Genomic DNA, 72,089 nt, shown 5'->3' with positions numbered 1-72,089 from the left:
GCATGCATGATTCCATGACCCTTCTCACCTGCTATCTCTACTGTATCTGATGTATGCATGCATGACTCCATGACCCATCTTACCTGCTATCTCTACTGTATCTGATGTATGCATGCATGATTCCATGACCCTTCTCACCTGATATCTCTACTGTATCTGATGTATGCATGCATGTTTCCATGACCCTTCTTACCTGCTATCTCTACTGTATCTGATGTATGCATGTATGATTCCATGATCCTTCTCACCTGCTTTCTGTACTGTATCTGATGTATGCATGCATGATTCCATGGCCCTTCTCACCTGCTATCTCCACTGTATCTGATGTATGCATGCATGATTCCGCAACGCTTCTCACCTGCTATCTGTACTGTATCAGATGTTTATATGCATGATTCCATGACCCTTCTCACCTGCTTTCTGTACTGTATCTGATGTATGCATGCATGATTCCATGACCCTTCTCACCTGCTATCTCCACTGTATGTGATGTATGCATGCATGATTCCAAAACCCTTCTCACCTGCTATCTGTACTGTATCTGATGAATGTATGCATGATTCCATGACCCTTCTTACCTGCTATCTCTACTGTATATGAAGTATGCATGCATGATTCCATGACCCTTCTCACCTGCTATCTACTGTATCTGATGTATGCATGCATGATTCCATGACCCTTGTCACCTGCTATCTACTGTATCTGATGTATGCATGCATGATTTCATGACCTTTCTCACCTGCTATCTACTGTATCTGATGTATGCATGCATGATTCCCTGACCCTTCTCACCTGCTATCTCTACTGCATCTGATGTATGCATGCATGATTCCATGACCCCTCTCATCTGCTATCTGTACTATATCTGATGTATGCATGCATGATTCCACGACCCTTCTAACCTGCTATCTCTACTGTATCTGATGTATGCATGCATGATTCCATGACCCTTCTCACCTGCTGTCTCTACCTTATCTGTTGTATGCAGGCATGATTCCATGACCCCTCTCACCTGCTATCTCTACTGTATCTGATGTATGCATGTATGATTCCATGATCCTTCTCACCTGCTATCTCTACTGTATCTGATGTATGCATGCATAATTTCATGACCCTTCTACCCTTCTACTGTATCTGATGTATGCATACATCATTCCATGACCCTTCTTACCTGGTGTCTCTACTGTATCTGATGTATGCGTGCATGATTCCATGACCCTTCTCACCTGCTATCTACTGTATCTGATGTATTCATGCATGATTCCATGACCCTTCTCACCTGCTATCTCTACTGTATCTGATGTATGCATGCATGCTTCTATGACCCTTCTCACCTGCTATCTACTGTATCTGATTTATGCATAAATGATTCCATGACCCTTCTTACCTGCTTTCTCTACTGTATTTGATGTATGCATGCATGATTATATGACCCTTCTCACCTGCTATCTACTGTATCTGATGTATGCATGTTTGATTCCATGCCCTTCTCACCTGCTATCTACTGTATCTGATGTATGCATGCATGATTCCATGACCCTTCTCAACTGCTATCTACTGCATCTGATGTATGCATGCATGATTCCGAGACTACTCTCATCTGCTATCTGTATTGTATCTGATGTATGCATGCATGATTCCACGACCCTTCTCACCTGCTATCTCTAATGTATCTGATGTATGCATGCATGATTCCATGACCCTTCTCACATGCTATCTCTACTGTATCTGATGTATGCATGCATGATTCCACGACCCTTCTAGCCTGCTATCTCTACTGTATCTGATGTATGTATGCATAATTCCATGACCCTTCTTACCTGCTATCTCTACTGTATCTGATGTATGCATGCATGATTCCATGACCCTTCTCACCTGCTATCTACTGTATCTGATGTATGCATGCATGATTCCATGGCCCTTCTTATCTGCTATCTCTACTGTATCTGATGTATGCATGCATGATTCCATGATCCTTCTCACCTGCTATCTACTGTATCTGATGTGTGCATGCATGATTCCATGACCCTTCTCACCTGCTATCTACTCTATCTGATGTATGCATGCATGATTCCATGACCCTTCTCACCTGCTATCTACTGTATCTGATGTATGCATGCATGATTCCACGACCCTTCTCCTCTGCTATCTCTACTGCATCTGATGTATGCATGCATGATTCAATGACCCCTCTCATCTGCTATCTGTACTGTATCTGATGCATGCATGCATGATTCCATGACCCTTCTCACCTGCTATCTGAACTGTATCTGATGTATGCATGCATGATTCCACGACCCTTCTAACCTGCTATCTCTACTGCATCTGGTGTATGCATGCATGATTCCATGACCCCTCTCATCTGCTATCTGTACTGTATCTGATGTATGCATGCATGATTCCATGACCCTTCTCACCTGCTGTCTCTACCTTATCTGATGTATGCATGCATGATTCCATGACCCCTCTCACCTGCTATCTCTACTGTATCTGATGTATGCATGTATGATTCCATGATCCTTCTCACCTGCTATCTCTACTGTATCTGATGTATGCATGCATAATTTCATGACCCTTCTACCCTTCTACTGTATCTGATGTATGCATACATCATTCCATGACCCTTCTTACCTAGTGTCTCTACTGTATCTGATGTATGCGTGCATGATTCCATGACCCTTCTCACCTGCTATCTACTGTATCTGATGTATTCATGCATGATTCCATGACCCTTCTCACTTGCTATCTCTACTGTATCTGATGTATGCATGCATGCTTCTATGACCCTTCTCACCTGCTATCTACTGTATCTGATTTATGCATAAATGATTCCATGACCCTTCTTACCTGCTTTCTCTACTGTATTTGATGTATGCATGCATGATTATATGACCCTTCTCACCTGCTATCTACTGTATCTGATGCATGCATGTTTGATTCCATGACCCTTCTCACCTGCTATCTACTGTATCTGATGTATGCATGCATGATTCCATGACCCTTCTCAACTGCTATCTACTGTATCTGATGTATGCATGCATGATTCCGAGACTACTCTCATCTGCTATCTGTATTGTATCTGATGTATGCATGCATGATTCCACGACTCTTCTCACCTGCTATCTCTACTGTATCTGATGTATGCATGCATGATTCCATGACCCTTCTCACCTGCTATCTCTACTGTATCTGATGTATGCATGCATGATTCCACGACCCTTCTAACCTGCTATCTCTACTGTATCTGATGTATGTATGCATAATTCCATGACCCTTCTTACCTGCTATCTCTACTGTATCTGATGTATGCATGCATGATTCCATGACCCTTCTCACCTGCTATCTACTGTATCTGATGTATGCATGCATGATTCCATGGCCCTTCTTATCTGCTATCTCTACTGTATCTGATGTATGCATGCATGATTCCATGATCCTTCTCACCTGCTATCTACTGTATCTGATGTGTGCATGCATGATTCCATGACCCTTCTCACCTGCTATCTACTCTATCTGATGTATGCATGCATGATTCCATGACCCTTCTCACCTGCTATCTACTGTATCTGATGTATGCATGCATGATTCCACGACCCTTCTCCTCTGCTATCTCTACTGCATCTGATGTATGCATGCATGATTCAATGACCCCTCTCATCTGCTATCTGTACTGTATCTGATGCATGCATGCATGATTCCATGACCCTTCTCACCTGCTATCTGAACTGTATCTGATGTATGCATGCATGATTCCACGACCCTTCTAACCTGCTATCTCTACTGTATCTGATGTATGCATGCATGATTCCATGACCCTTCTCACCTGCTATCTCTGCTGTATCTGATGTATGCATGCATGATTCCATGACCCTTCTCACCTGCTATCTCTACTGTATCTGATGTATGCATGCATGATTCCTGGACCTTTCTAACCTGCTATCTCTACTGTATCTGATGTATGCATGCATGATTCCATGACCCTTATCACCTGCTATCTCTACTGTATCTGATGTATGCATGCATGATTCCACGACCCTTCTAACCTGCTATCTCTACTCTATCTGATGTATGCATGCATGATTCCATGACCCTTCTAACCTGCTATCTACTGTATCTGATGTATGCATGCATGATTCCATGACCCTTCTCACCTGCTATCTCTACTGTATGTGATGTATGCATGCATGATTCCGAGACTACTCTCGTCTGCTATGTGTATTGTATCTGATGTATGCATGCATGATTCCACGACCCTTCTCACCTGCTATCTCTACTGTATCTGATGTATGCATGCATGATTCCATGACCCTTCTCACCTGCTATCTCCACTGTATGTGATGTATGCATGCATGATTCCAAAACCCTTCTCACCTGCTACCTGTACTGTATCTGATGAATGTATGCATGATTCCATGACCCTTCTTACCTGCTATCTCTACTGTATATGATGTATGCATGCATGATTCCATGACCCTTCTCACCTGCTATCTCTACTGTATGTGATGTATGCATGCATGATTCCGAGACTACTCTCGTCTGCTATGTGTATTGTATCTGATGTATGCATGCATGATTCCACGACCCTTCTCACCTGCTATCTCTACTGTATCTGATGTATGCATGCATGATTCCATGACCCTTCTCACCTGCTATCTCCACTGTATGTGATGTATGCATGCATGATTCCAAAACCCTTCTCACCTGCTACCTGTACTGTATCTGATGAATGTATGCATGATTACATGACCCTTCTTACCTGCTATCTCTACTGTATATGATGTATGCATGCATGATTCCATGACCCTTCTCACCTGCTATCTACTGTATCTGATGTATGCATGCATGATTCCATGACCCTTGTCACCTGCTATCTACTGTATCTGATGTATGCATGCATGATTTCATGACCTTTCTCACCTGCTATCTACTGTATCTGATGTATGCATGCATGATTCCCTGACCCTTCTCACCTGCTATCTCTACTGCATCTGGTGTATGCATGCATGATTCAATGACCCCTCTCATCTGCTATCTGTACTGTATCTGATGCATGCATGCATGATTCCATGACCCTTCTCACCTGCTATCTGAACTGTATCTGATGTATGCATGCATGATTCCACGACCCTTCTAACCTGCTATCTCTACTGTATCTGATGTATGCATGCATGATTCCATGACCCTTCTCACCTGCTATCTCTGCTGTATCTGATGTATGCATGCATGATTCCATGACCCTTCTCACCTGCTATCTCTACTGTATCTGATGTATGCATGCATGATTCCTGGACCTTTCTAACCTGCTATCTCTACTGTATCTGATGTATGCATGCATGATTCCATGACCCTTATCACCTGCTATCTCTACTGTATCTGATGTATGCATGCATGATTCCACGACCCTTCTAACCTGCTATCTCTACTCTATCTGATGTATGCATGCATGATTCCATGACCCTTCTAACCTGCTATCTACTGTATCTGATGTATGCATGCATGATTCCATGACCCTTCTCACCTGCTATCTCTACTGTATGTGATGTATGCATGCATGATTCCGAGACTACTCTCGTCTGCTATGTGTATTGTATCTGATGTATGCATGCATGATTCCACGACCCTTCTCACCTGCTATCTCTACTGCATCTGATGTATGCATGCATGATTCCGAGACTACTCTCATCTGCTATCTGTATTGTATCTGATGTATGCATGCATGATTCCACGACCCTTCTCACCTGCTATCTCTAATGTATCTGATGTATGCATGCATGATTCCATGACCCTTCTCACATGCTATCTCTACTGTATCTGATGTATGCATGCATGATTCCACGACCCTTCTAGCCTGCTATCTCTACTGTATCTGATGTATGTATGCATAATTCCATGACCCTTCTTACCTGCTATCTCTACTGTATCTGATGTATGCATGCATGATTCCATGACCCTTCTCACCTGCTATCTACTGTATCTGATGTATGCATGCATGATTCCATGGCCCTTCTTATCTGCTATCTCTACTGTATCTGATGTATGCATGCATGATTCCATGATCCTTCTCACCTGCTATCTACTGTATCTGATGTGTGCATGCATGATTCCATGACCCTTCTCACCTGCTATCTACTCTATCTGATGTATGCATGCATGATTCCATGACCCTTCTCACCTGCTATCTACTGTATCTGATGTATGCATGCATGATTCCACGACCCTTCTCCTCTGCTATCTCTACTGCATCTGATGTATGCATGCATGATTCAATGACCCCTCTCATCTGCTATCTGTACTGTATCTGATGCATGCATGCATGATTCCATGACCCTTCTCACCTGCTATCTGAACTGTATCTGATGTATGCATGCATGATTCCACGACCCTTCTAACCTGCTATCTCTACTGCATCTGGTGTATGCATGCATGATTCCATGACCCCTCTCATCTGCTATCTGTACTGTATCTGATGTATGCATGCATGATTCCATGACCCTTCTCACCTGCTGTCTCTACCTTATCTGATGTATGCATGCATGATTCCATGACCCCTCTCACCTGCTATCTCTACTGTATCTGATGTATGCATGTATGATTCCATGATCCTTCTCACCTGCTATCTCTACTGTATCTGATGTATGCATGCATAATTTCATGACCCTTCTACCCTTCTACTGTATCTGATGTATGCATACATCATTCCATGACCCTTCTTACCTGGTGTCTCTACTGTATCTGATGTATGCGTGCATGATTCCATGACCCTTCTCACCTGCTATCTACTGTATCTGATGTATTCATGCATGATTCCATGACCCTTCTCACCTGCTATCTCTACTGTATCTGATGTATGCATGCATGCTTCTATGACCCTTCTCACCTGCTATCTACTGTATCTGATTTATGCATAAATGATTCCATGACCCTTCTTACCTGCTTTCTCTACTGTATTTGATGTATGCATGCATGATTATATGACCCTTCTCACCTGCTATCTACTGTATCTGATGTATGCATGTTTGATTCCATGCCCTTCTCACCTGCTATCTACTGTATCTGATGTATGCATGCATGATTCCATGACCCTTCTCACCTGCTATCTCTACTGTATCTGATGTATGCATGCATGATTCCTGGACCTTTCTAACCTGCTATCTCTACTGTATCTGATGTATGCATGCATGATTCCATGACCCTTATCACCTGCTATCTCTACTGTATCTGATGTATGCATGCATGATTCCACGACCCTTCTAACCTGCTATCTCTACTCTATCTGATGTATGCATGCATGATTCCATGACCCTTCTAACCTGCTATCTACTGTATCTGATGTATGCATGCATGATTCCATGACCCTTCTCACCTGCTATCTCTACTGTATGTGATGTATGCATGCATGATTCCGAGACTACTCTCGTCTGCTATGTGTATTGTATCTGATGTATGCATGCATGATTCCACGACCCTTCTCACCTGCTATCTCTACTGTATCTGATGTATGCATGCATGATTCCATGACCCTTCTCACCTGCTATCTCCACTGTATGTGATGTATGCATGCATGATTCCAAAACCCTTCTCACCTGCTACCTGTACTGTATCTGATGAATGTATGCATGATTCCATGACCCTTCTTACCTGCTATCTCTACTGTATATGATGTATGCATGCATGATTCCATGACCCTTCTCACCTGCTATCTCTACTGTATGTGATGTATGCATGCATGATTCCGAGACTACTCTCGTCTGCTATGTGTATTGTATCTGATGTATGCATGCATGATTCCACGACCCTTCTCACCTGCTATCTCTACTGTATCTGATGTATGCATGCATGATTCCATGACCCTTCTCACCTGCTATCTCCACTGTATGTGATGTATGCATGCATGATTCCAAAACCCTTCTCACCTGCTACCTGTACTGTATCTGATGAATGTATGCATGATTACATGACCCTTCTTACCTGCTATCTCTACTGTATATGATGTATGCATGCATGATTCCATGACCCTTCTCACCTGCTATCTACTGTATCTGATGTATGCATGCATGATTCCATGACCCTTGTCACCTGCTATCTACTGTATCTGATGTATGCATGCATGATTTCATGACCTTTCTCACCTGCTATCTACTGTATCTGATGTATGCATGCATGATTCCCTGACCCTTCTCACCTGCTATCTCTACTGCATCTGGTGTATGCATGCATGATTCAATGACCCCTCTCATCTGCTATCTGTACTGTATCTGATGCATGCATGCATGATTCCATGACCCTTCTCACCTGCTATCTGAACTGTATCTGATGTATGCATGCATGATTCCACGACCCTTCTAACCTGCTATCTCTACTGTATCTGATGTATGCATGCATGATTCCATGACCCTTCTCACCTGCTATCTCTGCTGTATCTGATGTATGCATGCATGATTCCATGACCCTTCTCACCTGCTATCTCTACTGTATCTGATGTATGCATGCATGATTCCTGGACCTTTCTAACCTGCTATCTCTACTGTATCTGATGTATGCATGCATGATTCCATGACCCTTATCACCTGCTATCTCTACTGTATCTGATGTATGCATGCATGATTCCACGACCCTTCTAACCTGCTATCTCTACTCTATCTGATGTATGCATGCATGATTCCATGACCCTTCTAACCTGCTATCTACTGTATCTGATGTATGCATGCATGATTCCATGACCCTTCTCACCTGCTATCTCTACTGTATGTGATGTATGCATGCATGATTCCGAGACTACTCTCGTCTGCTATGTGTATTGTATCTGATGTATGCATGCATGATTCCACGACCCTTCTCACCTGCTATCTCTACTGCATCTGATGTATGCATGCATGATTCCGAGACTACTCTCATCTGCTATCTGTATTGTATCTGATGTATGCATGCATGATTCCACGACCCTTCTCACCTGCTATCTCTAATGTATCTGATGTATGCATGCATGATTCCATGACCCTTCTCACATGCTATCTCTACTGTATCTGATGTATGCATGCATGATTCCACGACCCTTCTAGCCTGCTATCTCTACTGTATCTGATGTATGTATGCATAATTCCATGACCCTTCTTACCTGCTATCTCTACTGTATCTGATGTATGCATGCATGATTCCATGACCCTTCTCACCTGCTATCTACTGTATCTGATGTATGCATGCATGATTCCATGGCCCTTCTTATCTGCTATCTCTACTGTATCTGATGTATGCATGCATGATTCCATGATCCTTCTCACCTGCTATCTACTGTATCTGATGTGTGCATGCATGATTCCATGACCCTTCTCACCTGCTATCTACTCTATCTGATGTATGCATGCATGATTCCATGACCCTTCTCACCTGCTATCTACTGTATCTGATGTATGCATGCATGATTCCACGACCCTTCTCCTCTGCTATCTCTACTGCATCTGATGTATGCATGCATGATTCAATGACCCCTCTCATCTGCTATCTGTACTGTATCTGATGCATGCATGCATGATTCCATGACCCTTCTCACCTGCTATCTGAACTGTATCTGATGTATGCATGCATGATTCCACGACCCTTCTAACCTGCTATCTCTACTGCATCTGGTGTATGCATGCATGATTCCATGACCCCTCTCATCTGCTATCTGTACTGTATCTGATGTATGCATGCATGATTCCATGACCCTTCTCACCTGCTGTCTCTACCTTATCTGATGTATGCATGCATGATTCCATGACCCCTCTCACCTGCTATCTCTACTGTATCTGATGTATGCATGTATGATTCCATGATCCTTCTCACCTGCTATCTCTACTGTATCTGATGTATGCATGCATAATTTCATGACCCTTCTACCCTTCTACTGTATCTGATGTATGCATACATCATTCCATGACCCTTCTTACCTAGTGTCTCTACTGTATCTGATGTATGCGTGCATGATTCCATGACCCTTCTCACCTGCTATCTACTGTATCTGATGTATTCATGCATGATTCCATGACCCTTCTCACCTGCTATCTCTACTGTATCTGATGTATGCATGCATGCTTCTATGACCCTTCTCACCTGCTATCTACTGTATCTGATTTATGCATAAATGATTCCATGACCCTTCTTACCTGCTTTCTCTACTGTATTTGATGTATGCATGCATGATTATATGACCCTTCTCACCTGCTATCTACTGTATCTGATGCATGCATGTTTGATTCCATGACCCTTCTCACCTGCTATCTACTGTATCTGATGTATGCATGCATGATTCCATGACCCTTCTCAACTGCTATCTACTGTATCTGATGTATGCATGCATGATTCCGAGACTACTCTCATCTGCTATCTGTATTGTATCTGATGTATGCATGCATGATTCCACGACTCTTCTCACCTGCTATCTCTACTGTATCTGATGTATGCATGCATGATTCCATGACCCTTCTCACCTGCTATCTCTACTGTATCTGATGTATGCATGCATGATTCCACGACCCTTCTAACCTGCTATCTCTACTGTATCTGATGTATGTATGCATAATTCCATGACCCTTCTTACCTGCTATCTCTACTGTATCTGATGTATGCATGCATGATTCCATGACCCTTCTCACCTGCTATCTACTGTATCTGATGTATGCATGCATGATTCCATGGCCCTTCTTATCTGCTATCTCTACTGTATCTGATGTATGCATGCATGATTCCATGATCCTTCTCACCTGCTATCTACTGTATCTGATGTGTGCATGCATGATTCCATGACCCTTCTCACCTGCTATCTACTCTATCTGATGTATGCATGCATGATTCCATGACCCTTCTCACCTGCTATCTACTGTATCTGATGTATGCATGCATGATTCCACGACCCTTCTCCTCTGCTATCTCTACTGCATCTGATGTATGCATGCATGATTCAATGACCCCTCTCATCTGCTATCTGTACTGTATCTGATGCATGCATGCATGATTCCATGACCCTTCTCACCTGCTATCTGAACTGTATCTGATGTATGCATGCATGATTCCACGACCCTTCTAACCTGCTATCTCTACTGTATCTGATGTATGCATGCATGATTCCATGACCCTTCTCACCTGCTATCTCTGCTGTATCTGATGTATGCATGCATGATTCCATGACCCTTCTCACCTGCTATCTCTACTGTATCTGATGTATGCATGCATGATTCCTGGACCTTTCTAACCTGCTATCTCTACTGTATCTGATGTATGCATGCATGATTCCATGACCCTTATCACCTGCTATCTCTACTGTATCTGATGTATGCATGCATGATTCCACGACCCTTCTAACCTGCTATCTCTACTCTATCTGATGTATGCATGCATGATTCCATGACCCTTCTAACCTGCTATCTACTGTATCTGATGTATGCATGCATGATTCCATGACCCTTCTCACCTGCTATCTCTACTGTATGTGATGTATGCATGCATGATTCCGAGACTACTCTCGTCTGCTATGTGTATTGTATCTGATGTATGCATGCATGATTCCACGACCCTTCTCACCTGCTATCTCTACTGTATCTGATGTATGCATGCATGATTCCATGACCCTTCTCACCTGCTATCTCCACTGTATGTGATGTATGCATGCATGATTCCAAAACCCTTCTCACCTGCTACCTGTACTGTATCTGATGAATGTATGCATGATTCCATGACCCTTCTTACCTGCTATCTCTACTGTATATGATGTATGCATGCATGATTCCATGACCCTTCTCACCTGCTATCTCTACTGTATGTGATGTATGCATGCATGATTCCGAGACTACTCTCGTCTGCTATGTGTATTGTATCTGATGTATGCATGCATGATTCCACGACCCTTCTCACCTGCTATCTCTACTGTATCTGATGTATGCATGCATGATTCCATGACCCTTCTCACCTGCTATCTCCACTGTATGTGATGTATGCATGCATGATTCCAAAACCCTTCTCACCTGCTACCTGTACTGTATCTGATGAATGTATGCATGATTACATGACCCTTCTTACCTGCTATCTCTACTGTATATGATGTATGCATGCATGATTCCATGACCCTTCTCACCTGCTATCTACTGTATCTGATGTATGCATGCATGATTCCATGACCCTTGTCACCTGCTATCTACTGTATCTGATGTATGCATGCATGATTTCATGACCTTTCTCACCTGCTATCTACTGTATCTGATGTATGCATGCATGATTCCCTGACCCTTCTCACCTGCTATCTCTACTGCATCTGGTGTATGCATGCATGATTCAATGACCCCTCTCATCTGCTATCTGTACTGTATCTGATGCATGCATGCATGATTCCATGACCCTTCTCACCTGCTATCTGAACTGTATCTGATGTATGCATGCATGATTCCACGACCCTTCTAACCTGCTATCTCTACTGTATCTGATGTATGCATGCATGATTCCATGACCCTTCTCACCTGCTATCTCTGCTGTATCTGATGTATGCATGCATGATTCCATGACCCTTCTCACCTGCTATCTCTACTGTATCTGATGTATGCATGCATGATTCCTGGACCTTTCTAACCTGCTATCTCTACTGTATCTGATGTATGCATGCATGATTCCATGACCCTTATCACCTGCTATCTCTACTGTATCTGATGTATGCATGCATGATTCCACGACCCTTCTAACCTGCTATCTCTACTCTATCTGATGTATGCATGCATGATTCCATGACCCTTCTAACCTGCTATCTACTGTATCTGATGTATGCATGCATGATTCCATGACCCTTCTCACCTGCTATCTCTACTGTATGTGATGTATGCATGCATGATTCCGAGACTACTCTCGTCTGCTATGTGTATTGTATCTGATGTATGCATGCATGATTCCACGACCCTTCTCACCTGCTATCTCTACTGTATCTGATGTATGCATGCATGATTCCATGACCCTTCTCACCTGCTATCTCCACTGTATGTGATGTATGCATGCATGATTCCAAAACCCTTCTCACCTGCTACCTGTACTGTATCTGATGAATGTATGCATGATTCCATGACCCTTCTTACCTGCTATCTCTACTGTATATGATGTATGCATGCATGATTCCATGACCCTTCTCACCTGCTATCTCTACTGTATGTGATGTATGCATGCATGATTCCGAGACTACTCTCGTCTGCTATGTGTATTGTATCTGATGTATGCATGCATGATTCCACGACCCTTCTCACCTGCTATCTCTACTGTATCTGATGTATGCATGCATGATTCCATGACCCTTCTCACCTGCTATCTCCACTGTATGTGATGTATGCATGCATGATTCCAAAACCCTTCTCACCTGCTACCTGTACTGTATCTGATGAATGTATGCATGATTCCATGACCCTTCTTACCTGCTATCTCTACTGTATATGATGTATGCATGCATGATTCCATGACCCTTCTCACCTGCTATCTACTGTATCTGATGTATGCATGCATGATTCCATGACCCTTGTCACCTGCTATCTACTGTATCTGATGTATGCATGCATGATTTCATGACCTTTCTCACCTGCTATCTACTGTATCTGATGTATGCATGCATGATTCCCTGACCCTTCTCACCTGCTATCTCTACTGCATCTGGTGTATGCATGCATGATTCAATGACCCCTCTCATCTGCTATCTGTACTGTATCTGATGCATGCATGCATGATTCCATGACCCTTCTCACCTGCTATCTGAACTGTATCTGATGTATGCATGCATGATTCCACGACCCTTCTAACCTGCTATCTCTACTGTATCTGATGTATGCATGCATGATTCCATGACCCTTCTCACCTGCTATCTCTGCTGTATCTGATGTATGCATGCATGATTCCATGACCCTTCTCACCTGCTATCTCTACTGTATCTGATGTATGCATGCATGATTCCTGGACCTTTCTAACCTGCTATCTCTACTGTATCTGATGTATGCATGCATGATTCCATGACCCTTATCACCTGCTATCTCTACTGTATCTGATGTATGCATGCATGATTCCACGACCCTTCTAACCTGCTATCTCTACTCTATCTGATGTATGCATGCATGATTCCATGACCCTTCTAACCTGCTATCTACTGTATCTGATGTATGCATGCATGATTCCATGACCCTTCTCACCTGCTATCTCTACTGTATGTGATGTATGCATGCATGATTCCGAGACTACTCTCGTCTGCTATGTGTATTGTATCTGATGTATGCATGCATGATTCCACGACCCTTCTCACCTGCTATCTCTACTGTATCTGATGTATGCATGCATGATTCCATGACCCTTCTCACCTGCTATCTCCACTGTATGTGATGTATGCATGCATGATTCCAAAACCCTTCTCACCTGCTACCTGTACTGTATCTGATGAATGTATGCATGATTCCATGACCCTTCTTACCTGCTATCTCTACTGTATATGATGTATGCATGCATGATTCCATGACCCTTCTCACCTGCTATCTCTACTGTATGTGATGTATGCATGCATGATTCCGAGACTACTCTCGTCTGCTATGTGTATTGTATCTGATGTATGCATGCATGATTCCACGACCCTTCTCACCTGCTATCTCTACTGTATCTGATGTATGCATGCATGATTCCATGACCCTTCTCACCTGCTATCTCCACTGTATGTGATGTATGCATGCATGATTCCAAAACCCTTCTCACCTGCTACCTGTACTGTATCTGATGAATGTATGCATGATTCCATGACCCTTCTTACCTGCTATCTCTACTGTATATGATGTATGCATGCATGATTCCATGACCCTTCTCACCTGCTATCTACTGTATCTGATGTATGCATGCATGATTCCATGACCCTTGTCACCTGCTATCTACTGTATCTGATGTATGCATGCATGATTTCATGACCTTTCTCACCTGCTATCTACTGTATCTGATGTATGCATGCATGATTCCCTGACCCTTCTCACCTGCTATCTCTACTGCATCTGGTGTATGCATGCATGATTCCATGACCCCTCTCATCTGCTATCTGTACTGTATCTGATGTATGCATGCATGATTCCACGACCCTTCTAACCTGCTATCTCTACTGTATCTAGGCTCTCTCTGGACTTTGCTAGGTAATAGTAAATTTACTAATCAAGAAAAAAAAGTATTAGTAAACTTTGTCTGGAAACTGTGGAGCATTTTCCCGCAACCGAGCACAACGGGGAAGAGAGAAGGAGAGGAAGGTGTCCCCTCTGTCGTCCGCCGAAAACAAGAACAGCATGCTGAAAATGGTGCTTGCTGGTGCAACCTGAGCTCTAATTTTGTGTGTAATTTTATAACATCAACTTAGGCAGTCTGCTCCACAAAATGTACCAATTATGATGGTACAACAAAATATGCAATGTAGACACCAAAACCTTTATTTGAATAACTCAGTATTAATTAAACATATTCATGATAAGCTCACATTGTTAACAGTGGGGAAAATAGTCATCATTCAAAAGTTCACTTTTTAAGTTCACTGCCTAGAACACAAGTCATCCTGTGAATAAATTTTCACGGGAAATTTCTCAGAAAAAACTCTATGCAATCAATATTATTATGAAGTAATCTCCCGTGCTCGCTCATCATGCAAACCCGCATGTTGACGTTTATGACGACACAAAATGACTATTTATTTTCATCGAAATTTCTGAATTAAAGTGAAAACGTAACTAAAGTAACTTTCGGTCTTGTAACTCGATCTCAATGCTAAGAATGCCCGGTAAGAATGTTACACAAATTATAGTATTTTTCGATCGATTCGCATTGTCTCATCTTCCATTAGCTGTGGAATCATAGCCCTATGTTGCCGACCGCATTATTTACGTGACAGACACTGGCCGGCCCATGTTCGACATACAACAACAAAAATAAAAACAAGACGTTCTAATGAAATTGGTAGGGCAAAATTAGATTGTATGTCGCACCAAAGAGCTACGGAACCGCAGCTAACCTTCCATTATTTCTGAAATCGTGCTGTAGTACGATCAACTTTCTGTTTCTTGGTGCTGTCAGGGTTAGGACACCCACGGGTTTCTGGTTCTGAACACGATTTAGCGGTTTCTCCATCTCGTCGTGAAAAATACTCGTTGAGCAGTTGTCTGCTCCGTTTTGACGTAGCCTCCATTTTCAATAAATAAACAAATCACGTGTTTTGATAAGGGCGACATGAAACCGTCCCATACTGAGAGTAAAGTCGCGGGGTATCTTGAAACACATGTCGACTAAACTACGCATGTGCGATGACACCAAAATAACTTTAGAGTGGAAAAATACAGTTCCGTGTTGATCGCGATCACCTTGTAGCAATTGTTGCAATCTTAGAAGTAACAGGACATTGTTTAACTTTAAAATGGCAATCACTCAAACCGTAACACGCGTGATGATCACAGTCAGGCAGTCGAGTCTTGAAAATTAAATGAGGGCGATTTGCGAGGGTATTTTATACAAAATGTGTTCGTAAATCCTACTAATAGATATTTATTTTGTTCGTAAATCTTGTCCAAATTTCGTAATTTACGACATTTGCGAGCGACAGCGAGAGCACAGTGTATCTGATGTATGCATGCATGATTCCATGACCCTTCTCACCTGCTGTCTCTACCTTATCTGATGTATGCATGCATGATTCCATGACCCCTCTCACCTGCTATCTCTACTGTATCTGATGTATGCATGTATGATTCCATGATTCTTCTCACCTGCTATCTCTACTGCATCTGGTGTATGCATGCATGATTCCATGACCCCTCTCATCTGCTATCTGTACTGTATCTGATGTATGCATACATCATTCCATGACCCTTCTTACCTGGTGTCTCTACTGTATCTGATGTATGCGTGCATGATTCCATGACCCTTCTCACCTGCTATCTACTGTATCTGATGTATTCATGCATGATTCCATGACCCTTCTCACCTGCTATCTCTACTGTATCTGATTTATGCATAAATGATTCCATGACCCTTCTTACCTGCTATCTCTACTGTATCTGATGTATGCATGCATGATTCCATGACCCTTCTCACCTGCTATCTACTGTATCTGATGTATGCATGTTTGATTCCATGACCCTTCTCACCTGCTATCTACTGTATCTGATGTATGCATGTATGATTCCATGACCCTTCTCACCTGCTATCTACTGTATCTGATGTACGCATGCATGATTCCCCAACCATTCTCACCTGCTATCTCTACTGCATCTGATGTATGCATGCATGATTCCGAGACTACTCTCATCTGCTATCTGTATTGTATCTGATGTATGCATGCATGATTCCACGACCCTTCTCACCTGCTATCTCTACTGTATCTGATGTATGCATGCATGATTCCATGACCCTTCTCACCTGCTATCTCTACTGTATCTGATGTATGCATGCATGATTCCACGACCCTTCTAACCTGCTATCTCTACTGTATCTGATGTATGCATGCATGATTCCTGGACCCTTCTAACCTGCTATCTCTACTGTATCTGATGTATGCATGCATGATTCCATGACCCTTATCACCTGCTATCTCTACTGTATCTGATGTATGCATGCATGATTCCACGACCCTTCTAACCTGCTATCTCTACTCTATCTGATGTATGCATGCATGATTCCATGACCCTTCTAACCTGCTATCTACTGTATCTGATGTATGCATGCATGATTCCATGACCCTTCTCACCTGCTATCTCTACTGTATGTGATGTATGCATGCATGATTCCGAGACTACTCTCATCTGCTATCTGTATTGTATCTGATGTATACATGCATGATTCCACGACCCTTCTCACCTGCTATCTCTACTGTATCTGATGTATGCATGCATGATTCCATGACCCTTCTCACCTGCTATCTCTACTGTATCTGATGTATGCATGCATGATTCCACGACCCTTCTAACCTGCTATCTCTACTGTATCTGATGTATGTATGCATAATTCCATGACCCTTCTTACCTGCTATCTCTTCTGTATCTGATGTATGCATGCATGATTCCATGACCCTTCTCACCTGCTATCTACTGTATCTGATGTATGCATGTATGATTCCATGGCCCTTCTTATCTGCTATCTCTACTGTATCTGATGTATGCATGCATGATTCCACGACCCTTCTCACCTGCTATCTACTGTATCTGATGTATGCATGCATGATTTCATGACCCTTCTCAACTGCTATCTACTGTATCTGATGTACGCATGCATGATTCCCCAACCATTCTCACCTGCTATCTCTACTGCATCTGATGTATGCATGCATGATTCCGAGACTACTCTCATCTGCTATCTGTATTGTATCTGATGTATGCATGCATGATTCCACGACCCTTCTCACCTGCTATCTCTACTGTATCTGATGTATGCATGCATGATTCCATGACCCTTCTCACCTGCTATCTCTACTGTATCTGATGTATGCATGCATGATTCCACGACCCTTCTAACCTGCTATCTCTACTGTATCTGATGTATGTATGCATAATTCCATGACCCTTCTTACCTGCTATCTCTACTGTATCTGATGTATGCATGCATGATTCCATGACCCTTCTCACCTGATATCTACTGTATCTGATGTATGCATGCATGATTCCATGGCCCTTCTTATCTGCTATCTCTACTGTATCTGATGTATGCATGCATGATTCCATGATCCTTCTCACCTGCTATCTACTGTATCTGATGTATGCATGCATGATTCCATGACCCTTCTCACCTGCTATCTACTCTATCCGATGTATGCATGCATGATTCCATGACCCTTCTCACCTGCTATCTACTGTATCTGATGTATGCATGCATGATTCCACGACCCTTCTCCTCTGCTATCTCTACTGCATCTGATGTATGCATGCATGATTCCATGACCCCTCTCATCTGCTATCTGTACTGTATCTGATGTATGCATGCATGATTCCATGACCCTTCTCACCTGCTATCTGAACTGTATCTGATGTATGCATGCATGATTCCACGACCCTTCTAACCTGCTATCTCTACTGTATCTGATGTATGCATGCATGATTCCATGACCCTTCTCACCTGCTATCTCTACTGTATCTGATGTATGCATGCATGATTCCATGACCCTTCTCACCTGCTATCTCTACTGTATCTGATGTATGCATGCATGATTCCTGGACCCTTCTAACCTGCTATCTCTACTGTATCTGATGTATGCATGCATGATTCCATGACCCTTATCACCTGCTATCTCTACTGTATCTGATGTATGCATGCATGATTCCACGACCCTTCTAACCTGCTATCTCTACTCTATCTGATGTATGCATGCATGATTCCATGACCCTTCTAACCTGCTATCTACTGTATCTGATGTATGCATGCATGATTCCATGACCCTTCTCACCTGCTATCTCTACTGTATGTGATGTATGCATGCATGATTCCGAGACTACTCTCATCTGCTATCTGTATTGTATCTGATGTATGCATGCATGATTCCACGACCCTTCTCACCTGCTATCTCTACTGTATCTGATGTATGCATGCATGATTCCATGACCCTTCTCACCTGCTATCTCTACTGTATCTGATGTATGCATGCATGATTCCACGACCCTTCTAACCTGCTATCTCTACTGTATCTGATGTATGTATGCATAATTCCATGACCCTTCTTACCTGCTATCTCTTCTGTATCTGATGTATGCATGCATGATTCCATGACCCTTCTCACCTGCTATCTACTGTATCTGATGTATGCATGTATGATTCCATGGCCCTTTTTATCTGCTATCTCTACTGTATCTGATGTATGCATGCATGATTCCATGATCCTTCTCACCTGCTATCTACTGTATCTGATGTATGCATGCATGATTCCATGACCCTTCTCACCTGCTATCTACTCTATCTGATGTATGCATGCATGATTCCATGACCCTTCTCACCTGCTATCTACTGTATCTGATGTATGCATGCATGATTCCACGACCCTTCTCCTCTGCTATCTCTACTGCATCTGATGTATGCATGCATGATTCCATGACCCCTCTCATCTGCTATCTGTACTGTATCTGATGTATGCATGCATGATTCCATGACCCTTCTCACCTGCTATCTGAACTGTATCTGATGTATGCATGCATGATTCCACGACCCTTCTAACCTGCTATCTCTACTGTATCTGATGTATGCATGCATGATTCCATGACCCTTCTCACCTGCTATCTCTACTGTATCTGATGTATGCATGCATGATTCCATGACCCTTCTCACCTGCTATCTCTACTGTATCTGATGTATGCATGCATGATTCCTGGACCCTTCTAACCTGCTATCTCTACTGTATCTGATGTATGCATGCATGATTCCATGACCCTTATCACCTGCTATCTCTACTGTATCTGATGTATGCATGCATGATTCCACGACCCTTCTAACCTGCTATCTCTACTCTATCTGATGTATGCATGCATGATTCCATGACCCTTCTAACCTGCTATCTACTGTATCTGATGTATGCATGCGTGATTCCATGACCCGTCTCACCTGCTATCTCTACTGTATGTGATGTATGCATGAATGATTCCATGACCCTTCTCACCTGCTATCTCTACTGTATCTGATGTATGCATGCCTGATTCCATGACCCTTCTCACCTGCAGTCTCTACTGTATCTGATGTGTGCATGCATGATTCCATGACCCTTCTCACCTGCTGTCTCTACTGTATCTGATGTATGCATACATGATTCCATGACCCTTTTTACCTGCTGTCTCTACTGTATCTGATGTATGCATGCATGATTCCATGACCCTTCTCACCTGCTATCTCTACTGTATCTGATGTATGCATGCATGATTCCATGACCCTTCTTACCTGCTATCTCTACTGTATCTGATGTATGCATGCATGATTCCATGACCCTTCTTACCTGCTCTCTCTACTGTCTGTGATGTATGCAAGCATGATTCCATGACCCTTCTCACCTGCTATCTCTACTGTATCTGATGTAAGTGTGTCGAATTTGTGTCCCTGACAAAAAGTAAATTGAAGTTGTCCTGTGTGTCTTTGTGTTTACTCCAACACATTTCAATGCTTGAGATCAATCATGGTTTAAAATTAGTTAAGGTGGCTATAACTTAAATCTGACGATGTGTGGTCGTGTTGTGAATGTCTTTTCAGAAATCTTCGATTCAAATACATGCATCTGATCTTCATAGATAATTGATATCCTGTATACATGCATTGTATATATCCCATTGAACATTGAACACAACATCACGTGACGACTGTATCACTTAAATACATCAGTCAGTCTTCGTTATGTATGATGCCTTCATCGAATGAAAAAAATAAACGTTTAAAAATTGTTTATAATCTAATTATATTACGTCATTTGAATCGCGTTATTCGATGTGAAAAAAATCATCTATATAAACGTATTTAAAACATATTTGAGAAAATTCAATTGTCTATAAAAGTAAAACTATTGTTTAAGGTTATTTGTGAAATCAAAGGACATATAGAATTCGAAAAGTGACCTCTGAGGTCGCCGTTAGTAGACACAAACCAACACCAGGGTGACACCATGCACTATTAGTAACAGTGACGGGAGTGTCTGTGATTGACTTAATGTTAACTTAAGTGTCTGTGATTGACTTAATGTTAACTGAAGTGTCTGTGATTGACTTAATGTTAACGGAAGTGTCTGTGATTGACTTAATTTTAACGGAAGTGTCTGTGATTGGCTTAATGTTAACGGAAGTGTCTTTGATTGGCATAATGTTAACGGAAGTGTCTATGATTGACTTAATGTTAACGGAAGTGTCTGTGATTGACTTAATGTTCTATGTGCTGAGTTATAATGTTATATTAATATTATAATATGTTTTTCGAGGGTAGTTGAATACAGTTACAGCTTGCGACGGTTGCTTCGGTCGCCGCTCCGCTAGCAACGACTTTTAGACTGAACTATTGAATGTACACGAGCTTATATCCCCGGGAAAGATCCCTAGTCTTGACAAGATGGAGAATTCTATTTCGAGTACATAGTTGACATCAAGAAGAGCAAGTTAACTGTCATGCTCTCATGACTGAAATAATTGGAAATTACAGAGCAACGCCACATGTTCTTACCCCCGGGGCAATAATGGGTCTCGTTTTTTGGATTTTAGGTACATGTATAAGTATCGGTCTTATTTCTTGTCAAGATAGGTATAAATATCGGTAATATTTTTTCCGATTTGGTATACTTATGTAAGTGACAGAGGTGTTTCTATGATCAAAAAACATATTTTAATAAATCAATATACAATGCAACTGTTGGCTTACATGTGCTTCTATTGGAGATGCTCTTCTAATTGAGCAAATACGGAAACTGTTTTATTTGGAATAAACAGTGATGACAGAAATGATACTTTGGTATAAATATGGGTATAGATTTTGACACTATCCAGGTATAAAAATGGTCACACTTTTGAGTACTCAGGGGCACCTCCCTACTCACCCTCAAGGGGGATCTTACCTGTAAATCAACAGCAGACCTTATAATAAATCAAAAACTGACTTTATCGCTAACTCAAACCACAGTCCCTCCCTGTTACAATCAAAACGCACAGTGAAAAAAAAATTGTCGTAGCAGTTGAATGATGACTGTGTGTAGAAAACGAGAAGGTGTATTTGTTCTTACAGACGTGGTTCATCTGAACCTGCATCAGATTCCTCGGGCAGATCTTACAATAAACGTTTCATACCGGTTGGACAAGCACATTACTAATCAACCGTTTGCAGGGTGACCCAAGTGTATTGCTTGCTCACCTGAATATTTGAAGGAATATTACCTTACATAGACTCTTATAAACAGTTATAGACAACTTTTAATTCGTTACAACTTGTTTTATGATCAGTTATTAGAGTTCAAGTTGATCTTGGTATTTTTCGTTAGGTCATAGTAGTTTCTATTTCTTTTTCGTAGAAGGAAACAATGTTATGTTTCATGTAAATGTTTTATTATTTTGTGTACTTATTAACTATACTTAAGTTACCATGACAACGGGACTCAAAGCACGGGCCATCTAGTTCGAGAATACACACACCGTTTATAATGTTCATCCAGCACTAGTACGTTGAGTGTCTGTGTCTTTCCTGGTAAATACACCACAGACACTCGGGCCAGCTACTTTTTAAAGTCGCCAACTCGTATAAGTGGCCCGGCACGAAAATAGATGATCGCGTGCCAACGGGTTAGCGTGAATTTCGCACAAGTCACGCAAGAACACTTTTCGAAATACGTTACGCGAACTGGAATAATATAATACACTAAGTATATGCAAATATTCAACAACGGCAGGTTAGAAATATCTCAGCAATTGACCAAAGAGTGATGCGACTCAACTTGTTGAAATGTCAACGAAAATCTCTTTTCAAAATGCAGTACATGGTATGCTTTCAATATACTGTAGAATACTTTATTTTAGCTGAAATTAATTTTCACTGAAAGGACTTTTTGGGTGTTTTGTATGGAATTTATTTTCACTGATTTTTGACGAGTTGAATGTAAAATATAGGAAAAAAGGTATATTCACTGGATTTTATTTTCACTGAATTATTCCTTCAGCGAAAATAGCGAAAATTAATTCCAAGCGAAAATAAAATATTTTACAGTAGTATAAATTATGTCACTTACTTGGAAGTAAATTTAGATTCAGCATTATCTTAAAAATTATTCAAAACTTAATAAAAGTATAACACCCATGATGGGTAATTTCTAAACAAAGACATTCTGTCTCGAAATCAATTTTAGTGACGATCTATAACGCTAATTTTACCACATAAATCATATTGTATAGATGGTATGTAAGCTTTGTAATGATAGAAAGGAGGATGTTTATCACTTTTTATTTCTTTGCAAATCAACTAACCACTTGAGAAGTAAATTCTATTCAGCACTGACCAATACAATAGTGGAAAGTGGTGGAGAATCAACTATTGTACATATAGTTTTTTTCAGGTGGAATTAATTTCAAATTTAATTTTCTCTTCAGTGATGCTTTATGGGTAATCAATAAGGATTTGGGAAATAATACATCAAACGAAATCCGAAACTTTCTCACCCGCCTATGAAAATTCAGAAACGATAAACTGAATGATTTACATGTATGAATGCTTTTTATAGATTGTTTTTTCTTTTCTTTTTCTTATCGTTGTTGACTTGTATGTTACTTTTTGCGCCGTTTCAAAGGCTAATAAAAAAAAAAAAAAAAAAAAAAAAAAAATAGATACTAGTATCGCTAGTAACCGCTTCATGCTATACAATTTTTTTTGTCTCATATTACGAATTGGACTTTTGGAATAAAGAACTCGGTGGTTATAATTTATTTCCGGGCCGAAATATTATTGTTGGGTAAAAATGCTTTCAAAATATCACATTTTATGCTGGAACTGATGTGTGCAGCGGCAAGTTTAGAAGGGGCACCATCAAAACCCGTAATTACTCACACAGGTACACCCCACAATGCAATGTGACGATGACATCACTGTAAAGGTGCGCCCCCACTGACTGAACATCCTGCAACCGCCCTTGGCGTGTGTGTTTTCTGTTCCACCCCGGGGGTTCGGCCATGTACCTTCTTCTTTGGTTCCATTTAGCGCATCGGATGTGAGTGTATATCGCCCGCTACAGTTCATTTTGACAGATGACGCCACGGCCTCACGGAGGTCACGTATATGGTATTGTTTAAGACGAACTTCCTGGTTGTGCTCAGCGCCCATCACGTGTATATTGCCTCATATGTGTCCTTTACCCGCCAAGAATCGGTTTAGAAGTAATGTATCTTTAACAACAATACACTAAGGAACTCGTACTGACACGTTTAGCTGATATTTGGTGATACATTCACAGCACAATCTGACAAAGTACAACCGGTAAACGAGTCGTTTATCGAGGATGGCAATACACTGATGATTCATGCATCGCAACAGTATCGTGACAGCAGACAACATGATCTTACGGGTACTGACTACGTTGATCGCTATACACAGCTTGACAGCAGGTGATGTACTCAAGATACCCCTTCGTAAAGCCCGTAACAGTGATAAGGACGTGAGAGCTTCGTCCAACCGTCTACCGGGCGTCGATGACACAGACAAGGACATTCGTGACATAGAAAACAATTTACGTGGCAAACCTGGGCAGGGTTATTACATAGAAATTGACATTGGCACTCCACCTCAAAAGGTACTGTTGTTTTCCAATATATTTTTTGACTAATTTAAGAAGAAGTCACTTCCTGATTTTTCATCGCTTTTTCTCTAAGAAATTGATAAAAAATCTGAAAAAATAATAATAATTAAAGGGGCGTTTTGTGTCGAAAATATCAAGTTTGTTTAGTCCTTTCGAATTTTACTTTCATTTAAATTACAAAACCGTATGTACAATAAATATAACAATATAGACGTTTGATAGATAAATATTTTATTTGGTGTTGTATGCATCACTGTGGTACAAAAATATAACATCTAGAAAACATAATATAAATAAATAGTTGTAGACAAATATTTTGATTTTGTTAATTATATTGTTTTACTTTGCTACACTGTTATTAATAAAACTATCAGCAATTAGTAACAAAAATTAAAGGGGAACCGCTCAATCCCATGGATTGCACCAAAGAATCATGGGACACTATTGTTTATGTTGTTTACAATGTTAATCTATCTTTTGTTATCCATTGTTATTTTAATCCAGAAAGTAAATTTGTTGTGAGATTAGGCTTAACTGGAAGGTTTCCCTTTAAACAATTTATCTTCAGTTAGTGTTTTTATGTTTCAATTGCAAACTGAGCGTTTTTGTACTTTAGCAGGTATAAACGTTATTGCTAACTTCATCTTTGGTTATCACAGAAGTCTTATTTCCTTCTCCATTTTGATATCTTAATTTCTTTCTTGGCAATGCATGAACTTTTATGAACTTATTCTGTGGTCATTATTTTTTATGAGTTCTAACTATGTTTCATGGATGTATAAAGTTGATTTGACATGTTTTATAGATATTCAATTTGTTTTCCTTGTTTTAAAAAAAAGGTTGATGTCCATATTTTACTAGTAAAGCATTGTTTTCACTGTGCCTTAAATTTACTAATACATGAATTCAGTTCTACCTAAATCGTTGAATTTCTGTTTTGGTGTTAATAAAATTTGCACATTTGTTCATTTCGACAGTGATCACATGACTTTCATAATTCCAGGCATCAATACATTTGTTGATTCACAATATTAGGATTACATCTTGTTTTGGTGGTAAAAGATTGTAAACATGCAAGAAAGATATTCACCTTTATTTATGCCTGCCATTCTGTTTTTTGACCAATGAAATATGGCATAACATTAATATTTGTTGTTATTGTTTGATGGAAATATATAATATTCTGTGTTGACCTTTTCCTATGATCTCATGTATAGATTGATCAAGCTAGTAAAACAAAGCTATGTCATTGTGTATTTGTAACAATGCTATCAACTATCCTGACATGACACTATGTGTGACCTACTTTTGTTTAACCATTGTTTACGTAGTTCAGAGTCCCTCTATCAGATAGAAAGACTATGCATAGTTTTATAATTAACTCAACATACAGAAATGTAGTAATTAGGCAAGTTATCTTTTTTCCAAAATAGGGGAAGTTTATTCTACTGACCTAAACACTGTAGTTTGGTATTTGAAGAAACTTTCAGGATGCTATTAGGACCTGCTGCGAACTAGTTTCAATTGGAAGGATGTTATGTCTATAAACCTAATGTATATACTATATTGGTTTCATTGTTTGATGTCTTGCAGTGTATTGCATATCAGTGATGTTTATTATTAAATTTTGAAGGGCTATGCTTGTCGTGCCACGCATACATGAAATATGAATCTCATATGAACAAAGATGGCGACTTGGATTGTTGCACAGATCAATAAGTGCAAGCCGAGATGTTACCAAGTTTTAACTTTTAATTTCTTTGGTGATTGAAAGGTATTGAAGGAGTCATCAACGGTAATTAATACACGTCACGCCCTGGTCAAAACTTGTACTCGCAAATTTCCATTGGAAGAGCGCATTGGATTGAGATAAAATCAATGTTTATCAAAACCAATGTTGCACATGTGCAGCTCTTCTACCACTGTCCTTTAAATGCAGAATTAGAAATGTGAAACTTTCTACACATTTAGAATGAAGTTTTTCCCCAGCTATCTATTAGTCTAACAAGTGATATGTAGGGGATATATATCGTTAAAAAACATTTGAAAAAGTCATCGTTACTGGTACTAGTCCTGCATTGCCTGGTCTGGTAAAAATCACACTGCTACAAAATGTAGGATTTGATGAAAAAGTTTTTAACTCAATTATCTAAGATGCATATTGTCTACATGTTTATTATAAGCAAGTGAGTTGATAGTCTGTTGTCTGAATACAAATTAACTGCCCTGGTTACTCATAGCAATGACATTCTATTAATAGATTTGAACATGAATAGCTGACAAGATACCAACAAATGCACAATTCGTGTCTAGAACATAACTTTCCCTAACAAGCGTTGTCACTCGTAGTATTATGACCATCTTTCATTATTCTTTACTTGTGAGTAAACTGTGGGATTTTCCATAAATACTGAGTACCTTCATGCACCCAATGGGCCATTCCAGTTTATATCTGCACCCCCCTGTTGATGTGGTCGGATTCCCAGCACTGTATGATGGGGAAAATACCCCGGAATTCCAACTGTATATGGAGAAACAGAATCTGGAAATCCAGACGAGTATGGAAAAAAAATCCTGGAAATCCAGGCAGTTATGGTAACAAAATTGGGCCAGTATGAAATAGTTATTACTGAAATTAAATAAGGATGGTGGCACGAATGAGCTCATCAACCCCGTAAATCAGGACTAGTTTGGATTTCCATAATTATCAAATATAAAATTTTGAACTTGGTAAATTAGCATATGATGAGAGTTATATTTGGAAATCCTACTCTGTATGGTGGCACAATGGAACTCATCAACACCATAAGTAGGAACTATAGTTTTGGATTTCCATTATTGTATGGTGAATGGTGATTTGAAAATAAAACTTTGTATGACTTATACACCCATGGAAATTATACCCTGTATGAAGTAAACACGCAAGCTCATCAACAGGGGGGTGCAGATATAAACTGGAATGGCCCAATAACAATATACCTTGTGTTCATTGTATTGAGCGGTCAGTGATCTTTATGTTTGTTGTAATTTGTGGTCATCTATTGTGTTTCAGATAAATAAGTACTAGTAGTTTGGGGGGTCAAAGGTTGTTGTGTAAGTGAAAGTAAAGTAGGGATATTGATTAGTTCTGGTGCTTAAGGTAATTCTACTAAATTCTACGAAACCAAGCACACTTATAGGCCTAAAGGTCTGGTTTTTTTTTCATGGTTGTGTCTGACTACATGCCCCTTATTACAACAGATACTATTGATATGTTCCTTTTGAAGCTGATCTCTCTCTTTTAATCTCATATGAGTTATTGATTTCTATAAATTCTTGTTCCGTGTGGCCGCAATAAGCATGTCAGTGTCATCAACTCCCATATACTTTATACTCCGCTTTTGATTTTGTTGACCGGAGCTTATCATTTGAGTGATTGTCTGTTATTGTCCGTTGACTTCTTCATACAAAACTAAAAGTCTGATTGCTTTGGTGTATGTGTACTAGGATAAACCTTTCTTAGATTTGTTCTTTTTGTGATGATATTTTCAATTCTCTAATTTAGAAGTAAGTAAATATTTTTGTAATTTTTGTTAAAAAGTGATATTTTGCAGTAACACAAGTCTTATATTAATTATCTCTATAGACATACATTTTAATAAGTCAAAAGTATACTCTGTTTATTTCATTCATATGTGATTGTGTTGTTGTGTATATGAATATTTATCTCCCAGTTAATCTTATAGGCAATGCGACTATGTCACTACGTCAACTAAATTTTTAATTTACTCAATTAATATTATCAAATTGAAAGAAAATCACAAATGACTACAACTAAAGGAATAATGTATCGTTATTTAGTGAATTCTGGTCACAATCAGAATCAATATTTAATTATCACAGACCAGTACATTGGTAATCCTATTTAATCTCAAGGATATATCACGTCAACACTGAATGTGTTTCTGTGGATGGCTGTATAAACATTTTTCATTCACTTTCTTAGTGAATATTTTTTTTGCAAGAATTTTTTTAAATTCATATTTTTTAATCCACCAGTACTACATGTATAACACTATCCTCAGGGGCGGAGCTACGTCGTAAGACGTTCCACGTTGCTAAGACGCGCACCACTGTACCACGTATTTCTATGGGCTCTGAGTGCGCTACTGAGGAACGCAAAGCGAAGAGCTGGTGAAAACTCGAGAAAACAACAGGAACTCAACTAAGAAGTAATCCTGAACAATCAAATTTATATGCATTACACAAGCAGAGGTAATCTTGTTACACTGTTCACCCATCAACAACCATCCCAAAGTACCGTTTTCTGAGAGTTTTCGGCCTTTGTTTTCACCGTGATGGTTTCCATGTGGTGAAAATGCTCGGATGTCCACCCACGAGAATAGCCATATTGGATAAGATAGTGTGTGAGTCACACCATTGCATAGAATGAACTCTGAGTCTAATATGGCACACTGAGTGGAGTTAGGATATACATGTACCACTAGTATGTGTTGAGTATTTTACTCAATGGTGCATGATATCACACATTTTGGCTTGTTTTATACTGGCTGGTTCTTAGTGTAAAATGCTGTACGTCTGATCATATATGTGATCTCTCTACAGTCATGCACATTTTAGTAGATCATAAAAAATTTCTTTAAGCGAAATGAATTACTGTAGTTCCCTTATACTTTTATTTCAACTTTACGTCTCCTGGAACACTGTGATGATTTTTTATTGTAGAATTTAAGGTATAGATGAAAAGGTCAACATTCATGCATATAGTAGCCAATCAGCATTGTTGTTACATCAGGTGGCATTCACAGTAGCCAATCAGCATTGCTGTTACATCAGCTGGGAAAACAATGGAATTTATCCATCCATAAAAATCTGTACAGACATGCTTGTCACTTTTATTTTCTGGACAATGTGCGTCATATTTACGTCAAACTGGAAAACTCTTTTATAGGGACACTTCAACAATGTAAAATGTGATTGAAATGTCGTCACTGTCGCCTGATATTACTTTGCTGGTATTTTTGAGTTGATGTTTTTCATACTATCTTCGTACATACGGGTACTATCCTGTTATGTCATATTCTTGTGATAAGTATCTTACTGCATTTGTACTATTTGTACTCTTACCCATCCTAAGACCATCTGACGTGTTTGTAACTTATGACTTCTAAATCTGTGATATTGGGATTATCTTGGATTGACTTTTCATCTAGTGATGCATACCAAGTGATTTGTGACTTGAATAGTCCACTTCTAGTAAAATTACGAGACATTTTATGTTAGTCTTGGGTGAATGTTTGGATGAATGACTGAGTGGATGGATAGATAGATGAATGAGTAGACAGCAGATGGATGAACTTAATTGTTATTTTAATTATGGACTTTTTAAAAGTACTGTAAAATCTGTATTAGAAGCTGCGGCTTCTATTAAAATGGTACAATGCAACAGAGGGGATGCAGCTTCTATTAGAGCATCTACACTTATGAGAAATGATGAATTTTTGATTTACAATTATTCAAAAAGAATGGGTGCGACTTCTATTAGAGATGCTCCTTCCAATACAGATTTTACGGTAATACTGGGAGATGAAAGTGATATCAACAATCCATCATAAAAAATGGGCTTTTCATTAATGAAAGTCTCCCACTACAGTTATGGTATGATAAACTAAAAATAAAACACCAATATAATTAATAATTTTGATTTATTTCAATCCAAAAACATGTATGTGTAACTTGGCAGTTGTAGAAGTTTCTGGCGTAAGACGTTGAAAAAAAAAGAAGCTGTCAGTCTTCAACATCAATACAGAGATCAGATCCATTGACATGTAGACTCTGTATGAAAATACACAGAATGTTTTAGCAGTTATTTCAGAATGACTGCATTCAAGACTGACAGAGATTGCATTTTAAGGTCAATAGAATTCCATCTTAGGTGTATATTTTCTAGTTTTGTTCGGAACTGTACAAATTATTTTTAAATTACTGGAACTGTAATTCTGAGCATCTCTCTCAAAACAGCAATGACGATACAAAACTAGGTTATGGATTCAGTTGGTGATTGTAATTTGTGTTTTGATAACTACATTGTGTGGAATGCAAAGCAATTCATAGGAGACTGTTTAAAATTGTTTTTTCTAAATCGTGTTGACAGAGGTGATTTTCATTAGCTCTGCTGTTGACTTTGTTGAGTGGAGTTTACTATATGAGTGATTATCCGTCGTCTTCGTTTGCCTTCCACATCAACTTTTTACTTTTTCGACTTCTTCTTCAAACTAATTACTTTGATACTTGGTGTATATGTAGCTTGGATAGACCTCTCTTAGATTTGTTTATTTCTTGATGATATTTGTTAATCTCTAATTTTTATGAATGTTTTTGTCATTTTTGGTAAAAAGTGATATTTTTGACTTCTTGTTGAAAATAGCAAATCCAATTGCTTTGATAATATACATATGATACCTCTGGTAGAACTCTCTCAGATTTGTTCATTTTCTAATGATATCTTCAGTTCTTTAATTGAAATGTGCATTGCTAACAGCAGAACTATCTCAGCTGAGAGGCTGCTTGCTGGCCAATTGTTTCCATAATCCTGAAAAAACAACTGTTACAACATTTTCTCATTCATTTTTTTTGAGCCCAAAAGTTGCAATGTTCTTTATTGTGCTCAATGTTAGTATCGGAAAATATTATTTCTGCTGATTTACCTTTTATTTGTGTTATTCATATATGGGACTAATTTCTAAACATGAAAAACTGTGGTATATGATGTATTTTACTATGGCCTGCATAATTAAAAACATGGCCTCGCCCAATCAGAAAAAAGAATTGCTGGTTTAGTATAATTCATATTTTAATATTTTCCCTTGCTTAATGGATATTGTATACATATGTAGTTCTGCAAGGACAGTATTTGAAGATAATGATTTACAATATTTAGAAATCATCATGCTGAGAAAAATATAGTCTCGTTAGTCAATCCCGTTCAACATAATGAGATCTATTTGGTTTCCTTAAAGAAAACAGATTTGATTTTGTCACTACGAGTGGATTTCATAAACATTGTGAGAAGCTGTGATTAAATGTCAAATATTACCTGTGGTTCCAATCCTTTCATGCAATGCAACTTATCTAATGGAAAAACATACAGACTGTAATTCTGAATTTGTTGTCATGGAAACTAGACTTGTGATATGTACTTGTGGTATTCAACTGAATGATATTAATAGTTATAATTATAATAACATCCCTTGCTAAGATGAATGAAATGCTCAAAGATAACTATAGTGAAAAAAAATCATACATTTAATGGATCCACTAAACTTGTTTCACTATTAGCAAATGTCAATTTTTTTGGCAATTTACAACTATGAATATATTAATACTGATTGTTTAAAAATATATAATAATTACTTGAATATTAATTTGTCAAGATTTCCCTGAACATCTAGTTAGATTCGGGGACAGAGAAGAAATAGTGGAAGTCTCTTGTGAATATGAGGTTATTATGAGGATACAGCGAAAGTCAATGCAATGGCGTCTGAGTCCATACTTTGTGGTACCCTCGTAATAACCTTATTATTATACATCTTTTTCTTACAAGGACACATCATGGGAATGCCGAAATCAAAAATATTAGAACAGAATCAGCAAACTTCTTTCTGTGGAGCCCGATTAAACCCTGGTTGCAGCCATGTTTGTTTTTATTCCATATTTGGAATTCACATTTTCTAATATGGTAGGATGAAAATACCCCATAAAATACCGCAAAATTATGGCATGCTGTAACTTACAGTGACAGATGTATAATAATAAACTTTATTTTCAATTAACAGTGACAGTGACTACCTTTGTTATCCAGTAGGATGGTCTTAAAGGGCGGCAGTCGTCGTGTCGCGTCCTGTTCGATATGGAACTCATAGCAATGTATACAAGGCATGAAAAATACATTGTTTATTTACATGAAATTCGAACATGCGCTGCACGATAACCACCGCGCTTCAACACTTTAACAGACAGCCAACCATTCTGAATTTGAATAGTCACACCTCTATAATTTCTGCCAACATATCTTCACGAAGGGCTTGAACCCTTCTTGTGTCTGTATAATGTATGTAGGAAGGTTAGTCCTAATACCCATATTTTTACCAAACGCTTCAGCGTGGTATTAAGAGTTTGTTTTCAGGGGTGGGTGATACCAAGGTGGGAAATGGATGCACATATGGGGTTAATTCCTTGAATTGCAATATAGAGGGTTCAGGCTGAAATACAATATATAGTGTTTTCATGTTTCGTCTGATATTTCTGTGGTATTCTGCTGCTGTAAGTAATGCACGATTTGTTCCGAAATTCAGTATATTGTGTGTATTCCAGGGTTATTCGTTTTTTGCTGAAAACACCCCTATTTTTTAGTGGCAGAGTTTGAATAGTCTCACTCCCACTGGGAAATCTGCATTGTTGCTTGAATGTGAGTTAATTAAACACATTTTCCAGACCGGCGAAAGAGTATGCAACAGCCAATTTTAACAGCCTGTCACGTGATTTTAGTCTGAATGTCAACATGAAGAGGCTAGTCCATTTTACGCAGGAGTAATTGGGAGTAGAATATGTGAGGAATAGTATCAACAGAGATGTGTATAGTGAAAAGTATTATCTATCCTTCATTTACATCTCTGAGCATTTCTGTTTTAGTATATTGGTTTGAAAATGTTGAACTTGCATGATTTGCAATGTGTTTTTTTAATGGGACTCCCCTATTGATCGAATCCAGGGTTTGAACGAGAACGGCACACCACGTGATTCGTTTGAATACAATGCTGATGGCAAACATGCCGTGTTACTGCGGTACTCCACTGACGGGATGACTTACTGCATGCTACAACTTCGCTTGTGATGTTGCTTGTTAGCCATGGATTACATGAATCTTGATTACCAGTCAAATGTTGCTCATTTGACGTTGGTAATCTTTATTTGGAACTGAGTAACTTCCTGGTACTTCGTACTATGATAAAAATCAGTCAACATACATCAAGTTCTCTCAATCGTAGTATTCCATGTGATGTACACCTAATATGCCAAAAATGTTGCTGAACGATTTGAACTGAATAAAAATAGCAGACAAAAATTTGTTTACAAAATAAAAATACTTCGGTTGCCAATGAAAACCGGTAAAAAACAAGCAATATGTTTTCGGCTGTTATCATGGAAGGGACATGAACGTGAAGCTAACGTCTGTTTATAACTAAAACCGGGCACCTTATACGAGGTTTGCAAAATAACATGGCAGTCATTAGAAGTCACTTTATTTTATTGTTAGGACGTATTCAGCCGTTAAATGTATAATTTCCAATCGTTTTGCGATAGTATTTTCTAGATTGGAAGCAGCATTTACATTTTATTCAAAGTTCAAAGCTGCGTTGGGATTCCGTTGACAGTGGTAACAATGTCGGCGCCGGTGATCTCTTACCAGTGCGCAACGTAGCCAAAATAAAAGGCATGATCATTTGGGCACTGCTATTACAAGACTCTGGCTGTTGCCATGGTAGCGGTGGGTCAGGATTGTTTTTCCAATTAGTGATGGTACGACCTGCCTGTCAAGTATGAACCGTGACAAAATCAGCCAAGCCAAAAAAAAAATCACAGAAGAGTTAAAAAGCCATTCCTGCTGAACAGTTACTCTAACTTCGGGGTCAACTTTCTCATTAATGAAAAAAGATATCAAAAATTCAAATAGTAACTTTTTGCCCACACTCCAGCCGAGTACAATGAGCTATGTCTGAGGTGTTGTATCACAGGGAGTTGGACAAACTTGTGTATTTTAATAAGTTATTGAATAATAAAATGTTATATAACTTTTCTTTTACCCCCCTCCCCTTCCTGGTATCTATTTCAAGTATTTTTGTCAGGTTCAAATCGTTCACCAGCATTTTTGGCATGTTAGATGTACATCACATAGAATACTAGGATTGGGAGAACTTAATGTTTGTTGACCACCTGGAATCTGAGTTTTATAAATCTTGAAGGGCTCTCGGAAGATCCACCCGCTGCCTGGACCCGCAGTAAAATCTCCGATTAATATGGAGCCGCAACCATCAACATCGATATACCATGAGGTTTCTGCTGGCGACGTTGCGGCGTTACTCAGTTCCAAATAAAGATTACCAACGCCAAATTAGCAAAATTTAACCGGTAACCAAGACTCTTGTTTATCCACGACAAGCAAGCAACATCACAAACGAGGTTGTAGTGTGCAGCTCACGAGTCAGCGATGACCGATTTCAACGAAAGTCATTCCGTCAGTGGAGTACCGCAGTTGCACGGCATGTTTGCCAATGCACAGATCTGTGGAGGAACTTTTAACTTCATCATCAACCGTGTATCGTAGTCGCCCAGTTTAAGTTCTGGTTCTGTCGTGGTCCCAACTAAAGGGCGACAGTCGTCGTGTCGCGTCCTGTTCGATATGGGACTCACAGCGACGTATACAACGCGTGTAAAATGCATTGTTTATTTACATGAAATTCGAACACGCGTTGTGCTACGACCACCGCGCTTAAACATCCACGAGTTATTTATTCGGACAATGACTTAAATTAGACGTCTGATTATTTTATTTTCACACGTACAGCGACACGCGTTCTACACTGACAAGCGTTGCTAGGTCGCAGCACTGTCGTGGAGCATATTAATGGGCAATTGGGTTCCCCGATCTAAATTTCTATCCCGGTTTGTTGCACGTTCTTTTTTTAATATGAAATAATCAAATATGGGACATGTGTATAATAACAGAACCCCACACCCTCCCCGTGGCTTCGCTCGTGAAAGTACGGCAGCAGGATACACCGCATCACTTGTGAAAATAACTTCCATACGCAATGAAAGCCACGGGGAGGGTATCTGTCATAATACTTCATTATCACTGAAAACATTTTTCCCCTGAAATAAATTCCAGTGAATATGCCATTTCCCTCATACTATATTGAGACACAGTGCAGTGAAAATTAGATTCACATGTAATGCTTGAAAACATGTCAGCAAAAATAAATTAAGTGAAATTCTACGTGACTTCATAATAGTTGGAAATGAACACATTACACCCGACCCTACCACTCCATATACAATGTAAACTACACCCCAAAACATCCTTTCACCCACAGTTACTACCGTGTTTCACCAGTGTATTCTATTTGACGTCAGGAGAAATTGAAATAAACAAATTAATTATAATTTCAGCCTCTAGTTTACCACTGATTAAATAAACTACCTCGTCTTTATGTCAACTTGCAGTTATTCGTTGCCTACATCAGTGACTTCAAAATATATGTTTCAATCCCAGGAATTTCACTCGCTGTTAATTCCATGGGAGTGGCAGTCTTTAATGAATTTCTATTGTCATGTCAATTTCTTGCGATTACTCGAACATTAAGCTGTAACCACATACCGCCTAGGTGCTGTAATTAAATCCTGGTGTAAGCACCATATGAACTATGAACAATGCATGTGAAGCCAGCTGTGTGGTATATTCAATCCTATAGATTTCTCATTGTTTGGTAACTATTTGCTGCAAATGCAACAAAAATCAATATAAAAAATATTACCCACACAGTATTCTACAGGTTACTTGTATATGTATAGATGTCAATCAATATGTTCGTCTTGGTTGCTAAGCAACCATGCTATGGAGATTGTAAAAGTGAGCAGGAAGGAACATGTAGATAAAATTTATTACATTATTGAGTATGTGTTGTCAGCATTGTGATTTGTGTAGTCATGTGAACTCATTACTGCACACAATGTAGTATTTTTGTTTTCTGGAATTATTTACTTTGTTTACAACTGTATTCAGAAACATTGGTTTCCTTTTTGGTACAAATTCAAACATTTCAAATCACAACTAAAAAACTATTGTGTCGAAAAAACAAAACAAAATCATTTTTTTTACCTGCATGTGTACAATCATGTCAGATCTTGATGACGACTAAAATGTTTTGTGCTAGACAACCAACATGTTATAATTTTATATGGTGTTATAAATTTTACTGTATGTGCTTATTGCAAATGATGAATACATTTGTTCACATATTCCATGTTTTGTATATGACCATAGTCTCATCATCCTGGCATTAAGGACAATTAATACGTAATCAACCAGACCCTATGGAACACATTTACCTGCATCGCATATGTCAGAAAATGGATCTTGGCCAATGGATTGCCTTCCCGTCATGTCTGTGGAACACTAATCTATGTGACAGAGACTTTAGCCTTCCCCTTTGAGTCTGTTACACACTCACCCAGGGCATAGTGGATTTGGTCTTCCCATTGAGTCTGTGGCACACACACCCAGGGTACAGTGGATTTGGTCTTCCCATTGAGTCTGTGGCACACACACCCAGGGTACAGTCGATGTGGCCTTCCCATGGAGTCTGTGGTACACACACCCAGGGTACAGTGGATTTGGTCTTCCCATTGAGTCTGTGGCACACACACCCAGGGTACAGTGGATTTGGTCTTCCCATTGAGTCTGTGGCACACACACCCAGGGTACAGTCGATGTGGCCTTCCCATGGAGTCTGTGGTACACACACCCAGGGTACATTGGCTTTGGTCTTTCACTTAAGTCTGTGGCACACTCACTGAAGGTACAGTGAAGGTACAGTGGCTTTGGTCTCCCCTTTGAATCTGTGGCACACTCACCCAAGGTATAGTGTACACTCACCAAGGTTTGGGGACGACCAATTGGTTTCTACTTGGATCTACAATGTACTACCGATACTCATAAATGGCAGTAAGCTTCCATTTAATGTATATTTTTGATTTGATTTGAATATACATGTATAGATAACAAAATATAATACCTCTGCTTGTAATGTATAAGACTCTGATAAAATTGAGTTTGTTTTGAGAGATTGCAAGATTTAGAAGTCATTTCATGAAAACTAATCTTATTTTTATTTGTGCATCCAATTGTCTTGTCAGCCTTGTTGTGATGCAGTGCAGCAAATTGTCTTAGCAGCCACTAAGTGATTCCAGTGCATCAAATTGTCTTCAACAATTTGTTTTGGCAGCCACTTTGTGATTCTATTACAAGTAAAAAGTTGTTGAAGTCAAATCAAGTTTGGAATAACATTTCAGAATGCAACAAAGAATATGCATGACTAGGTTACATTAATAGTGGATGAAATTATGCTTTGCTACATTTTTTGACGGGTTTCCTCAAGTAATGCTTTGATATTGACTGGTTTCTCCAAGTAATGCTTTGATATTGACTGGTTTCACAAAGTAATTATTTGATATTGACTGGTTTCAGCAAGTAATGCTTTGATATTGACTGGTTTCTCCAAGTAATGCTTTAATATTGACTGGTTTCTCCAAGTAATGCTTTGATATTGACTGGTTTCACATCGTCTGAGAGTCTTGGACTTTGTATGTTGCTGTTGGTGTGAACATTTGTACAGTGTACCGTTATGTATTGACATCATGTAACATTAGCATATTGTTGTGTGATATCTTTTTTTATTTGATGTAATGTACGTATGTAATAAAAGGAAAAATTAAAGTACTAAATAAAAGGACAAATGTGATATTGTTGGTCGACATAAATCTAAGTAAATGTTAACCTAGACGTAATAAAGCTGTGTATAATTAGTCTAGAGTAAAAATAAATTAAACGGTGAGCACCAGTCAAACACTGCAACACCATATAAATCAGAATTACAAGGAAAGCAAACACAGGATAATTGAATTCCTAGTGGTTGCCATGGTCACCATGGATGCAGATAATGAAGTGTGATGGAATTTACTGATGATAAAAACTGATTGAATTTCCAGCTGATTTGTTAAAATACGTGAATGTCACATATTAGGAAATTTGGCGTATTTGTGCATGAATATTTGTACATATATTCCTGTCGTTTATTGAGGTCATGTGATGAAATGTTTTGTCACACACTTAGCAGTAGGATAAAGTCTCCCAGTATTCGTTGTGTTTTTTGTATCGTAGAGTAGTATCAGTTTATGCATGGGTGATAGGGTATTTGATGTTAATTTCACAACTGTCATTTCATGTTTCTCATCAAAAATAACTCATGAATTATTATGCAAATCACATTGTGTCTCTAGTCACTGTCTGTCGTTAAAAAAATATCTGTCTTTCTGACAAAAAAAATATCTGGGTTTCTGATTATCAAAGGCGACACATAAAATGGTAAATTTTTAGGTTTTTGTCAGAATTTTAGAAAGCACTTTATATAAAAAAGAAAAAAAAACACACAAAAAAAAAATTCACTTGAAACTGTCTGGGCAAATGAATAATAATGTGTATAGTACCATTTGAATGAGATTTTGAAATAAAAATACAATAACCAGGCACGCATATCAATTTTGGAAGACATATTGACTTTCTCTGGACCTTATGGAGAATCCTAATACTGGATCATTGAATACAGATATTCATCATGTGATTTAAATCTATCAGACTACCGTACAACTAAACCTCGTTGTCAGTTACAAAGTAGAATTACATTGTGAACAGCTAAATGTATATTACTCATCATACTTGCATGTCAGTAATGTGAACTGACATTGCATCTAAAAATAAAATCCTGTAGTCTTGAGAATAATCACTAACCTAATTGGCCTTCATTTGAATTATTACCTCCTAAGTTATCAAAAAAAACACCTACAAAATGTGACTCACCTTGCATCATACCCCAAATGTATATGTGTACACAGATATTTTTTTACCCATATACACTGTACATACTACATGTAATAAGATTTTAACACATCGTCTCCTGAAAACCACCATGGCTAACTGAAATGAAAATAACACAATCTGTCTGGCACAGGTTAATGTCAAAAATCTACCATTACATATTCAGATGTAACTTTCATTCACATTTACATTTCACATTTACATTGTACAATATTAATAACAATTGTGAGATGATGGGAACAAACAAACACTGTTCAACAGGCAGGACTTGATTTAGTTTCCACCGACAATTGTGTAACTTTTCAATTGAGAAATCAAATTTCTTCTGCCCAATGGTGCAATTTTATATTGTTGCCAATAAAGCAATGAGAGTTTCTCATTTTTGAACGACTATATTTTATGAAGATGTCATGTCTTTGACTTGTTATTTAGTAATTTCATGTATACAAGGCTTTTCCCAACTTTTGATGTGTTATATCTTTTGAAATATTTCATGAATATTTTAACTAATACAGTAGTAGTATCATATCATTCTGGTTGTCATGTGTGATGGCAAAATAAATAAAATCAGCAAATGTTTACTGTTATCATTATTATTCATTTCCACAAAACCATAATTAAAAAAAAAAAAAATGGCACTACATATATTTTTAAAAAGCAAATATTCCCAGACACTGTTTTTTTTTTCCTTGGACTTCATGAGTATTTATAATTGTCCAGACCAGATAATCAATAATTTCTAAATTGCACATAATTGAACAAGTGTCAGTGTAACCTGGTTTAATACTTGAACAGTAGTCATAGTGATGTATGAATTGGTTAATTAAATGAAGCATCATGTAATTACTACAAATTTGCAATCACAGCTCACTGTGTGCTTTTCATCTAGCACTAAGTGAATATCTTGATGGAGAGTGATTGCTAAGTGTGTATGCCTTGAACTGCACAGTGAGCTGTGGGCAGTGAAGGGATTAATTCAATGTAAAAAACCCATGAGCATGTGATATAAACACGTTTGAATTATTATTCTTTTCACAATCAAACGTCTGATAACATTACATTATGTTTGTATATTTAGTGGTCTCAAGAGACTGCAAACCGAAAATATTTTGCTAATTGCATTTATAATGTTGAGTTTCTACAGACTTTATTTTAACCTCCAGTGTAAAAACGAAAAGTTGACAGCTTTTTTGTGAGGACTCATCAAATTCATCTCTTTTTATTGAACAAAGATAAAATCAACCAAATTGTCGCTTAGAATTTTGTATTCAAATGAGGGATTGCACATTATGTAACTTTATTGAATTATTGATGAATAATTACATTTTTATGCATGTCATGTAAAAGCCTAGTGTGAATTCAAAAGTGTCTTTACATTACATAATGTATATATTACAAAATTACAAAAATACTAAAATTTGAATATTCAAAACAAGGTTGGTGATCTGTTTTTCAAAATAAAAAATGTTTGGTCTCAACACAATCCCATGAAGTTAAACAAATTGCAAATGTTTTAGTAAAACTGTTAATTGTTCAACATTCAGGCTCTGTTTTGATCAATATATATAAATATTTATTGATAAACTGAATTGTGGTTGGTGTGTTTCTCTCATATCACTGAGCCTGTTTAACCTTGTGTAATGGAGTGTGATCACCTTTTACCTTGGAGGCTCAAGTTTTTATTACTGAATATGTGGGTGTTCCATATCACTGTACATTAACCTTTTCACCACCTGTTCTCTTTTTCATCACAAAATAGTTCTGTTTATAGTCTGCACTTTCTGAAGATTGTGACAAAAATAGCCAAAACTTTTGAGTAAAAACTGAAAATTCACTCAAATTTTGTCTGTTGGCTCCAAAATTAGGGTTCATTTCCGGAAATATTGAAGAATATAAGAAAAAAGTGCAGAATAATTTGGGCAAGAAAGTATGGTAGTGAAAAGGTTGAAGAACCAGGTTTAACCTCTGTGCAAAAAGAAGTTATCATTTGAAGATTGTATTTTCTCATACTAATCCCTTGTAAGATCTGTAAGGGCTTTCAGATTTGAATTTAAGTCTAAGTGATAAAGACAAAAAATGTTTTATAAATTGGGATATTTTCTTTCCAACAACTAATATTGTGAACAAAATGTATTTGTTGTGGATGATGGATGGTTTACCAAATCACATAATATGACAGAGCTATCTCATTATGTTGCATATAAGTCTCATGCAATGCTACAATACTTTAAAATAGATACGTTTTTCACAATGACACGTCAAACATTAAAAAAAATATGAATTTATTAATTAAATATGTTCTTGTTTGTTGCAGGTTAATGTTCTTGTTGACACCGGCAGTAGTAATTTTGCTGTGGCATCTACACCTAATAGTTTTATCACAAGATTCTTCCAAAGAGAAGAGTAAGTTATGACACATGAATCTTTGATCAGTGTAGCCATGGTTACAATCTATCTACATTCTGTTCAAATGCCTTATAAGTAATTTTGTAAGGAACTTATATGCAATTCTTTGACATTTTGACTGATAATGAAAATATGGTAAAATTATATTAATAATAATTTAAAAATAGTTATATATTACAATGTTATGTTATAATATGAGGTTATTAAGAGAATACCTCAAAGTACTCAGACACTACAGCGGCAATATCAACCAATGCACAAGCATACTGTCTGAGTGTACTTGTAATAACCTTATTATTATACTTCTTTTCCTTCCAAGAATACATCATGGGAATGCCGAAATTTGAAAAGTTTAGAACAGAATCATTGAACTTCTTTGTGTGGAGTCCGGTCAAACTCTTGTGGCAGCCATGTTTGATTTTATTATTAGAGGACGCTTACGCGCGTAATCATTCCATATTTTTATATTTCATATATTTGTATTCACATTTCTCTATATGGTAGGATGAAAATACCCCGGAAAATACCGCAAAATTATGCTTTATTACTTTACGGTAACAGATGTATATTAATAAGTTATAATACAACTTACTAAATAATTCAAATACCCAGTATTTTATTATAATAGTTTAATAAAGCCAGTGTGAAGAAATTGAATAATTCTAGGCAATTTAATTCTGTGTGTGTGAAGATGGCAGATATTAAGTCTACTTAAAAACTGGACCCACACTGTGTGTGCAATGTTTTTATTTGGCCATAGGTTGCCAACTCAAACACCATCATGGAGACTGCTACATGTATGACAAAAAAAGTTGACATTTGAGATAGACCCCATGCAATATGCATATGGACAACCAGTGTGTCCTCTAACATACAGTGGTTTGTGAATATTGCGAGTCAAAAATAAAAAACAGAAATTTTAGTGAGTCGATTTAGAATTCAATGATTCATAGTAGCATTGCATAGTATGACTCCATGTTAGATTTATCAAGGGTGGTTGAGAGCCCGGTAGATGGTTAACATTTTTTAGAGAAGTCCAAATTACATCATTCTGGTTCTATTTATAGACAATTGAATCAATAAATTCATGCTTTATTTTCACAATTTCCATATGTTTGATGTTACCAAACCTTCGTTTTGAGAAAAATAAATATTTTGATGGCATCAATGATGTGGCAAAAATCACTTTTAGCGTCTGTGATGTGTCAAAACAACTTGAAAGCTGATAAACTCATGTTGAGACAATAATCCAATTCTTCATTAGTGCGATTGAAAACAGTGAACAACTTATTCATTTTTGTCATAGCAGGATCCATTGTGGTGTTTAAGTGGGTATTAAACAGTTGAATAAATGTTCCCTACTGTGTTTATAATATTTGAAAGCATGTAACATTTCTGCCCTACAATGCTGTTAAAACTTATGAACATCTGTTGTCTGGAGGCCATTTTGAAAAGTGGTTAGTACTCAGCTGTTATTAGATACAACACAATGTATCGTGACCTCAAGTTTGTAACAAACCTTTTTTAAAACCAGCTTTTTAAAAATCCTGGTATAAAAAATACTTTTGCCATTGAATTGCAGGTAAAGTCTGTCATTTTAATTATTTTTTGATTTTTCTTTATATGGTTATTTAGCATTGGCTGATTCAAAATATTAAAAAAATGTTTGTTTGTGAAGAATGAGTCAAAACCACTATGCTCACCTACAACTTGATTCTATCGTTTTACATACACAAAATCAAAGAAAATGTTAAAGTTGAGTGGACATTTTCTTTGTAAGCATTGCATGATTCAAAGATATGCTATCCGTATTATTGGGTTTCATAACTAGCTGGTAAGTGTTATACAGATGAAGTTAGACATGTCGCATTGAAATGAATGCTTATTACCCAACCTAAGAGACGTTGCACTGAATATAATTCTATTCCCTTTTTAGTTTGCCACAGTTGCCTGTCCCTGTATTCTCTAGTGTCTTTGGCCTTTTTGATTAAAGGACGGCAGTCGTCGTGTCGCATCCTGTTCGATATGGGACTCATAGCGACGTATACAACGCGTATAAAATACATTGTTTATTTACATGAAATTGGAACACGCGCTGCACAACGACCACCGCGCTTTAAGTATAACTAGAATCGATGGAGATTTCAAGGAAAATTTAAAATTGTTTGATTTGAGATTATCATAATTCTACATTAAAGTTACACACCATAACACTCATAAAAAGTGCTTGTGAAAAACTGAATAAATGCGTATATGCATGTATTCATTTATTGTGCAGTCATATGCAGCCAAATAAAGTCTAAAAATACTCATTGATTGAATGGTAATTACAGGGACTTTTACAGATACTGCATTGATTGAAGATGAAGGTATGAAGTGTTATTAGGTGTGAGACCTAAGCGAGGACAAAGCTTGTATTTTCCAATTAAAAATATGTTTTCTGACCATAACTTGATACTTCAATAATACCGTACTCTGCGTTGTTTGATAATTTCAGTTTGGAGTACGAGAAGTTCAATTAATCTTTTCTAATGGCTGTCAAGATTCCATTGAGAGCTAGAGGATCACATTCCCAGCAGCCATCTCTTCCATTATGTAACCATAGTTACCTAAGTCAGTCGAACATGATGACAACTAAAAATAGAACATTTCCTTGGTGGGCAAAAATACGTCACATGACTTTTGATTTAGACAAGATTTCGGCAGCAATTTTAGAATAAGGTCTCTTGCTTTAATGTCATATAGTAATATATATCGTGTATAAGCTAGTCATATAGTCCTATCATATATAAACCATATTCAAAATGACAAAAAAAGACACTTTGGCCCAGCAAAAATGACCATTGTTTTTTAAAACGTTTTTTTCCCCATTGTCTGTAAATTTTGATTATGATGTCAAAAACAATAATATAAAAAGTCAAAAGGTTTAAATTTATTGTGGAACATACTTCTTAACCAGAATATACATCTTAATCCATTTCCAATGGCTAGCAGATGCATGTACAACTACTACTACTGAGGGTGCTGTTTCTGTTTGACATGGGTCCCATGCAACAATTCTCATGTTTGTTTTTTGAAATGCTAGATGACGACCATTGCCTTTCAACTAAAGATGACCATGATTTTGATTGATGAATATAACTTGCATACATTGTTAGTTAAAATTGCATAATCATGCAAGTTTGTTCACTGTGCACCAACATATCGGTTATAAATTCTGCATATGACACTCACTTTATGTGTATCTAAAATTTTGTTTTACTTCAGCTCATCTACGTATGAAGATTTGGGAACATCAGTACATGTTCCTTACACTCAAGGTCGGTGGGATGGAGTCTTGGGGACAGATCTTGTTTCCATCGCAAGTGTATCAAATGCAACTGCACGTGTCAACATTGCAAGTATAACTGATTCTGAACATTTCTTTATTAATGGATCAAACTGGGAAGGAATTTTGGGATTGGCTTATGAAGAGATTTCCAGGGTGAGTCTTACAATGTACCATCTTGCTGGGCATCACATACCTACAGCAAGGCATCACATACTGTCAGCAAGATATCGTATACTGTCAGCAAGGCATCACATACTGTAGGCAAAGCATCACATACTATTAGCAAGGCATCACATATACTGTCAGCAAAGCATCACATATCACCAGCAAGGCATCACATATTACCAGCATGGCATCACATACTGTCAGCATGGCATCACATACTGTCAGCATGGCATCACATACTGTCAGCATGGCATCACATACTGTCAGCATGGCATCACATACTGTCAGCATGGCATCACATACTTTCAGCATGGCATCACATACTGTCAGCATGGCATCACATACTGTCAGCATGGCATCACATACTGTCAGCAAGGCATCACATACTGTCAGCATGGCATCACATACTGTCAGCATGGCATCACACACTGTCAGCATGGCATCACACACTATCAGCATGGCATCACATACTACATTGTATCAGCAAGGCATGAGATACTATCAGCAAGGCATCACATACTGTCAGCAAGGCATCACATACTGTCAGCAATACACCACATACTGTCAGCAAGGTATCACATACTGTCAGCATGGCATCACATACTGTCAGCAATGCACCACTTACTGTCAGCAAGGCACTTAATTCATCCCGAAACAGTGACTGCATGTATCTTTCCCTAATTTGGAGAATACTAATTTAGACAATCACTTGATATAAAACAATTTGTTGATAACCCAAGGATTTATGACGTCCGTGCTCATTTAGACAAACCCAATTCATTTTGAGGGTAGGTTGCCAATATTTGTAAAATATTCACCTTTACCTTAAAGTTTGTCATACAAAAAAAATGCAGGTCTAAATAGGTGATTGGAAGATATTTTTCTGATATTTCAACCTAATTTGCTCACACCTATAAAAAATTTTTTTTTTTTTTCAAAAATAAAATGTTGCTGTAATGAATACAAATTGAGAGAATATGTCCTGATATAGAAGTAGTTTCCATTTCAAAGAGAAACGTTTCTTGCTGACTGTAATATAAGTATATAATGTTCATGGTCAGCCTGAATATATTCAAAGGAAACATCTGTTACCATTGCTAGCATTTAGTCATGGTATAAAATAATGTTAATCCAGTGATATTCAGAAAAAATAAATTAATATCTGTTATTTGGACCTATAGAATAAATTTTATATTTGTTTAATGTAGAAAGACAGAAGTCAATAGAAAATAAATCACTGCTAAATAACTTTACCATAAATTTGGTTGAAGATTTTGGAAGAAAATTAAACATTCAATCGTAATTTTTTTGTCGATGAAAAAAATTACAACAAGGTAGCAAAGTCATCATGGTAACCAAAGCCAAAAAAGCTTAAACGCAATCGACCATTGGTTATTTTTGCAATAGGTAGCTCCACTACAGACATGTACAGCTGTTTGATATTGTTTTCATCTGTTTTTTTTAGCCGGATTCATCAGTGGTCCCGTTCTTTGATTCTTACGTTACAAGTAGCGGTATTGACAATGTATTCGCATTGCAGCTATGTGGCACAGTAGGGTCTGTGTCTGAGATGGGTGGTACTATGGTAAGTGAGATACCTACACAGCCCTGTACTTGCATTGCAGCTATGTGGCACAATAGGGTCTGTGTCTGAGATGGGTGGTACTATGGTAAGTGAGAGACCTACACAACCCTGTATTTGCATTGCAGCTATGTGGCACAGTAGAGTCTGTGTCTGAGATGGGTGGTACTATGGTAAGTGAGATACCTACATAGCCCAGTATTTGCATTGCAGCTATGTGGCACAGTAGGGTCTGTGACTGAGATGGGTGGTACTATGGTAAGTGAGACACCTACACAGCCCTGTATTTGCATTGCAGCTATGTGGCACAGTAGGGTCTGTGTCTGAGATGGGTGGTACTATGGTAAGTGAGATACCTACACAGCCCTGTATTTGCATTGCAGCTATGTGGCACAGTAGGGTCTGTGACTGAGATGGGTGGTACTATGGTAAGTAAGATACCTACACAGCCCTGTATTTGCATTGCAGCTATGTGGCACAGTAGGGTCTGTGTCTGAGATGGGTGGTACTATGGTAAGTGAGATACCTACACAGCCCAGTATTTGCATTGCAACTATGTGGCACAGTAGGGTCTGTGACTGAGATGGGTGGTACTATGGTAAGTGAGATACCTACACAGCCCAGTATTTGCATTGCAGCTATGTGGCACAGTAGGGTCTGTGATTGAGATGGGTGGTACTATGGTAAGTGAGATACCTACACAGCCCAGTATTTGCATTGCAACTATGTGGCACAGTAGGGTCTGTGACTGAGATGGGTGGTACTATGGTAAGTGAGATACCTACACAGCCCAGTATTTGCATTGCAACTATGTGGCACAGTAGGGTCTGTGACTGAGATGGGTGATACTATGGTAAGTGAGATACCTACACAGCCCAGTATTTGCATTGCAGCTATGTGGCACAGTAGGGTCTGTGTCTGAGATGGGTGGTACTATGGTAAGTGAGATACCTACACAGCCCTGTATTTGCATTGCAGCTATGTGGCACAGTAGGGTCTGTGTCTGAGATGGGTGGTACTATGGTAAGTGAGATACCTACACAGCCCTGTATTTGCATTGCAGCTATGTGGCACAGTAGGGTCTGTGACTGAGATGGGTGGTACTATGGTAAGTGAGATACCTACACAGCCCAGTATTTGCATTGCAGCTATGTGGCACAGTAGGGTCTGTGTCTGAGATGGGTGGTACTATGGTAAGTGAGATACCTACAAAGCCCAGTATTTGCATTGCAGCTATGTGGCACAGTAGGGTCTGTGTCTGAGATGGGTGGTACTATGGTAAGTGAGATACCTACACAGCCCAGTATTTGCACTGCAGCTATGTGGCACAGTAGGATCTGTGTCTGAGACGGGTGGTACTATGGTAAGTGAGATACCTACACAGCCCTGCATTTGCACTGCAGCTATGTGGCACAGTAGGGTCTGTGTCTGAGATGGGTGATACTATGGTAAGTGAGATACATACACAACCCAGTATTTGCATTGCAGCTATGTGGCACAGTAGGGTCTGTGTCTGAGACGGGTGGTACTATTGTAAGTGAGATACCTACACAGCCCTGTATTTGCATTGCAGCTATGTGGCACAATAGGGTCTGTGACTGAGATGGGTGGTACTATGGTAAGTGAGATACCTACACAGCCCAGTATTTGCATTGCAGCTATGTGGCACAGTAGGGTCTGTGTCTGAGATGGGTGGTACTATGGTAAGTGAGATACCTACACAGCCCAGTATTTGCATTGCAGCTATGTGGCACAGTAGGGTCTGTGTCTGAGATGGGTGGTACTATGGTAAGTGAGATACCTATACAGCCCAGTATTTGCATTGCAGCTATGTGTCACAGTAGGGTCTGTGTTTGAGATGGGTGGTACTATGGTAAGTGAGATACCTACACAGCCCAGTATTTGCATTGCAGCTATGTGGCACAGTAGGGTCTGTGTCTGAGATTGGTGGTACTATTGTAAGTGAGATACCTACACAGCCCAGGATTTGCACTGCAGCTATGTGGCACAGTAGGGTCTGTCTCTGAGATGGGTGATACTATGGTAAGTGAGATACCTACACAGCCCAGTATTTGCATTGCAGCTATGTGGCACAGTAGGGTCTGTGACTGAGATGGGTGGTACTATGGTAAGTGAGATACCTACACAGCCCTGTATTTGCATTGCAGCTATGTGGCACAATAGGGTCTGTGACTGAGATGGGTGGTACTATGATAAGTGAGATACCTACACAGCCCAGTATTTGCACTGCAGCTATGTGGCACAGTAGGGTCTGTGACTGAGATGGGTGGTACTATTGTAAGTGAGATACCTACACAGCCCAGTATTTGCATTGCAGCTATATGGCACAGTAGGGTCTGTGTCTGAGATGGGTGGTACTATGGTAAGTGAGATACCTACACAGCCCAGTATTTGCATTGCAGCTATGTGGCACAATAGGGTCTGTGTCTGAGATGGGTGATACTATGGTAAGTGAGATACATACACAACCCAGTATTTGCATTGCAGCTATGTGGCACAGTAGGGTCTGTGTCTGAGACGGGTGGTACTATTGTAAGTGAGATACCTACACAGCCCTGTATTTGCATTGCAGCTATGTGGCACAATAGGGTCTGTGACTGAGATGGGTGGTACTATGGTATGTGAGATACCTACACAGCCCAGTATTTGCATTGCAGCTATGTGGCACAGTAGGGTCTGTGTCTGAGATGGGTGGTACTATGGTAAGTGAGATACCTACACAGCCCAGTATTTGCATTGCAGCTATGTGGCACAGTAGGGTCTGTGTCTGAGATGGGTGGTACTATGGTAAGTGAGATACCTATACAGCCCAGTATTTGCATTGCAGCTATGTGGCACAGTAGGGTCTGTGACTGAGATGGGTGGTACTATTGTAAGTGAGATACCTACACAGCCCAGTATTTGCATTGCAGCTATATGGCACAGTAGGGTCTGTGTCTGAGATGGGTGGTACTATGGTAAGTGAGATACCTACACAGCCCAGTATTTGCATTGCAGCTATGTGGCACAATAGGGTCTGTGTCTGAGATGGGTGATACTATGGTAAGTGAGATACATACACAACCCAGTATTTGCATTGCAGCTATGTGGCACAGTAGGGTCTGTGTCTGAGATGGGTGGTACTATTGTAAGTGAGATACCTACACAGCCCAGGATTTGCACTGCAGCTATGTGGCACAATAGGGTCTGTGTCTGAGATGGGTGATACTATGGTAAGTGAGATACCTACATAGCCCAGTATTTGCATTGCAGCTATGTGGCACAGTAGGGTCTGTGTCTGAGATGCGTGATACTATGGTAAGTGACACACCTACACAGCCCAGTATTTGCACTGCAGCTATGTGGCACAATAGGGTCTGTGTCTGAGATGGGTGATACTATGGTAAGTGAGATACCTACACAGCCCAGTATTTGCATTGCAGCTATGTGGCACAATAGGGTCTGTGTCTGAGATGGGTGGTACTATTGTAAGTGAGATACCTACACAGCCCAGGATTTGCACTGCAGCTATGTGGCACAATAGGGTCTGTGTCTGAGATGGGTGATATTATGGTAAGTGAGATACCTACACAGCCCAGTATTTGCATTGCAGCTATGTGGCACAATAGGGTCTGTGACTGAGATGGGTGGTACTATGGTAAGTGAGATACCTACACAGCCCAGTATTTGCATTGCAGCTATGTGGCACAATAGGGTCTGTGTCTGAGATGGGTGGTACTATGGTAAGTGAGATACCTACACAGCCCAGTATTTGCATTGCAGCTATGTGGCACAATATGGTCTGTGTCTGAGATGGGTGGTACTATGGTAAGTGAGATACCTACACAGCCCAGGATTTGCACTGCGGCTATGTGGCACAATAGGGTCTGTGTCTGAGATGGGTGATACTATGGTAAGTGAGATACCTACACAGCCCAGTATTTGCATTGCAGCTATGTGGCACAGTAGGGTCTGTGTCTGAGATGGGTGATACTATGATAAGTGAGATACCTACACAGCCCAGTATTTGCACTGCAGCTATGTGGCACAGTAGGGTCTGTGTCTGAGATGGGTGGTACTATGGTAAGTGAGATACCTACACAGCCCTGTATTTGCATTGCAGCTATGTGGCACAGTAGGGTCTGTGTCTGAGATGGGTGATACTATGGTAAGTGAGATACCTACACAGCCCAGTATTTGCATTGCAGCTATGTGGCACAATAGGGTCTGTGTCTGAGATGGGTGGTACTATGGTAAGTGAGATACCTACACAGCCCTGTATTTGCATTGCAGCTATGTGGCACAGTAGGGTCTGTGTCTGAGATGGGTGGTACTATGGTAAGTGAGATACCTACACAGCCCAGTATTTGCATTGAAGCTATGTGGCACAGTAGGGTCTGTGTCTGAGATGGGTGGTACTATGGTAAGTGAGATACCTACACAGCCCAGTATTTGCACTGCAGCTATGTGGCACAGTAGGGTCTGTGACTGAGATGGGTGGTACTATTGTAAGTGAGATACCTACACAGCCCAGTATTTGCATTGCAGCTATGTGGCACAGTAGGGTCTGTGTCTGAGATGGGTGGTACTATGGTAAGTGAGATACCTACACAGCCCAGTATTTGCATTGCAGCTATGTGGCACAATAGGGTCTGTGTCTGAGATGGGTGATACTATGGTAAGTGAGATACATACACAACCCAGTATTTGCGATGCAGCTATGTGGCACAGTAGGGTCTGTGTCTGAGATGGGTGGTACTATTGTAAGTGAGATACCTACACAGCCCTGTATTTGCATTGCAGCTATGTGGCACAATAGGGTCTGTGACTGAGATGGGTGGTACTATGGTAAGTGAGATACCTACACAGCCCAGTATTTGCATTGCAGCTATGTGGCACAGTAGGGTCTGTGTCTGAGATGGGTGGTACTATGGTAAGTGAGATACCTACACAGCCCAGTATTTGCATTGCAGCTATGTGGCACAGTAGGGTCTGTGTCTGAGATGGGTGGTACTATGGTAAGTGAGATACCTATACAGCCCAGTATTTGCATTGCAGCTATGTGGCACAGTAGGGTCTGTGTTTGAGATGGGTGGTACTATGGTAAGTGAGATACCTACACAGCCCAGTATTTGCATTGCAGCTATGTGGCACAGTAGGGTCTGTGTCTGAGATGGTTGGTACTATTGTAAGTGAGATACCTGCACAGCCCAGGATTTGCACTGCAGCTATGTGGCACAGTAGGGTCTGTGACTGAGATGGGTGGTACTATTGTAAGTGAGATACCTACACAGCCCAGGATTTGCACTGCAGCTATGTGGCACAATAGGGTCTGTGTCTGAGATGGGTGATACTATGGTAAGTGAGATACCTACACAGCCCAGTATTTGCATTGCAGCTATGTGGCACAGTAGGGTCTGTGTCTGAGATGGGTGATACTATGGTAAGTGACACACCTACACAGCCCAGTATTTGCATTGCAGCTATGTGGCACAATAGGGTCTGTGTCTGAGATGGGTGATACTATGGTAAGTGAGATACCTACACAGCCCTGTATTTGCACTGTAGCTATGTGGCACAGTAGGGTCTGTGTCTGAGATGGGTGGTACTATGATAAGTGAGATACCTACACAGCCCAGTATTTGCACTGCAGCTATGTGGCACAATAGGGTCTGTGTCTGAGATGGGTGATACTATGGTAAGTGAGATACCTCCACAGCCCAGTATTTGCATTGCAGCTATGTGGCACAATAGGGTCTGTGTCTGAGATGGGTGGTACTATTGTAAGTGAGATACCTACACAGCCCAGGATTTGCACTGCAGCTATGTGGCACAATAGGGTCTGTGTCTGAGATGGGTGATACTATGGTAAGTGAGATACCTACACAGCCCAGTATTTGCATTGCAGCTATGTGGTACAATAGGGTCTGTGACTGAGATGGGTGGTACTATGGTAAGTGAGATACCTACACAGCCCAGTATTTGCATTGCAGCTATGTGGCACAATATGGTCTGTGTCTGAGATGGGTGGTACTATGGTAAGTGAGATACCTACACAGCCCAGTATTTGCAGTGCAGCTATGTGGCACAATAGGGTCTGTGTCTGAGATGGGTGGTACTATGGTAAGTGAGATACCTACACAGCCCAGTATTTGCATTGCAGCTATGTGGCACAGTAGGGTCTGTGTCTGAGATGGGTGATACTATGGTAAGTGAGATACCTACACAGCCCAGTATTTGCATTGCAGCTATGTGGCACAGTAGGGTGTGTGTCTGAGATGGGTGATACTATGATAAGTGAGATACCTACACAGCCCAGTATTTGCACTGCAGCTATGTGGCACAGTAGGGTCTGTGTCTGAGATGGGTGGTACTATGGTAAGTGAGATACCTACACAGCCCTGTATTTGCATTGCAGCTATGAGGCACAGTAGGGTCTGTGTCTGAGATGGGTGATACTATGGTAAGTGAGATACCTACACAGCCCAGTATTTGTATTGCAGCTATGTGGCACAATAGGGTCTGTGTCTGAGATGGGTGGTACTATGGTAAGTGAGATACCTACACAGCCCAGTATTTGCATTGCAGCTATGTGGCACAGTAGGATCTGTGTCTGAGATGGGTGATACTATGGTAAGTGAGATACCTACACAGCCCAGTATTTGCATTGCAGCTATGTGGCACAGTAGGGTCTGTGACTGAGATGGGTGGTACTATGGTAAGTGAGATACCTACACAGCCCTGTATTTGCATTGCAGCTATGTGGCACAATAGGGTCTGTGACTGAGATGGGTGGTACTATGGTAAGTGAGATACCTACACAGCCCAGTATTTCCATTGCAGCTATGTGGCACAGTAGGGTCTGTGTCTGAGATGGGTGGTACTATGGTAAGTGAGATACCTACACAGCCCTGTATTTGCATTGCAACTATGTGGCACAGTAGGGTCTGTGTCTGAGATGGGTGGTACTATGGTAAGTGAGATACCTACACAACCCTGTATTTGCACTGCAGCTATGTGGCACAGTAGGGTCTGTGTCTGAGATGGGTGGTACTATGGTAAGTGAGATACCTACATAGCCCAGTATTTGCATTGCAGCTATGTGGCACAGTAGGGTCTGTGTCTGAGATGGGTGGTACTATGGTAAGTGAGATACCTACACAACCCTGTATTTGCATTGCAACTATGTGGCACAGTAGGGTCTGTGTCTGAGATGGGTGGTACTATGGTAAGTGAGATACCTACACAGCCCAGTATTTGCATTGCAGCTATGTGGCACAGTAGGGTCTGTGTCTGAGATGGGTGGTACTATGGTAAGTGAGATACCTACACAGCCCAGTATTTGCATTGCAGCTATGTGGCACAGTAGGGTCTGTGTCTGAGATGGGTGATACTATGGTAAGTGAGATACCTACACAGCCCAGTATTTGCATTGCAGCTATGTGGCACAGTAGGGTCTGTGTCTGAGATGGGTGGTACTATGGTAAGTGAGATACCTACACAGCCCTGTATTTGCACTGCAGCTATGTGGCACAGTAGGGTCTGTGATGGGTGGTACTATGGTAAGTGAGATACCTACACAGCCCAGTATTTGCATTGCCGCTATGTGGCACAATAGGGTCTGTGTCTGAGATGGGTGATACTATGGTAAGTGACATACCTACACAGCCCAGTATTTGCATTGCTGCTATGTGGCACAGTAGGGTCTGTGTCTGAGATGGGTGGTACTATGGTAAGTGTCCCACACTGCCTATCATCAAAACGCAATGTTTTCATTGGTCGATACTTACCATGTGTTTTCATTGTACATGTTGCAAAAACTTCTCTCTAGGTATGAATAAGCAGAGCATCATTGGATTTAATATTTATTGTTATATTTACAGACTGTTGGTGGAATTGATGAAGAATTGTATACTGGTAGTATATTTTATAGCCATATAAGAAAACAGTGGTACTATGAAGTTGTAATCACAGATATGGAAGTTGATGGTAAAAGTCTTGAAATGGATTGTAAAGAAGTGAGTTCACTATAATTTCCAGTCTTTCATTGTAAAACCTACTGCATTTTTAAACTTCTATTTGTATTCTTGATTTTATTATTAGTAAGTGACAGGTGATTCTGGTCATTCGATTTTAACAGGGTCCATAGTGTTGGGAAAAACCTTTGAAAGTCTTTGGTTTTTTGAGGTCTGGAAAGTCTTTGAGTTGTCTTTAAATTACAGGAAAATTAAAAAAAGAAATCTTTGAAAAGTCTTCAAATTTCTTCATAGTTATTAGTTCATTTTTATAGAAAGACACGTTTTCTCCAGGGAACTACCATATCCTCAGAACTTTGATGCGCTTTGGTGATGATGTTGGCCTGAATTAAGAAAAATGCAAGAAAGTTTGAGAAAAGGTCTGGAAAAAGTGTTGGAAATCATTTGGCTCTTGGTGCTATGGACCCTGTTTAATGATCTAACATGCAATAACACCAATTAGGGAAGCTCTTCTAATGTAGCTAAATATGGTATTGTCTGTTACAAAATGATTTTTGTTAAATGTTGGCATATATTACAGGGCTCCTCAATCCCTGAGATTGCAGCATGGAATTGTGGGATATTATAACTCTTGTTATTGTTTAAACAACTAATTATTGTTTTGCATTGTCTCCAGTAAAATAAACTGAAAAATATTCTAAGTAACAACGCCAACCTTTAAACCACAACTATGTGATTTGTGTAGCGACTAATTTAATGGCATCTGAAATAGGTTCATAGAACATCAATTTTAAAGAACCTAGTCATTGCAAAACTGTACGCATGGATTTTAATGTTTTTCCAAGATTTGTAACAAAATATAAACATAATGCCGTTGAGAGTACACTGCATGAGCCATACTGCATATGCCCCTTTACAGAACGTCTTTTAATATGCTTTGAATTCTTGTTTGAATCGACAGTACAATTTTGACAAGACTATCGTTGACAGTGGTACAACTAATTTAAGAGTCCCTTTAAAAGTTTTTAACAGAATTGTCAAAGGCATTGACAGTACAATCAATGTAAGTATCATTTATGACTAATGCATGTTCAGGGCCTGCTCAGTTTCAGTAACATGTTTGAAGTGATGTAACCATTGCTGGGAATCTGTATAATTCATACATATTATTAGAAGCACAATTGGCTGAGTGGATGCTTTGTGGAAGTCTCATGAACATTACCTTTTATGTTCAGTGGGAAATAACAGCAGTGCTGGCAAAAACATGCTATTCTGACCATTAAATGTTTATCGCGATTCTATTTTCATTAGATGCTATAAGGAAAGTACTTGACTACAATGTGATTATGATACACATTGCCCAAATAAGGAAGATGCATGTTCACATTTACAACATCTGCAGCAAATTTAAATCATCTGCAGCAAATTTAAATCATCTGCAAAAAATTCAAATGTGTCTTAATCAAATTCAAACACTTTTTTTTACACATTCAAGTACACCTGCAACACATTCAAATGCATCTGTAACATATTCAAATGCATATGCAACACATTCAAATGCATCTGTAACATATTCAAATGCATCTGTAACATATTCAAATGCATATGCAACACATTCAAATGCATCTGTAACATATTCAAATGCATATGCAACACATTCAAATGCATCTGTAACATATTCAAATGCATCTGTAACATATTCAAATGCATCTGTAACACATTCAAATGCATCTGCAACACATTCAAATGCATCTGCAACACATTCAAATGCATCTGTAACACATTCGAATACATCTGTAATGCATTCGAATGCATCTGTAACATATTCAAATGCATATGCAACACATTCAAATGCATCTGTAACACATTCAAATGCATCTGTACCACATTTAAATGTATTACCAGATTCTGTCGTAAATTTGCCCATCCAAAATATTGCCCTGGGTGATTTCACGGCTGGTGGGCACTTATTTGGTGTTGAAAATTTCAAAAAAAGATCATAAAATTCATTGAAAAATCCACCTACGCCAAGTTTCAATGCCGGCAGTTGGACCACCCAAGACGAAAGAAACTATAGCAGAAGCTAATCTAAAATTTGATACATTTTTTTCTTAAAATGTCACCCAGTGTCATCTTCCTCCAAAAAAAAATCACATTAATGAACCTGATACACCTCTAAGTGGGAATCCCGCTCAGTGTGCGTTGACTCCACAGTGCCGCTATTGAGGGAGGCTCTTGGTAGATGCGTGTGCAAGCATGCAACAGCCGAGCCGAGTTCCGTCGAAACTACTTGGCCAGGAGCAGTAGAGCAGTTCTCCTGGCCTTGCGGCGGTGATCATCCCCTCCTTGACTTGCCGTCGACTTGGGTGTAGATCGGGGTGTCAAACTTAGCAGAGCAGCAGTTTCGCTGCGATCTATTGAAAGTAAGCCTCCAAGATCCATTGGATAGAATGTCTTTAAACGCAATAAAATCACGCAACAGAGCACCTTCTGAAGCAGGAACTAGCAGCGTAAACTGATTGCAGATGTACAAATGTATGCAACTTTATGGCCAGTTTATTTCTACAATGTCTTACTTAGATGCATAATAAGGTATAAAGATAATGATGTCACATTTCATTTCCTGCAGGTCACCATTACACCAGGTTTCTGGACAGGGGCAGAGCTAATGTGTTACGGGGAAGATGTAACACCTTGGCAAATATTTCCTTCTTTTTCAATTTCATTACTTTCTGAAAATCTAAGTCAAGTTTATAAATTAATAATATCACCAAAGGTAAGTAATAAATGATTATTTGATGCCAGATTCATCCTTTAAATAAAATAGTTCCATTTTTGCCAAACTCAAATGAAATTATGGTTTTATTCCCTACATATTATCCATGATGCACCTTGATGTATTTTAGGAAGTGACATCACAAGAATTGACATCAGTCATTACTGTTGTAAAGTTATACTCTAGTACCCATCATAATACATTGCTTTATTAGCTCTGCTGTCAAAAAAGATGATCGAGCGGAGCTCATGGGTTGACTGGACATGTCGTCATTGTTCGTCTCTTTATAGAACAACTGCTAGTCAGATTGCATTGAAATGTGGCATGAATGTTCTTGATATGGACTAGACTCTTACATATTAATTGCATGAGACCATATGCAATGTCTATTTTTAATAAATATAATGCACCTTGAAATTTAAAATTCATTCTTCTCAATTTCTTTTCCAGCAATATATGCGTAAAGTAGATGATGTCAGTAACACAATAAATGATTGTTACAAGTTTGCGATCACCACGTCAGCTTCGGGCACAGTCATTGGTGCGGTTATCATGGAAGGATTTTATGTCATATTTGATAGAGAAAATCAAAGAGTGGGATTTGCCGCATCAAGTTGTGCTGGTAAGGTTTTATCACCATGGAAACAGAGTTGACCGAATCAGCAATGCAATTGGTTACTGTAAAATAGAATTGATTTTCGCTGATTTTCACTGATTTTTGACAAGTTGAATGTAAAATACAGAAAAATGGGTTTATTCGCTGGATTTTATTTTTACTCCTTCAGCGAAAATAGCGATAATTAATTTCATGTGAAAATAAAAAAGTATTTTACTATCCTGTTTGATAAGATTTCTCATAAACTGTACAAAGCTTTTATAGGGGTTTTCAGTAGATCATACAAAGTGGGGATACATCTTTAAGGGACAGTACAGGTAACTAATACATTTCATTATTTTGTATGTTTCAGCTGATGACTCAACAATTTCACCACAAGTCTTGGGTCCATTCTCTTATGGTAAGATTACAACATTATCACATCCAGTATTCTGTTTATGACATACTGTAAACTATTTATGTTTCAGTACTATGAATTTAAGGATTTTATGGCATTAGTGAAGATGTAGGATCTAATAAAAATTAACACAAAGACGAAATTTTGCAAAAGTCATTGACACCCCACGATGTAGAACCCAAAACAAATTTACACTAAGACGAAATTTTACAAAAGTCATTGACACCTTACGATGTAGGACCCAAATAAAATTTACACTAAGACGAAATTTTACAAAAGTCATTGACACCCCGCGATGTAAGACCCAAGAAAAATTTACACTAAGACGAAATTTTGCAAAAGTCATTGACACCCCGCGATGTAAGACCCAAGAAAAATTTACACTAAGACGAAATTTTGCAAAAGTCATCGGCACCCCACGATGTTGGACTCAAGAAAAATTTACACTAAGATTTTTACTGACTAACAAAATTCTTGAAAATTTTTCTCACGAAATGAGATCGATTTTCAGTATTTTAATTATGATATAATACCCTGTTACTGCATTGCTACGAAGAATCTTTCAATCTAATACATTGTCTTTGCTACTAAATGAATAATAATACGTTCTACAAATCATTCTACAGATAACTCATCGGATTGCGCTTACCACATCCCAGAAAACAACGAAGCTACATTGATGGTCGTAGCGTACGTCATGGCATCAATATGCGGTATATGTATGGTGCCGTTATTTATTATGGTAATGCAGTGCTATCAGAAAAAGTCGATCGAGAAAAAAAATGATGGGGAAACATTGATCGATGACTAAGATGAAGTATATATGATTTATTTTTAAGCACCTTGATGATCAACAATGTAAGAATCGCCGATAAAATTTAACTACTTTACTATAGCATGTTACTAGGATTGTCCAATCACAACTCAAATGATTTCCTACCTCTGTGTTCACGTCTATCATTGTGATCAGATAAAAGATATCTTCAGCATGACAAGCAGAATTTCTCTTCATGCAGCACTGGTATCATTTGAAATAATAGAAAAGCTTACTCAAAATACATGTATTCTAATTGCATGACAAATTTCCTAACCGTAGTTTTATTTCTCATTTGAAGTAGGACCAGTCCTACAAGCAATTAGAATTTTACCATATTAACTCTTTTGTGTTTTCGGGTCCATAAATTAATTTAAAATCATTTCTTATATTAAGTAGTCCATCCTTCAATGACATCAGATCATTTCAGAGTCAATTTTATATTTACCCAGCTGCTTACAGTATCCCATAATGCATCTCTCACCACTACTTAATATTAATAAAATGACCACATTTTGAGGCATAAAAGATTCTAACCATATGGATTTACTGTATTTATATGCTCTTGTCTTGCTTGAGTTATGATATAGCGCTATAAAGAGTGCCCTCTGTAGTTTAAAGTGTATAATATAAAAACAAAAGTGTAGAGGGCGCTCTCCACATATCTCATGGTATTTTGTTTTTAGTGGGTTATTGTACAGTTATATTTTTGTAATTATGGTTTAAATTAAGATATTCTGGAATATATAATGAGTGTGCATTAATTTATTTTATGGTTACATAACTGTCAAATGAATTATATTTAAAACACATCAACATCACATGATGTCCTTCCAAACTAGTATTATACAAGCCAAATACAATAAGTACATTTTCTGAATCTGTCCCTGTGTTCGAACAAACATATTTGAATTGAAATAATAACAAGATTTATTTATATTAAATGATATGAACAGAGGATTACCAAAGTGACTAGGTAATTGTGTCCACTTAGGAAAAACTGCATTGATAAACTGTTGTACATACCTATTTAATTAATCATGGGCTAATTTTGTCGCGGTTGTTTGTGGTACAAATATTGTATTTAACGTGTTGAGGCAATTTGTTTGTAGGCTGTTGTTAAACACAAATGCATGTTAGTAAATTGATTTGTACAGAATGCAGTAACTCAAATTTAAGTTTGAAAAAATTCAAATATTTTTTTATTTTGAAAACCACTGTAAATGGTGAAAACAAAGAGTGTCTAAAATGATTAACCAAATCACAAACACATTTTCACTGACTTATTTTTTTGGGTGTAAATATTTTCAGTAATTTCTCTCATTTGGCATTAATTTTCAGCAAAATTGACAGAATTTAATACTGTTCAAAGATCAAATCAACTTTTGTGAATGAAAATCTTGAAGCAGACTATTTTATGGAAAGAGACAAAAGATCATATGGTGGTGAAAGGGTTAAGGTCAAAGTTGATATGTGTCATGAAAGATCAGTGCAATATTTCTGGGAGTGACTTGACCTCTGACCCATTTCATTGACCTGGACTCGTTTACATTGTTATCACACTGCCATACGATATAAATAAGCTTTAAATTTCAATAAAATATAAAATACATAAATCACATTATGTGAATTTGACAAATTACAATTGTTTTTAGTATTGTATGATTTTAGAATTATTGGATTTTTTTTATTGTTATTTTGTGATTTTGAGACAAAAGTTTATTTAGAATTTTAGAGTGTGTTATTATTGGATTGTGCTTCAAATAGAGGAATTATGGTAGATGTACATGCAGTAACATTTGATAATTGTATAGGTTTCTTTGTTGTTAGGTGTACAGGCATTTTGTTGCTTTGAAATCTGAATATTTATCTTAGAAGTTGATATGTATCACTCAAAGTTTAGAATATCATGTGACATTCAAGATGGACATATACTGTAAAATACTTTATTTTAGCTGAAATTAAGTTTCCTTTTTTGCGTGTTTTGTATAGAATTTATTTTCACTGATTTCTGACAAGTTGAATCTAAAATATAGCAAAAAAAGCATATTCGCTGGATTTTATTTCACTGAATCATTCCTTCAGCGAAAATTAATTGCAAACGAAACAAAAGAATTTTACAGTATGTGACATTCCACTTACTAGCGCCTAGGTCTGATGATAGTCTATTCATTCCCATTCAGATTTATACAAATTTCCACTCACTATGGCATGTCATGAGCATTTTGAGACACAGAATACTCAGAAGTCAGTCCTGTGTCATCTATGATCTCAGGTGTTTTAAAATGATTATGTCAATACTATTTTCATTCAACTGATCTAATCTGCAATCAATAGAATTATAAGCTATACTCATCATAGCTGGACCTTTGTGGAGTGGTGTATATCAAGTGGAATGCTGCATGAATTTAGGCTAGAGTGGATAATGCTTATTTCATGTGTTACTAGTATACTGCAGTAAATTGGAGGAATGCATTTGAACTGGTATTAAAAATAATTTTCCAGTTTTGACAAGTCCATTTGTCCACATTTGGACAATGTCTTCCATATTCTATTATTTTTCTGTGTATTTCTTGTACATTGTAATAGTAACCATGGAAGCCAATCTTATAGAATTTGATTTCGTAATTGTATTTTGCAACTATATGTACCTAGCTACTTTGAATATTCGTTGTAAAACAACTATGTGAAATATTAAAAACATTTTGCCAGTATGTCTCGGTAATTAGGAAAATGCTTGTCTGAACACTATGCAAAAGCATTAAGCCAATTAATGACTGACTCGTAAAATAATTATCGGAAAAGCAACCAGTCGACTTCAATGAGGGAATGCAGGTGACAAGCTTATCAAACTAATTCAGTAACCAAAAAGTTTATTGCTGTCATTGTTATGGCACCCCCTATGTTATTGCAAATTGAACATCAAACAAACAAAATATTATGGAGAGACTGAATGAATATCAGGACTTCAACCCTCATGATTATTCATACCATCAAATATGTCACTAATAATCCTAAAAATACTCATCTTAGCATCAATAATGTTTTGAATTCTTAGTATGTTTTTTGTTGTCTTTCTTTATAAATGGGTTTATCTTTGACGCGAATTATAAGCAACCTGTGCAAAAAGTCATGATCTCTGTAAATAGTATTTCTTTTATCTTCTGCTGGTATTTAATAAAAATATTAATTTATGCTAGCTATTTTGTCTGTCTTATTTTAATTGTATTTTCCAAAAATAATGCTTTGAGTAATAATCAGGTTTTAATAATGCTTTGAGTACTGGTAATAATCAGGTTTCAATAATGCTTTGAGTACTGGTAATAATCAGGTTTCAATAATGCTTTGAGTACTGGTAATAATCAGGTTTTAATAATGCTTTGAGTACTGATAATAATCAGGTTTCAATAATGCTTTGAGTACTGGTAATAATCAGGTTTTAATAATGCTTTGAGTACTGGTAATAATCAGGTTTTAATAATGCTTTGAGTACTGGTAATAATCAGGTTTCAATAATGCTTTGAGTACTGGTAATAATCAGGTTTCAATAATGCTTTGAGTACTGGTAATAATCAGGTTTTAATAATGCTTTGAGTACTGGTAATAATCAGGTTTCAATAATGCTTTGAGTACTGGTAATAATCAGATTTTAATAATGCTTTGAGTACTGGTAATAATCAGGTTTTAATAATGCTTTGAGTACTGGTAATAATCAGGTTTCAATAATGCTTTGAGTACTGGTAATAATCAGGTTTCAATAATGCTTGAGTACAGGTAATAATCAGGTTTCAATAATGCTTTGAGTACTGGTAATAATCAGGTTTCAATAATGCTTTGAGTACTGGTAATAATCAGGTTTTAATAATGCTTTGAGTACTGGTAATAATCAGGTTTCAATAATGCTTTGAGTACTGGTAATAATCAGGTTTTAATAATGCTTTGAGTACTGGTAATAATCAGGTTTTAATAATGCTTTGAGTACTGGTAATCAGGTTTCAATAATGCTTTGAGTACTGGTAATAATCAGGTTTCAATAATGCTTTGAGTACTGGTAATAATCAGGTTTTAATAATGCTTTGAGTACTGGTAATAATCAGGTTTCAATAATGCTTTGAGTACTGATAATAATCAGGTTTCAATAATGCTTTGAGTACTGGTAATAATCAGGTTTTAATAATGCTTGAGTACTGGTAATAATCAGGTTTCAATAATGCTTTGAGTACTGGTAATAATCAGGTTTTAATAATGCTTTGAGTACTGGTAATAATCAGGTTTCAATAATGCTTGAGTACAGGTAATAATCAGGTTTCAATAATGCTTTGAGTACTGGTAATAATCAGGTTTCAATAATGCTTGAGTACTGGTAATAATCAGGTTTCAATAATGCTTTGAGTACTGGTAATAATCAGGTTTTAATAATGCTTTGAGTACTGGTAATAATCAGGTTTTAATAATGCTTTGAGTACTGGTAATAATCAGGTTTTAATAATGCTTTGAGTACTGGTAATAATCAGGTTTCAATAATGCTTTGAGTACTGGTAATAATCAGGTTTTAATAATGCTTTGAGTACAGGTAATAATCAGGTTTTAATAATGCTTTGAGTACTGGTAATAATCAGGTTTTAATAATGCTTTGAGTACTGGTAATAATCAGGTTTTAATAATGCTTGAGTACTGGTAATAATCAGGTTTCAATAATGCTTTGAGTACTGGTAATAATCAGGTTTTAATAATGCTTTGAGTACTGGTAATAATCAGGTTTCAATAATGCTTGAGTACAGGTAATAATCAGGTTTCAATAATGCTTTGAGTACTGGTAATAATCAGGTTTTAATAATGCTTTGAGTACTGGTCATAATCAGGTTTTAATAATGCTTTGAGTACAGGTAATAATCAGGTTTCAATAATGCTTTGAGTACTGGTAATAATCAGGTTTCAATAATGCTTTGAGTACTGGTAATAATCAGGTTTTAATAATGCTTTGAGTACTGGTAATAATCAGGTTTCAATAATGCTTTGAGTACTGGTAATAATCAGGTTTTAATAATGCTTTGAGTACTGGTAATAATCAGGTTTTAATAATGCTTTGAGTACAGGTAATAATCAGGTTTTAATAATGCTTTGAGTACTGGTAATAATCAGGTTTTAATAATGCTTTGAGTACTGGTGATAATCAGGTTTCAATAATGCTTTGAGTACTGGTAATAATCAGGTTTTAATAATGCTTTGAGTACTGGTAATAATCAGGTTTTAATAATGCTTTGAGTACAGGTAATAATCAGGTTTTAATAATGCTTTGAGTACTGGTAATAATCAGGTTTCAATAATGCTTGAGTACTGGTAATAATCAGGTTTCAATAATGCTTTGAGTACTGGTAATAATCAGGTTTTAATAATGCTTTGAGTACTGGTAATAATCAGGTTTCAATAATGCTTTGAGTACTGGTAATAATCAGGTTTTAATAATGCTTTGAGTACTGGTAATAATCAGGTTTTAATAATGCTTTGAGTACTGGTAATAATCAGGTTTTAATAATGCTTTGAGTACTGGTAATAATCAGGTTTCAATAATGCTTGAGTACTGGTAATAATCAGGTTTCAATAATGCTTTGAGTACTGGTAATAATCAGGTTTTAATAATGCTTTGAGTACTGGTAATAATCAGGTTTCAATAATGCTTTGAGTACTGGTAATAATCAGGTTTTAATAATGCTTTGAGTACAGGTAATAATCAGGTTTTAATAATGCTTTGAGTACTGGTAATAATCAGGTTTTAATAATGCTTTGAGTACTGGTAATAATAAGGTTTCAATAATGCTTTGAGTACTGGTAATAATCAGGTTTCAATAATGCTTGAGTACTGGTAATAATCAGGTTTTAATAATGCTTTGAGTACAGGTAATAATCAGGTTTTAATAATGCTTTGAGTACTGGTAATAATCAGGTTTTAATAATGCTTTGAGTACTGGTAATAATCAGGTTTTAATAATGCTTTGAGTACTGGTAATAATCAGGTTTCAATAATGCTTTGAGTACTGGTAATAATCAGGTTTCAATAATGCTTTGAGTACTGGTAATAATCAGGTTTTAATAATGCTTTGAGTACTGGTAATAATCAGGTTTCAATAATGCTTTGAGTACTGGTAATAATCAGGTTTTAATAATGCTTTGAGTACTGGTAATAATCAGGTTTTAATAATGCTTTGAGTACTGGTAATAATCAGGTTTCAATAATGCTTTGAGTACTGGTAATAATCAGGTTTCAATAATGCTTTGAGTACTGGTAATAATCAGGTTTTAATAATGCTTGAGTACTGGTAATAATCAGGTTTTAATAATGCTTTGAGTACTGGTAATAATCAGGTTTTAATAATGCTTTGAGTACTGGTAATAATCAGGTTTTAATAATGCTTTGAGTACTGGTAATAATCAGGTTTTAATAATGCTTTGAGTACTGGTAATAATCAGGTTTTAATAATGCTTTGAGTACTGGTAATAATCAGGTTTTAATAATGCTTTGAGTACTGGTAATAATCAGGTTTTAATAATGCTTTGAGTACTGGTAATAATCAGGTTTCAATAATGCTTGAGTACTGGTAATAATCAGGTTTCAATAATGCTTTGAGTACTGGTAATAATCAGGTTTCAATAATGCTTTGAGTACTGGTAATAATCAGGTTTTAATAATGCTTTGAGTACTGGTAATAATCAGGTTTCAATAATGCTTTGAGTACTGGTAATAATCAGGTTTTAATAATGCTTTGAGTACTGGTAATAATCAGGTTTTAATAATGCTTTGAGTACTGGTAATAATCAGGTTTCAATAATGCTTTGAGTACTGGTAATAATCAGGTTTCAATAATGCTTGAGTACTGGTAATAATCAGGTTTCAATAATGCTTTGAGTACTGGTAATAATCAGGTTTCAATAATGCTTTGAGTACTGGTAATAATCAGGTTTCAATAATGCTTTGAGTACTGGTAATAATCAGGTTTCAATAATGCTTTGAGTACTGGTAATAATCAGGTTTCAATAATGCTTGAGTACTGGTAATAATCAGGTTTCAATAATGCTTGAGTACTGGTAATAATCAGGTTTCAATAATGCTTTGAGTACTGGTAATAATCAGGTTTTAATAATGCTTTGAGTACTGGTAATAATCAGGTTTCAATAATGCTTTGAGTACTGGTAATAATCAGGTTTTAATAATGCTTGAGTACTGGTAATAATCAGGTTTCAATAATGCTTTGAGTACTGATAATAATCAGGTTTCAATAATGCTTTGAGTACTGGTAATAATCAGGTTTCAATAATGCTTTGAGTACTGGTAATAATCAGGTTTCAATAATGCTTTGAGTACTGGTAATAATCAGGTTTTAATAATGCTTTGAGTACTGGTAATAATCAGGTTTCAATAATGCTTTGAGTACTGGTAATAATCAGGTTTTAATAATGCTTTGAGTACTGGTAATAATCAGGTTTTAATAATGCTTTGAGTACTGGTAATAATCAGGTTTTAATAATGCTTTGAGTACTGGTAATAATAAGGTTTTCACTGACAGTGTGCAGGCTAATCTGAATAAATAAAACTTCAGGTTTTTAGTTCCCGTTCAGACGAATCAATTTGTTTCATGATCTGATTCAAGATGGCCGAATGGCGGCCAGTTTTTCATTGAAATCAAGCATTTCTTGAATTCCAGAACCGGATCTCAGCAGCTAGTCTACAGATGGACTTTGTTCAAACTTAGTACATACATTGGACATGGGTTCCTGATGCACGTCATTTTGTTTTTCATATCTGGTGGCCATTTTGTTTTAATGAGTTCTTTGAATGATATGTTCAAATTGTATAACCGCAAATGCCCACAAGACATGTGAAATAATAATGTCTGGATCTAAATTTCGAACCAAATAGACATAATTTCCCATTGGCTGCAGGTCTTTCCCATTGGCTGCATGTCTGGATCTAAATTTAGGACCAAATAGACATGATTTCCCATTGGCTGCATGTCTGGATCTAAATTTAGGACCAAATAGACATGATTTCCCATTGGCTGCAGGTCTGGATCTAAATTTTGAACCAAATAGACATGATTTCCCATTGGCTGCATGTCTGGATCTAAATTTAGGACCAAATAGACATGATTTCCCATTGGCTGCATGTCTGGATCTAAATTTAGGACCAAATAGACATGATTTCCCATTGGCTGCAGGTCTGGATCTAAATTTTGGACCAAATAGACATGATTTCCCATTGGCTGCATGTCTGGATCTAAATTTAGGACCAAATAGACATGATTTCCCATTGGCTGCATGTCTGGATCTAAATTTAGGACCAAATAGACATGATTTCCCATTGGCTGCAGGTCTGGATCTAAATTTTGGACCAAATAGACATGATTTCCCATTGGCTGCATGTCTGGATCTAAATTTAGGACCAAATAGACATGATTTCCCATTGGCTGCATGTCTGGATCTAAATTTATGACCAAATAGACATGATTTCCCATTGGCTGCAGGTCTGGATCTAAATTTAGAACCAAATAGACATGATTTCCCATTGGCTGCATGTCTGGATCTAAATTTAGGACCAAATAGACATGATTTCCCATTGGCTGAATGTCTGGATCTAAATTTTGGACCAAATAGACATGATTTCCCATTGGCTGCATGTCTGGATCTAAATTTAGGACCAAATAGACATGATTTCCCATTGGCTGCAGGTCTGGATCTAAATTTTGGACCAAATAGACATGATTTCCCATTGGCTGCATGTCTGGATCTAAATTTAGGACCAAATAGACATGATTTCCCATTGGTTGCATGTCTGGATCTAAATTTAGGACCAAATAGACATGATTTCCCATTGGCTGCATGTCTGGATCTAAATTTAGGACCAAATAGACATGATTTCCCATTGGCTGCAGGTCTGGATCTAAATTTTGAACCAAATAGACATGATTTCCCATTGGCTGCATGTCTGGATCTAAATTTTGGACCAAATAGACATGATTTCCCATTGGATGCATGTCTGGATCTAAATTTAGGACCAAATAGACATGATTTCCCATTGGCTGCATGTCTGGATCTAAATTTCGGACCAAATGGACATGATTTCCCATTGGCTGCAGGTCTGGATCTAAATTTTGAACCAAATGGACATGATTTCCTATTGGCTGCATGTCTGGATCTAAATTTCGGACCAAATGGACATGATTTCCCATTGGCTGCAGGTCTGGATCTAAATTTCGGACCAAATGGACACGATTTCCCATTGGCTGCATGTCTGGATCTAAATTTTGGACCAAATAGACATGATTTCCCATTGGCTGCATGTCTGGATCTAAATTTCGGACCAAATGGACATGATTTCCCATTGGCTGCATGTCTGGATCTAAATTTCGGACCAAATGGACATGATTTCCCATTGGTTGCATGTCTGGATCTAAATTTTGGACCAAATGGACATGATTTCCCGTTGGCTGCATGTCTGGATCTAAATTTTGAACCAAATGGACACGATTTCCTATTGGCTGCATGTCTGGATCTAAATTTCGGACCAAATGGACATGATTTCCCATTGGCTGCAGGTCTGGATCTAAATTTTGGACCAAATAGACATGATTTCCCATTGGCTGCAGGTCTGGATCTAAATTTAGGACCAAATAGACATGATTTCCCATTGGCTGCATGTCTGGATCTAAATTTAGGACCAAATAGACATGATTTCCCATTGGCTGCAGGTCTGGATCTAAATTTTGGACCAAATAGACATGATTTCCCATTGGCTGCATGTCTGGATCTAAATTTAGAACCAAATAGACATGATTTCCCATTGGCTGCAGGTCTGGATCTAAATTTTGGACCAAATAGACATGATTTCCCATTGGCTGCATGTCTGGATCTAAATTTAGAACCAAATAGACATGATTTCCCATTGGCTGCAGGTCTGGATCTAAATTTTGAACCAAATGGACATGATTTCCCATTGGGTGCATGTCTGGATCTAAATTTAGGACCAAATGGACATAATTTCCCATTGGCTGCATGTCTGGATCTAAATTTTGGACCAAATGGACACGATTTCCCATTGGCTGCATGTCTGGATCTAAATTTAGGACCAAATGGACATAATTTCCCATTGGCTGCATGTCTGGATCTAAATTTTGGACCAAATAGACATGATTTCCCATTGGCTGCATGTCTGGATCTAAATTTAGGACCAAATAGACATGATTTCCCATTGGCTGCATGTCTGGATCTAAATTTAGGACCAAATGGACATAATTTCCCATTGGCTGCATGTCTGGATCTAAATTTTGGACCAAATAGACATGATTTCCCATTGGCTGCATGTCTGGATCTAAATTTAGGACCAAATAGACATGATTTCCCATTGGCTGCATGTCTGGATCTAAATTTAGGACCAAATAGACATGATTTCCCATTGGCTGCAGGTCTGGATCTAAATTTAGGACCAAATAGACATGATTTCCCATTGGCTGCATGTCTGGATCTAAATTTAGGACCAAATAGACATGATTTCCCATTGGCTGCAGGTCTGGATCTAAATTTTGGACCAAATAGACATGATTTCCCATTGGCTGCATGTCTGGATCTAAATTTAGGACCAAATAGACATGATTTCCCATTGGCTGCATGTCTGGATCTAAATTTAGGACCAAATAGACATGATTTCCCATTGGCTGCAGGTCTGGATCTAAATTTTGGACCAAATAGACATGATTTCCCATTGGCTGCATGTCTGGATCTAAATTTAGGACCAAATAGACATGATTTCCCATTGGCTGCATGTCTGGATCTAAATTTATGACCAAATAGACATGATTTCCCATTGGCTGCAGGTCTGGATCTAAATTTAGAACCAAATAGACATGATTTCCCATTGGCTGCATGTCTGGATCTAAATTTAGGACCAAATAGACATGATTTCCCATTGGCTCAATGTCTGGATCTAAATTTTGGACCAAATAGACATGATTTCCCATTGGCTGCATGTCTGGATCTAAATTTAGGACCAAATAGACATGATTTCCCATTGGCTGCAGGTCTGGATCTAAATTTTGGACCAAATAGACATGATTTCCCATTGGCTGCATGTCTGGATCTAAATTTAGGACCAAATAGACATGATTTCCCATTGGTTGCATGTCTGGATCTAAATTTAGGACCAAATAGACATGATTTCCCATTGGCTGCATGTCTGGATCTAAATTTAGGACCAAATAGACATGATTTCCCATTGGCTGCAGGTCTGGATCTAAATTTTGAACCAAATAGACATGATTTCCCATTGGCTGCATGTCTGGATCTAAATTTTGGACCAAATAGACATGATTTCCCATTGGATGCATGTCTGGATCTAAATTTAGGACCAAATAGACATGATTTCCCATTGGCTGCATGTCTGGATCTAAATTTCGGACCAAATGGACATGATTTCCCATTGGCTGCAGGTCTGGATCTAAATTTTGAATCAAATGGACATGATTTCCTATTGGCTGCATGTCTGGATCTAAATTTCGGACCAAATGGACATGATTTCCCATTGGCTGCAGGTCTGGATCTAAATTTCGGACCAAATGGACACGATTTCCCATTGGCTGCATGTCTGGATCTAAATTTTGGACCAAATAGACATGATTTCCCATTGGCTGCATGTCTGGATCTAAATTTCGGACCAAATGGACATGATTTCCCATTGGCTGCATGTCTGGATCTAAATTTCGGACCAAATGGACATGATTTCCCATTGGTTGCATGTCTGGATCTAAATTTTGGACCAAATGGACATGATTTCCCGTTGGCTGCATGTCTGGATCTAAATTTTGAACCAAATGGACACGATTTCCTATTGGCTGCATGTCTGGATCTAAATTTCGGACCAAATGGACATGATTTCCCATTGGCTGCAGGTCTGGATCTAAATTTTGGACCAAATAGACATGATTTCCCATTGGCTGCAGGTCTGGATCTAAATTTAGGACCAAATAGACATGATTTCCCATTGGCTGCATGT

General features: G+C 38.2%; 1 protein-coding gene across 1 annotated transcript; it reads left to right on the top strand.

Moving 5' to 3' along the window:
* Window positions 1–24,762: 24,762 nt before the first annotated feature.
* Window positions 24,763–63,248, top strand: LOC100369144 (beta-secretase 1-like). The gene is made up of 10 exons (XM_085499405.1): window positions 24,763–25,267; window positions 42,301–42,389; window positions 45,660–45,876; window positions 47,354–47,473; window positions 55,354–55,488; window positions 56,408–56,509; window positions 58,076–58,222; window positions 58,673–58,844; window positions 59,191–59,238; window positions 59,862–63,248. The coding sequence occupies exons 1-10, from the start codon at window positions 24,998–25,000 to the stop codon at window positions 60,044–60,046; spliced, it is 1,485 nt and encodes a 494-aa protein (XP_085355531.1). The 5' UTR covers window positions 24,763–24,997; the 3' UTR covers window positions 60,047–63,248.
* Window positions 63,249–72,089: the final 8,841 nt, after the last annotated feature.

The sequence above is a fragment of the Saccoglossus kowalevskii genome, chromosome 5, assembly GCF_978046115.1.
Source record: "Saccoglossus kowalevskii chromosome 5, keSacKowa6.1, whole genome shotgun sequence".
NCBI lineage: Eukaryota > Metazoa > Hemichordata > Enteropneusta > Harrimaniidae > Saccoglossus > Saccoglossus kowalevskii.
Note: the sequence above shows the minus strand (reverse complement) of the source record. Positions and strands in the feature narration are given on the sequence as shown.

Bases quoted from the DNA above. Each gene is read 5' to 3' on its own strand.
- LOC100369144 (XM_085499405.1), top strand. From the start codon at position 24,998: ATGCATCGCAACAGTATCGTGACAGCAGACAACATGATCTTACGGGTA. The intron at 58,223-58,672 runs GTAAGTAATAAA...TTTCTTTTCCAG, and splicing joins AATTAATAATATCACCAAAG to CAATATATGCGTAAAGTAGA. The intron at 58,845-59,190 runs GTAAGGTTTTAT...TGTATGTTTCAG, and splicing joins TGCCGCATCAAGTTGTGCTG to CTGATGACTCAACAATTTCA.